The 72089-nt window shown below is 35.6% G+C and overlaps 2 protein-coding genes across 2 annotated transcripts; one reads left to right on the plus strand and one right to left on the minus strand.

The window, feature by feature from the left end:
* Window positions 1-7069: 7069 nt before the first annotated feature.
* On the minus strand, window positions 7070-18284 carry LOC136208826 (uncharacterized). Its single transcript, XM_066000077.1, has 16 exons — window positions 18119-18284; window positions 17977-18002; window positions 17084-17503; window positions 16712-16805; window positions 15923-16109; window positions 15572-15830; window positions 13575-13790; window positions 13413-13499; window positions 13188-13322; window positions 12945-13058; window positions 12570-12817; window positions 12325-12405; window positions 11775-12006; window positions 10990-11088; window positions 10718-10903; window positions 7070-7604 (listed from the first exon to the last, which is right to left on the minus strand). The coding sequence occupies exons 3-16, from the start codon at window positions 17423-17425 to the stop codon at window positions 7506-7508; spliced, it is 2379 nt and encodes a 792-aa protein (XP_065856149.1). The 5' UTR covers window positions 17426-17503; window positions 17977-18002; window positions 18119-18284; the 3' UTR covers window positions 7070-7505.
* Window positions 18285-40137: 21853 nt separating this feature from the next.
* Window positions 40138-47262, plus strand: LOC136208938 (1-acyl-sn-glycerol-3-phosphate acyltransferase 2). Its single transcript, XM_066000236.1, has 11 exons — window positions 40138-40628; window positions 40886-41008; window positions 42738-42777; window positions 42893-42966; window positions 43176-43235; window positions 43943-44020; window positions 44187-44345; window positions 45099-45224; window positions 46156-46248; window positions 46474-46560; window positions 46670-47262. The coding sequence occupies exons 1-11, from the start codon at window positions 40548-40550 to the stop codon at window positions 46913-46915; spliced, it is 1167 nt and encodes a 388-aa protein (XP_065856308.1). The 5' UTR covers window positions 40138-40547; the 3' UTR covers window positions 46916-47262.
* Window positions 47263-72089: the final 24827 nt, after the last annotated feature.

The following is a 72089-nucleotide window of genomic DNA, read 5'->3' on the forward strand; positions in this document are numbered from 1 at the left end:
GCAGAAGTCTGGTATCTTTTTTAGTAGCAATGTGGCTGAGGATGTTCGTGATCAGGTATGTTGTTTATTAAATGTGCATTCCCCTCTGAATACTGGGCGATATTTAGGGCTCCCTTCTTTAATTGGGAGGTCTAAGACCAGCATTTTTGGTTTTCTTAAGGATAGGTTCCGGAAGAGATTTGGTAATTGGAGTTTTAAATTTCTTTCAATGGCTAGTAGGGATGTTCTGTTAAAATCTATTGCCCAGGCATTGCCTTCCTTTTGTATGAGCACATTCCTTTTACCTAAAGCCACTTGTGAGGAGCTGCAGCGAATGATGAATTCGTTCTGGTGGGGTACGAAGAGTGGTGGGGGTAGATGTATGCACTGGTTTAGTTGGCATAGGCTGTGCCATGCTAAGGAATATGGAGGCCTAGGATTTCGGGATCTTAGGGAATTAAATATCTCCCTTTTAGGTAAACAAGGGTGGAAGTTGATATCAAAACCACATATTATGGTGAGTCGGGTTCTCAAAGCTAAATATTTTATGAATGATTCATTCTTGACCTCCAAATTAGGCAATAATCCTAGTTATGTTTGGAGGAGTGTGTGGGAGGCTAAGTCGGTTCTTCGGAAAGGCTTGCGATGGAAGATTGGAGATGGGATGGATGTATCTGTGTGGAATGACCCATGGATTAAGGATTGTGTGGATTTTAAGGTCCAATCCCCTATCATTGCGGGGCTTGAGAACCTCCGAGTATCAGATTTAATGGTCGAAGATATGCGTGTATGGGATAGGGGAAGGATTGAGGGTGCGTTAAATTCGGATGAAGTTGAGGAGGTGTGCAAAATTGTATTACCATATCATGAGCAGCGGGACTGTTTGATTTGGAACTGGACTAAGGATGGGGTTTACACCTCTAAGTCTGGGTATAAGTGTTTGCAAGAAACACGAGTGACAGAGTGGAGGATGGGAGCATGGAAGAGGCTATGGAATTTGTTTCTTCCGCCTAAGTTTAAGCTGTTTCTTTGGCGGCTTTGTGTTCATTGCTTGCCAACACGATGTCGACTCAGCGGAAGAAATGTTGGTGTTCCCTTAACTTGTGTTCTATGTTTGCAGGATTATGAAGATGATGAACATCTGTTCTTCTGGTGTTTATTTGCTGATACTTGCTGGCGAATATGACTGAAAATGCATATCAAGAGGATACAGTTAGTGATTGGTTCTTGCGGCTCTGTGTTCATGGGTCGGAGGAGGCAGTTACTAGGGCTGCTGCTGTTTTATAGACGATTTGGTCAGTTCGAAATGCCGTTTTATGGAATGGAGGTGCCGCATTTGCTACTGCTGCTGTTAATGCGACGGTTCAATACATTCAGGATTGGAGACAGTTCAATATGTTGGGTTCTCAATCGAGTCATACTGCTGCTGTTTCTGCTCCAACGTGATGGCGATGTCCGATTGCTGGTGTTCTAAAATGTAATGTTGACGCCTCAATATTTGCACAGGAGAAACGTTATGGTTCAGGGGCTGTTATTCGCCGATCCGAGGGCCAGTTTGTGGCGTTACGGTCTTCGCATAATGTGGGGCTCGTACCTGCGAGCTTGGCGGAAGCCGTCGGCCTAAGACACGCACTTGTGTGGGTAAGCTCTCTTAATTATGATCGTGTTGAGTTCGAGGTGGATGCTAAAGCTGTAACGGACAGTTTATTCTCGTCTAAGATTGATGTTTCTGAGTTCGGAACTGTTATTAGTGATTGTAAACGTCTTCTCGCTCAAAAGCCTAATTTTCGGGTTTCGTTTATTCCAAGGTTAGCGAATAGGGTAGCTCATGTTGTAGCTAAACACGCCCTTTCCAATGCTAATACTTATGTTTCTTTTTCCGTCCCTAGTTGGTTAGAGGACGCGTTATGTAAGGATTGTTTTCATTAATTTAAGTTCACAGATTTGATTCAAAAAAAAAAACAAAATTACTTTTAATTAGTTAAAATTAAAATAAATGTGAAGTATATAATATGTAATGCGCTGAGTTATTTAAAATCAAAATCTATCTAATTATTTATTATCTTATTCACAACCGGGAATCGTACGGCCTTTCTACTAGTTGTATTATAAATACTATTTTCCTAATTGTATTTTCTATTCATATACTCTTTGACTGATTATGTTATTTTCTTCTCTGAAGCTACTCCGCTCTCCTCAATCTTAAAATATATCTGATAAGCTAATCTTCTATAACTCTTTATTATTTATATTATTATTATTTGTAAAATGTATATTGATATAGTGTATACATTGAAAAACAGTTTGAAAGAAGACATGATGAAAACATTAGAGGAGGAAAGGATTAACAATCAAATAAGTTGTGAGTTATACCCTTGGCTTCTTATTCAAGATGCTACCGATAATAGCAACATAATCTATTATGATACATCGAAAAAAAATATATCATAAGAAAAGGGTTGCAGAGATGAAAAATAAAAAAAAATAAGTAGCTGCTCCTATGGATGGTTTATCCTGAAAGATGTTGTATTGAAAGATTATTGCCTATTTAATCCTATAACTTCAGAAATTGTTCAAACTTCCACCATTACCAAAAGATGATTCATTAGCCAGCTATCTATATTTGTCGCCAACAGATCCAAATGGTCATGTTATATTTTTCGATCAAAGAAATAAAATGATTTTTTTTGCAAGTCTAAAGATGACAGATTTATCCAGCAAGAGTTAGAGTCGTTTGGGGGATTTACAATGTTGGGTGAAAAGGGTTACTGTCAGTTAATGGACAATGGACGTAATTGTTATGCCGCCATTATATTTGCAGGATCTGAAATTCATTTAGAGCGGTTACCAATAAATGATGATACTTTGTGGAGTTGTTTGAAAAATCACTGTTACTATGGTGGCATTTGGATTACTCAATATTTAGTAGAATCATGTGGTGAGCTCTTATTAGTATGTCAGTTGCACTTGTGCAGTCGTAAAATATATGATATTGTGGTATTTAAGTTGGATTTGAAAGAAAACAAGTGGATTGAAATTGAGAATATGGGATCTTTAGCGATATTTATTTCATCAGAAAGAGCTATTGCCTGCAACACTTGACAAGCCCTAAATAATTTAGTGCACTTCTTCAATCCACATGAAAGATTTTTTAATGTTTTCAATATAGAAGATCGTAGCTTTTCGACGCAGTTACCTTGTCCGGTTGCAGCTCAAAATTCTATATTTCATTGGATTGTCACTGATGGATCACATCCAATTTAATACTTTTCATTTTTCTATATTAGAATGTTTGGGAGAGGTGTTTTTTTTTTTTGGTTGAAACATACTCATAATGAAAACATTATTTTCTTCTAATATATACTGCATACTCGTTAATTTTATTTGATGCTTTAATTATTGGTACGATTATATTGTAATGGAGAAATTTCTTGTTGTAATGGCTCGAATTGTGAATTTAGCTATGATTGTGAACAAAATCAAGGGAAAAAAAGTATAAAAATAAACTTTATTGTTTGGGTCATGTTCAAACGTAAACTATTTTAAAGTTTGTAAACATGTACTTTGAGGTTGATTCTGTTAGCGAACACATTATAAATTGACTAATGGTGTTAAAAAAATGTCAAAAGCCAATCAAATGGCAAAAAGTTATTTTTATTTTTATTTATTTTATAAATTAACCCCCTTATTATCTAATTATCAGAAACAAACCCCAAAATAAAAAATAAATCAAACTCACCATCTCTTCCATCTCTCTTTAATCTCATTTTTCTCTCATCAACTAATAATGGTAGCCACATGGGAACGAAAATCATCAATTTGTGAACTCATCTCCTTCGGACAGTTCCTGAGGGAGTCTAGGTACTCCATAAAGTTCATCTTTCAATGTCCATCTTTACCACAGAAATGGTATTCTCCTTTGGGCGTCTTGACTTGTTTACCTTTAGCTTGATTTGGTTTGAAGCCCTTGTTCTTCTTGGAATCTTTAGAATTGGGAAACTTCCATTTTCTCTTGTGAGATCCCTTAATAACAAATGCCAACATCACCTTATCATTTTTTAGATTGGGCTCAAATGACTTGAACATATTCAAGGGCTCTTCAAGAGAGGTTTATAAGCCATTAGTAGCTAATATGTTTTAATATTAATCTCAACCATATTGTCCACCAGCTTCAAATAATCGAAATGACTCACCCAATTATTTTAAGCTAGTTTAAGTCATTAACCTTACATTCGTAAAACACTTTTCGATAATTGAGGTGTAATCCATTGAACCCCGAGTCTTGAGACTCTCAATCACCCAAAGGCCCTCAGATAAGTCGTGTTGAATTATAATATTAGGGGGCAACTGATTTATAATTTATTTATTGACTTAACTTTTGTTAATGAGAGATTTATTAAAGTCTCATAATCTACCTTATTCTTGATTTGTTTTAGCATGCAATAGACACAAAACAATTACCATTGGCATTATGGACATATTATTTAAATTCATTATGTGGAGCCAAAAATAGAATGAAAAGCCAAACCCTGGGGGAAAATATACTAACTATTACGTATTTTCATCCTCCAAGTCTTCCGTCTTTTTCTTGGCGCCTTGAAATTACAACAATATCAATTACTATACTACTAGAATAACTTCAACTATTTTGAAGGGATTTGGTGAGAAGAGAAATACAATAGAGTGTAGATAAAACATGAAATAGAGGGGTCTAATAATGTCCATAACGTCAACCATGCTAAGACTCAGTTAAATAAATTTAATTGGTTAATTACATAAAACTATTTTATATAAATTTAGTTAATCCAAATTAACCGTTTAATTAATTTATTACCAATCTAAACATTTTAATTAATTTCGTATCGTTTATATTTTCTTCCAATTAAAATATATCAAATATAAACTTAATTAGATATTCAAAATATAACTATACAAAATATTAATTTTCGCCGTCGTGCCAAGGAAAGCAGCCTATCTCTTCGAACTTCTAATAAGATAACGAGACCATTCACAGCTTCAAAAATACAATGTAATGTAATCAAAGTCGTAATGTAATCAAAGTTGTAATGTAATGGAATGAAATAGTAATTCTATTACCATGTTTAGTTGACAAATAAAAAAATGATGGAATGTAATTATACCATTACAATACTTATGTTTTCCTAATTAAATATAATCATAAAATTTTATTTCCTTAATTAAAATCAACAAAAAATATGAATTCGTGAAAAACATGAAAAATGCAAAAAATCGAAATTGTACAAATTTAAACCAACCATTTCTAAGCAAATGAATAGTAAGCCTTCGTTAAAAAAAATTAAATGATTGGTTTGTCTGTTATTTAACAATCATATTAAACTCTCTATAAATTGAAGAAGTTTCTTACATTTTTTTTTTTTTTTGGCAATTTGTAACTATATTATCAACATAATTTGACAAAATAAAATCCTATTAACTTATATGTAGCAATTTGTAACTATATTAGCAACTTTTTAGACAATTATTAGCAAGGGTTAGTTACATAATTTTGTAAATTATTACAAATGTGTCATTCTTAGAAAAAAAATTATAACTATGTGAAATTCATTCAATTTGGCCGAAAATCAGTATTAGAAACTGATGAATTTAAAGATTTTTTTGCTGGACTTTAAATTAATAACTACCAATTTGATAAAACTAAAATAAAAAAGATGAATTTTTGATATATGTGTTAAAGAAATTTCATGGGATTAGTTAACTGTAAAATAAATTTGAAACTTGTTTTTTCATGTAATTTTCTCTATTAGTAATAGTAACACACTAAATAGTGTGATGTGATAGTTAAATAACAGTTATATCAACATTTTCACATTTTTTGTAACTTATGTTTAAAATTGATCTTGCTTGAAAACATTGAAGTTAAATTTGTACCATTTCTTATATTAGGATCAAATTTGCACTTTTCCAAAACCGTTATGATTTTTTGAATGAAAGTTGGGACGCGAGGGAAGGTCAGACATCCCAGCTAGGCTGGCACCTCCGACACAACCATCAACCCGAATATTATTAAAAAAAGGAAAAATTACAGAGGGGGAGGAACAGAACTAAAAAGGAAAGAAAACAAAGAAATCTACAAGAAACGAATGTGTGCTACATTACATAAATCATCAAACGCAAAAGCCTGACAAAAGTATGATGCAGAGTTCCACCAGCAGGTATCCGTTGCTTATTGACCATGACTCGCTAACCGATCCGCAGCCTGATTTCCTTCTCTGAAAATGTGTGTGGCATGCCAGGTCATTTTAGAGAGAGTGAGTAAGCAGGTTCCCCATTCTCTTCGTATTCTCCACGGCACATCAGTCCGGTTGTTGTTGAGTAGGTGAACCGCATAGGCCGAATCTGATTCAATCCAAATGGACTTCCAATTTCTCTCCCACACCTCTTTAACAGCAAACGTGATTGCCTTCATTTCAGCTATATGAGGGGGTGAAAACGTTATGATCAAATTTAGCTTTTATGCCTAGAAAAAATGAATTTTCTTAAAATAAATTTTTACTAATATATTAATATTTATCTTCATAAAAAAAAATATGAGTAAAGTAATTTTTTAAATCAATTTTAACTGTGAAGTTTTGAACTAAAATTATCAGGAGAGATTTATTAACAGATCAAAAAAAGATAAACGTCTTTGTTGACAGATTATCTTCTTTATTTATGTTTTTGAATATAGTTATATACTGTGTAAAACTTATGTCAACTATTTAGTTCACTAAATTTCGAATTATTTAACTCAGTTAATTGCATAAAAAAAAAAAAAAAATTATACCCGAAAGGGTACCTTCTAGTTTATATCTAAAAACCTAACTACCCAGAGTATATCTAAAAACCTAACTGCCCAGAATATAGCCGTTAAGCTTTTTCCTAGTGTGTTTTTTGCTTTAATACTTCGTAATATATATCATTATTTTGATTGGTTAGACTTGGATTTTTGGAAGAACGCAAAAGAACTCCATAAGGAATCAAAACAAAATAGGGGCATGCCACTTGATAGCATAAGAAATGAGAATAGAAACATGAATTGTAAGGGCCACAACATCAAACATATAGCCAAAACTGCATTTAAACATATCACTCCACTCTTCGGTTCTGCATATTTCAAAGAATAAATACACACATGATATACATTCATTGGCATTTAATCCTCGCAAAAACTTCATCTCTAAATTGCAAAGAAATAAATAAGCAGCATTTAGAACAAGAATATTTGTTTTTGCTTAACTTTCAACTAGCATTATTTTGTGTTTTAAAGAATTGTGGTCTACATCTGCAACCATAAACATAGAGGTTTTCTTTATTATTCTCTATCTTGTATTTGTATGTGGTTATAAAGCTGGATGGAGACGGGCAGAATATGCAAGTTCGGGTTTGCGGGCAAAGTGCCCCGTTTGTCTCACGTCTGGTATAGTTCTCCAAGGCTGTGTATCTTCTTTTGTCAACTTCATGAACCATGAGTTGGGAAAATATGATGGCATCCGCTTGTTATCTATTCAATTCGCCTTTAAGCATTCTTGCGGTAATCCAAAATCCTTCCTCAGATTACTGAGTCGTCTCCTCCACGGGTCGTTGTGCATCTTGTAGTGCAGAACCTTGTTATGAAACAATACTCAACAATCAGCATAATTAACAGGGAAATAAGCATAAATGATCCAATGATCGGATCAAAAAGTTCAAATATTCAGCTTCCTCTTTCCCCTCCCTTGAACCCAAAATAAACAGATTTAGTACCATAAATGACCCAACCATTGGAGCATCTGCAAATCTAAACAACAAAGTCCAATACGCTCTTCATACTAACACCATAACAGGGACAAACATGAGTAAAACGTTAGTTTTGATGAAATTATGCCTGTAATTCGACATATCGACTTTCAATTATTTGACTTGTGATCCATATTGACTTTTAGTTCAAAAGTCACCGCATAGGAGCGGCCTTTTGCCAAAAAACTGGCAGGGAAGGCTTGCCCCCAATACACCCTTGTGGTGAGACCCCTCCCCGGACCCTTGCTTAGCGGGGACGCATAGTGCACAGGGCCGCCCTTTTTTTTTATCAAACGAAGAAAATCCAATCAGGGAGAAAATATTCAACACATGACAATTTTACTGACCACTCCTATCCTCAAATATAGATTTTACACGTCTTTGGTTATTTTCATAGATTATTTTTCCCAAAAGCTTTATTTATTTATTTATTAAATTTTGAAAGAAAGTGTTGACTCTCAGGACTTCCTTTGAAATTTCCTCCAGATCAATCTTTGCGAAAAGTGGCAATACTTCATCATGGAAACTGGACAAAAAAATTTGTGCTCACATATTCTAAAATCGATTCGGAACACCTCTTATTGGTCCATGTGTATCTTGGCTCATGTGTTTTTTGATCTGAATGTTCTTAGTACACTATACTTCTTATGTTTCCTCATGATGACATGTATGCAATCCTTTATATTTTCATGATATCAATAATTAATTTTTGGTAAAAAGCATCCTGAGGCCCCTGATCTTTCATTGTTTGGTGCATTAAGCCCTCGATCTTTTATTTAGACACATTGAGCCCCTGATCTTTCATTGTTTGGTGCATTAAGCCCTCGATCTTTCATTTAGATACATTGAGCCCTTGATCTTTCATATATAGGTGTATTAGGCCCTTCCGTAAATCAATTCATATATATGTGTATTAAGGGCTTGTTTGATTCAACTGTTAGCTAATAGATGTTGTTGTTGATATTAGTTGTTTGCGGCTGTATTAAGCTGTTTGTTGTTGTTGTTAGTTGTTTGTTATTAGTTGTTTAATTATTATTGGTTGCTAAAATTATACTGAACTGCTGTTAGTATTTAAAATGTCTAATATGGACATGTTTTAAATTAATCAACAAATAAATTATAAAATAAAAAATGTATTATACAAATTAATAAAAATAATTTAAATAAAAAATAAAAAATTTATTGAATGCAACAAAACCTTGTTTTTCGATAATTATGGTCTAAAATTAAAAATAATGTTAAAAAGGAAGCGAAGGATAATTTTATCAATAACAAGTAACTACAAACAACTGTTCATGAAAAACTCTAAAAAAGAGCTTTTCGTGAAAAGCTCCAAAATACTGCAGTGTCCAGAGAAAATTTTAAACGTTAAATCTAACCAAACATGCCCTTAATAAACCTATATATGAATTGATTTACGGAAGGGCCTAATACACCCATATATGAAAGATCAATGCCTTAATGTGTCTAAATGAAAGATCGAGGGCTTAATGCACCAAACAATGAAAGATCAGGGGCTCAATATGTCTAAATAAAAGATCGAGGGCTTAATGCACCAAACAATGAAAGATCAGGGGCCTCAGGATGCTTTTTGCCTTAATTTTTCACTTTTACATATTTTTAAATGTATCCAATGACCCGAAGGTACGTCTAAATAGTAGATTTTCTTAGAGATAACTTCACTTTTCCTAAGAGAAATCATATCGGAGACCTGATGAAACCTATATGAGAGATATTTGGGAAACCATGAAGGAGACTTGATGGAAACCATGAGAGTCGTGAGGAAAACCATGTGGGAGACCTAACGAAAACTATGAGGGAGACCATGAGAGACCCGAGGGAAACCATGTGGGACACTTGAAGGGGAAACTAGAAAGTCATTTAATTTGTTAACACATATTTTTTAACCAATTAAAAAGTAGGAAGGTTAATCATGCAGATCATGAGAACCACAAGGTGGAGCTGTTACTCAAGACATGAGACACAATTCGATGGTGGAGAACATGGTTTAGTGGAAGCAACCAGAAAGTACCATAAATAAACAGATTTAGTACCATAAATGACCCAATGATTGGAGCATCTGCAAATCTAAACAACAAAGTCCAATACGCTCTTCATACTAACACCATTACAGGGACAAACATGAGTAAAACGTTAGTTTTGATGAAATTATGCCTGTAATTCGACATATAGACTTTCAATTATTTGACTTGTGATCCATATTGACTTTCAGTTCAAAAGTCACCGCATAGGAGCGGCCTCTTGCCAAAAAACTGACAGGGGAAGGCTTGCCCCCATTACACCCTTGTAGTGAGACCCCTCCCCGGACTCTCGCTTAGCGGGGACGCATAGTGCACAGGGCCGCCCTTTTTTTTTTATCAAACGAAGAAAATCCAATCAGGGAGAAAATATTCAACACATGACAATTTTACTGACCACTCCTATCCTCAAATATAGATTTTACACGTCTTTGGTTATTTTCATAGATTATTTTTCCCAAAAGCTTTATTTATTTATTTATTAAATTTTGAAAGAAAGTGTTGACTCTCAGGACTTCCTTTGAAATTTCCTCCAGATCAATCTTTGCGAAAAGTGGCAATACTTCAACCTATGAAAGACAGATATTTGGACTCTTCCAAGATGTAAGTTTCATATTTCCTTACCAACCATTTTCTTAATCTGTATAAGTCAACACTTATTTGACTGGCTGGGTAGAGGCATCATAGCATATATATTGCTAAAGCATCTGATTGTTTCAAATTCTAGTTCAAGGCTGAGAGATCTGTAGGGAAAGAATTGACTGATTTTGCTTGCCATTTTGCAGCCCAGTATTGGACTAAAACCGATGATAAAAAAAAAAAAAAAAAAAAAAAAAAAAAAAAACAACAACAACAACAACTACTTGCAGTTCAAATGACATCCAGCATAGAGAAATATGCACCTGTACAAATGTAGAGAAGACATCATCATCCATCAATTGTAACAACTCAGCAGCCCAATCCTCCTCACGACCAAAAACAGTTTTTTGTCTCTCCGCTTCAAGCAACATAGTATCGCGATATAAGAACCGCTGCCAGATTTTCTGTACATTTGCCTGTCGGAACTCCTTTTCTGTCTCATTGAATGCCTGGATGACACAAGAACCATTAAAAGGTTAACTTTCAAATTACAGAGTAGTCATTTGATGTGATACCTAAAACCAAACACAATTACCCGAAGAATCTTTATCAAATTTGGAATTTTATCTTCACGGATTCGCACAGCAAAGCTCTCATAGTTGAGTACATTCTCATATGGCAGGAAAATCCCATCCTGACACAGGGAAGCAAAAATCAATAGTTGCTTATGCATGCCTAGGAACCTTGAGGATATGCAAAGAAAACTGTGTTGAGAAAAACTGAATCACTTCAAGCAATCCTAATATGAAAAGCACCATTTCCTACCACAATTCAGGAATCCTGGTGAGACTAATAAGCCAACTGATCAAAATAAAATCAATCAATCTAATTTAAATTTTTCAGACTCTCGAGTGTTTAAATGAGGTAGGATTTGGAACGACCAACCTTGGTTGATGCTGTATTTATATATCTGGTTCACATGAATGTTATATTATCTTTATTTTCATACCATCTGGTGATCATCTAAACCTCACTTAGTTCCAAGAGAGCTGTAACTAACAGAGACAAAGCATATTGACATCAAGGAAGACCAACATGCAAAATATAGTAGGCCACACATAAATTATCTGGTGCTAATGGCTCGAAAAGTATTCATAAACATGGGAGAGAAAAACTAGCATGTCCAATATTAGGAACCATTGCCCAATCCAAATATGATCCTCAAGTATCCATATATGACAGTTGATGAAATCAATCTTAAACTAATTATGTCTATTGCCAAAATGCTATTCTTGCACCTCAAAGCGGGAACCTAATAGCTTTCTAGAAACAAACCAACACAAGCTTTAAGCATTTTCAGGTCATGCAGAACTAGACTACCTGAATAACCACTGGAATGCACCCTTGCAAAACACTATCTTCCATACGACCACTCCAACCATCTCCAGGCATTACTCCACAGAAAACGGAGTTGGCTAATTCATCATGATAGTTTTCAGTGCGCAACTGGGTCACAATCACATCTTCTGAATGCTGCTTCCCAAGTTTTCCATCATTGTTAGGGCTAGATCCAAACTCTTCCGCTAATTTTTGTCTGATTCCCATGCTATAACTGCAGGAGTCATCCGAAAATACTATCAAATTGACCACAGCATGCAATAATTGAGATGTATAACAATTGTCATTGGCAACTGAGAAAACACAGACACCAATACAACACAACCCTAGACACTGAAATTTGTTTATCAAGCATTAAAAGTTATTCATGGTCTCTAAAGACACTAAAAGAACACCTTAAATAGAAAGAGGGAGAGGATAAGGAACATAAACATGCCCTAAGCGTGGAACTTTGGGTAGGTTATCAACTTCTTTTATGGACAAAATTTGCCAAATTCCACAAATCATAAACAGCTATTATTTATTTACTTACGTATCTTCTGGCCTTCCATTTGGATATGCTGGTCCAAGATTTCCATTGAAGTAGAATAATGTCTTTCGCATTTCTAGGGGCCTGAAAACCAGTAACTTAGTAGTTTAACCTTTATTCCGTGAATTTGAAATGTTTACAGTATGTTGTTCCAGAAAAAGAACGGAAGAACATTCTTTTCTGTTCAAGACAAACTGAAGAAATAGGAAACTAGAGTGAACAGACATAATGACCACAAAGAAACACACCTGGCCCAAAGTTTGGTCTTCAAGACACTGACATCAGGTTGTTTCCAAGCAGGAAGCACAAGATCTTTATCAGGATCAAAGCATGGATGTGTACCTCTTCTGTCAGAAGAAATCTGATCCCAGTTATCAGCCCAATAAGCTGTCGTTGAATGCTTATGCTTTGAATTGGTATTACCCCAGTGAACCAACATCATGCTATTCCATATCTCCTTTGGGGCATAGCAAGCACCTTCATCCCATGAAAAAGACTGCCTTCAGATATAGAGGTGGCATGATTAGCATACACATGAAAATATTCAAGGTGCAAGCACAATAGTATACAATCAGTGCTATCATCATTAGATGCAATAAAGGAAACCCTTGGTCGCATCATACCCAGATATGGTCCCTTCCTAATGATCGGTTCCAATAAGGGTAGTGTTCAACAATGTGAGTGTACGCCTTTCTGTAGTACTCCAGAGTTAAAGAGCTCCTCAAGCCCCTATGTTCCTGAAATTAGCAAGTAACAACATACACATTTGAAAGAAAGAAAAATAAAAAAGAAAGGCATATGCAAAACAGCAAGTTATAATTTCATATTTTAGATGAAAGCATGTTTAATAGCTGCAGAAAGTATACCTCCATACTTAAGTGGGGAGCATCATCTGCACGTGTTATGATGCATGAATCAAGAACAGGAACAAAAAAATAGTCAGCTTCTTTACCATTTAATGTTCGAAATGGACTGGCCAAAATACTCTCATACAGTGCCATCTACAAGTGTTAATTGGACAAATGAGAAAACATGTTCTGAGCCACATTCACATTATATATGCTAACTTGGTGTCAATCAATTTAACAAACCTGTGCACCATACAAATGATCAGTCCAAACTGTTGCATTCCTTTCATCATAAATTCTGTTTACACACTCAAACTTAAAATGTCGTCCCTGCAATATACAATAGTGGTAAACATGAAAATTCAAATCCTAAGTACATCAGATAACAAAAACAATCTATTTTACCTCAAGAAGAAGACTATTGAACTCAGGAGGTAAATCATAAACGTATATAAGGGGCCTTTTTTTACTGACTGCAGCATTAAGATTAACAAGTTTCTCGTTATTATGCACACGATCAGGAAGATCGAGCTGTGCAGGTCTAAGCCATCGAGGCCACTCGCCCACGGATGATAAAACAGAGGGGACACTGCAGTCTGTTCCATACCAGCCATTGTCACACTGAAAAATAATTTCAATAGAATCAGACAAGTAACATCAAAGAAAATATTGATATAAATTTGTCCAGTGACTAAGACATTTTTAGCAAGGACAGTTTGTCTTAAATTAAATTTGGAAGAAATTCAATGTAACAGAATTCTTAAACCCAAACAAAATTTGGTTCTAAAAATATTTTGTAAGAACTTATGAATATCCAAAAATAACATTAGCATTATGTTCTTATTCCTGAATTCCACAATTAATTCCGGCAGCTCATGATTAACATTTTCAATTGTTAAGATGGAAGAGGAACTCAGAAGGAAGACAAGGCGCCTAACATTCATTTATAAGAGCGAAAAGCTAACTACCAGTCATATAAAAGTGCAGGTTTAACTTACTTTACAGAGGAATTAATTGCAAGATATGTATGACTCTTAAACTTTATACATCAACTCAAAGAATATCAATGCTTTATTTCTTCATCCAAACTTTTCTGAAATCGTCGTAAGTTAGTTGAAAACTTTAGTTGCTGTAATAGAATTGAAACTTGGAAATTCAGTGTTTAGTCAAATTTCCAATTATGGGCACAAAGAATGGAGATATCACATATGCCACATGAAAATCAAATAAGTTTGCTACAAGTGTAGCCCACTATTAAGAAACCAAAGCAAATTGCTAAGAAAAATTAACTTCAAAACCTTTGAAATTGACAATCCAGCCTTTCATACAGTGATACACAATACCATAAAGATTATATGGCTTTTTCTATCAATTCCATGAAAATAATACACCCCTTTTTAACTTCTAGATGATTAATTACTCATTCACTGCTTCAAAAATTCATGCTATATTAACTTACTACAAAATACAAAGTTGCTCCACAAATTCTTCAATAACTAGATGAGTATTTTGAGGTTATCCTCTTAAGGGCTCTCCCGTATTCGTAACTATACATGAAGCCCCGATCAACACTTCTCTCATATATTTTGTTAGTACATAATTGGCCTAATCAGATGAAAATTAGGTGCCACAAGCTTTCTAATATACATAACAGATCTGATGTAAAGCTGGTTATGACCAGAAAAGGCTAGTTGAGGCAAACTGAAGACTGAAACCTTATCAACAATGCAGTAGTCAATTTGTACATACGATTCCAATCAACAACAAAGGAAGCAGTAAGTTGAACTTATTTTTCTAAATGTTCCTGCATGAAGATCCTCATCCGTGCCAGCAGGTAAACGAGAATTTACTAGTTTTTCAACAGCTAAACTGGCAGGTTCTCGATCAAGTCATATTTTCAGATTTTCCAATCTCAGAGAAGTAAAGGATAAAACATACCCAAGTTGATGTGATGGACAAAGCATGTGTCGAAAGAACAAGGATGATGAAGAATGTGTTTGACAAATAACATAGGCTGATCATATTAGGAACTCACATATCATTATGCCACATGAATTCCTAAATCGGATTTCCCAGTCAACGAGAATTGCATGACATGGACAGGTCAAAAATATACCTTATGACCATGGAGTATTACAACAACTGAAAAAGAATGATGACTCAGTCAAAATCTTATAGCAATAGTAGCAATTGTTTTAAGACTTAAGTTAGTCAATTAGCACATAAAACAGTCATCACAAGGAACTCAATGCAATCAAAAGGAAAAAAATAAAACTTCTTGCAGAAATTACATGTTATTCCTTCCGTTTTGCTTCTAATCCCTAACCTCTCTGAACTAGGTCACTTTTGGGACCTCCAAAACATGTAAATTTACTTATTGTAGACAACAAAAAACAAATTACCTGACAAAATCCACCTCGGCAATGTCCATGTCCAGAGCATTGATTAATACAAGTACAATGCACAGGCACTTCACAAAACCGCCCAAAAAGACCATCATATTTGCAGTCACATTCCTCTTTGAAATTGGACCTGGAAGCATATGCTTCCTCCGGGTCCACATTACACCAACCTGGTGTGCTTCTATTTGTTGTAAAAATGTTATCCAGGTCAGCTTTTGCCCAATCAGTCAACTTGGGAGCACCAGGTTCAGAAGGTAAGCTTAGATAGAAAATAAGGAGTCATGATTCAAAAGTTTGCTAGACATAGAAAAGTGATGAAAATAAAGTTATTTTAGATCTGCATTCGCTCACTTTATTTGAAATCCACAAGCTTCTGCCACAGGACGATGAGGATATTTTGTGCCTTCTCCACAAAAGCACATTGCTCGTGTTGTATCACAATGTGCAGAGCAAATGGAGACAACCCACCGCCCATATGGTAGCTCCGGTGTCTTGGGGTAGTTACATTCGAAGTGCAATCTCTCAGAGCAACCTTCCCCTACTCATCAGTAACAACAACATTGATGAGAGGAGAATATTATTCAGAACATGCAATTATTCTCTAAACTGACCATTGTTTTTGTTGCATGCATTTATTCTCTAAACTGAATCAAGATTAAATAATATTGAGCCATCAATTACTAGATAACAATCCTGCCTCCTAGGAGAAAATATATTGCGACTAACTATTGTTTTTGTGTTGTTGTCTGGCATCTTAACATGATATCATACATAAACACATATATACACAAACACACAACAAACAGAGAGATATTAGAGATGACTCAAAATTTTATACTTCATGCATTCCATGTTCAAGAACCAGAAGTCACAAAACAATGCTAATAGAAAAGTTGTTTGTTTCCATTTTGAAACCACAATGAATGCAGTACCAGACCCCGATGCTTCACTCCTATAGATGTTGTTTCGAGTTCATTGGAATATTTATGCTAAATAACCGTGGTTCTGATTATATTGATACTAAGATAAAGATGACACCTTATAATAATCTCTTCATGTTTAAAATTTCGCACAAAAATGATAACCCAGCAAGGGCGGAAGGAAAATATAAGAACTGAAAGGAGAAAAGAAAAAGCTTACCATTGTATCCATGAAAGCATCGACACTCCCCCAGTTCATGGTTACAAACACCTTGACCACTACAGTGGTCTTTGCAGCTCCTGCCACCTATCATCTACCAACAGAATGGTTTATTGCACATAAATAAAATCCATCACTGAAATTAAATTTGATATCAAAATAATTACTGAGTGAAAGTTAGTAAAATTAAAGAAAATGACATGATATCAAGTTCTCAATCGAGAATCACTTTGATGAGACCAGTGATTCTTCATCTATCTGCATATCCCATGCAGAAAATACTAGAGATTTCTGATGAATGAACATTGAATAGACAGCTAAAGATCCCTCAACTGGAAGCAAAAATCACTTATCAAGTATAGTTACCATTACCTCCACAACTTTCACAACCTGAGTAATTGAATCACAACTAGAAAGCCACTGCCCAATCTCAGCTTTCCATGGTGCATTACGATAAACCACTGCCCTATGTGAGTCAGCTGGAAAACGATGATCAAAAGCTACACTTGGAAAATTGCCCCAAACATGCCTGTTCCTCAAGTTCTCTGGATCAATCATAAGAGCAGAGGAGTTCTGAACTTGACGAGCACTCAAATAATTAAAAGAAGGGACCAAAGGAAACATAAATAGATGAACTACAGAAAGCAATGTCATTAGGGAAGCAATAGTGGCTATCAAAGACCACGAGCACTTCCATTTCTCCAAGGAGATCATTGTCTATAACAGAGAATTAGCCCGCAAGATTATGTAATCAATCCCTTCTTTGACCCTTTTCAAGCTCTATTTATGCACCTAAAAAAATGCTAACAAATTTCAGTACATGCATCACAATTAAAAATTAAATTCAAAAGTAAAATTAGAAAAACAAATTGCATGACCCCAATATTTTCCTCCATGCTACGAAATAGGTAATTCAACAATCGAAAGATAGAAAAATTAAACTAAAATGAAATGTAATCACAGTTAAGGAAACTGCTGAGCTAATACAGGATTTATTGCATTGCAAATGCTACCAACCACGTCCATGGAAGTTAAAAATCTGAACGAATAAATAAAAACCAATAGAAAATTAGCTCTTAATTTCCATAGTTCAGTGTACAGCATTATAACTTTCAATTTGAATAGGAAGAAAATCTGAGCAAATTATCCATTTCCTTATTAGTCCATACCATAGTGAATCAAGACTCAAAACGAACCATTGGACAAAATCTATTCAAATTGACTGAAATGGAAAATATTGCATGAATGGAAAGTACAGAATTTACCTTTAATTGGATCAAATATACACCTTCTGCAGATAAAGAAGCCCAAGAAATGCAGAACAAAACCAAAAAAAACAAAAAACAAGAATAAGAAAACAGAGATTTGAGAAGAGGGGGGAAGAAATAGAGAGAGAAATGAGTTTACCAAATGTGAAAGAGCTCCCACGGAAGATTCCAATTGAAGAAAACAAAATTAAAAATAAAAAAATGGGTGATTAATACGAACGAAACGCTGATTAAACAACTCGGGACAGAAAGGGAGAGGAAGGCCATTGTCGAAGCCGCCAAATCCCACTGTGAACTTTTGTACGAAAATGAATATTCCAATACTGCTTACTCCACCATTAATCCATTGCCATTATTATCATTTATTTATTTTTGTCATTTTTATGCAAGTTATTAAACATTTATTTTTAATTTCCTTTATACATTATTGTTATTTTATATATATATAATTTATTCAGTTACTTGGTTTAATACATGTTTGTTCCCCAACAGTTTTTAGGTGTAACTAGTTTTTGACCCGTGCGATGCACGGATTCATCTTAATATATAAATATTAACAAAAAATATAATTAATAATTACAATTAATGATATAAAAAAAGAGGAAGTGACACCTCAGCTCCATCGTTACTGTTTTATATTATATATATATAGATAGATATGCAAAGAAATAGAGAGATTTTAGGGACTAATTTAAATTATGTAGAACTTTTAGATATAGATATGCAGAGAATTAGAGAGATTTTAGAGATTAATTTAAATTCTGTAGAACTCTTAGATATAGTACGGATAAAATAATCTTTTTATAAATAAATATAATAATATAACTAAAGTTAATATATTATATTTTTTATTATATTTTTTATTAGTAAAAAATGAGGAAGTGACACCTCAGCTCCATCGTTACTGTTTTATATTATATATTATATATAGATATAGAATATAGATATGCAAAGAATTAGAGAGATTTTAGGGATTAATTTAAATTATGCAGAACTTTTAGATATAGATATACAGAAAATTAGAGAGATTTTAGGGATTAATTTAAATTATGTAGAACTTTTAGATATAGATATGCAGAGAATTAGAGAGATTTTAGGGATTAATTTAAATTCTGTAGAACTCTTAGATATAGTACAGATAAAATAATCTTTTTATAAATAAATATAATAATATAACTCAAGTTAATATATTATATTTTATATTATATTTTTTATCAGTAAAAAAGGAGGAAGTGACACCTCAGCTCCATCGTTACTGTTTTATATTATATTATTATATATAGATTTCTTCCTTTTTTTTTAAAAAAAAAAAAAACTGCAATTTCTCCCGATTAATTTTTTTACACTAAAATTCAAGTTTGAAAATTTTAATTTAGGCGATTTGAAGCATTCAAGGCAAATATTATTTGATAGAATATGATTTATTTTTAAGTACATCTTTTTCATGAAATTAAATGCATCTAAATGCTACAAAAGAGATTATATTATTAAAAAATGAGAATATGATCATACGTGAAATATAATATTGATATTTTTCTGTGTTTGGAACATGGGAGCACAGTAACACGCTGGAAGGATATTGGGTAATCCTATTTTATTTATTAATAATGGGGTAACTTACACCCATGGTCATTGGACTTTACCCATTTTCATATTATGGCCACTGAACTTCATTTCTTTCCGGTATGGCCACTGAATTTTACACTTTTTAACACCGGTAGCCACTCAATTTTAACTAACTTCTCAAAATGAACTTTAACGATCGTTAACGACCTCAAAATAAAAAAATTCAAGAATTAAAGTTGTTCAGAACGACATTTAGCATGAAACCACATTTTTTATTTTCAAAAATCACATTTTTTGGAGCTTCCTCTCTCTAAAAATTCACTTTCTCTCTCCTAACCAAACAACACTTAAATGACCTCAAAACGAAAAATTTCAAGAATTAAAGTTGCTTAGAATATTATTAACGCTTTGGAATTTTTATTTTTAGCTGCCAACAGTCGTTTTGAGGCGTTGAGTGGCCATCGGTGTTAAAAAGTGTAAAGTTCAGTGGCTATACCGGGAAGAAATGAAGTTCAGTGGCCATAATGTGAAAATGGGTAAAGTTCAATGTCCATGGGTGTAATTTACCCATTAATAATGAGATTTGAAGAGGTAAAAAAACAAAGGCATTATATTGTGAATGGGTAAATTACATCCATGATCACTGAACTTTACCTATTTTAATATTGTGACTGCTGAACTTCAATTCTTAACTGTATGACCATTGAACTTTACACTTTTTAACATTGGTAGCAACTCAACTTCAACTACTCTTCAAAATGATAATTAACGACCTTAAAATGAAAATATTCAAGAATTAAAGTTGTTCAAAACGACACTTACTATGAAACGACATTTTTTATTTTCCAAAATCACTTTCTTTGGAGATTTCTCTTTTTTAAAATTCACTCTCTTTTAACCAAACAACACTTAAATGACATCAAAATGAAATTTTTTTAAGAATTAAAGTTTCTTAGAATACCATTCACTCTTCGAATTTTTTACTTTGAGACCGTCAACGGTCGTTTTGAGTGAGTGGTCATTGGTGTTAAAAAGTGTAAAGTTCAGTGATCATATCGTTAAGAATTAAAGTTCATTGTTCACAGTATTAAAATGAGTAAAATTATGTAGCCATGGGTGTAATTTATCCTATTATGAATTTTTAATTAATAACTAACATGTTTTGCCGAGTTGGTTTAGATAAATTAATGATTAAACTAGTACTGTGCCCGCGCGGATGGATAATTTTTTTTATAATATTTTAATATTTTTAAATTTTATATCATTTACATGTAGTGATATTAATTTTTTGTTTTAAAATAATTTAAATTTACAAATTGTAAATAAATTAACATATATATCTTTTATAATTGCTTGATAATAGGTTTGAGAAATTATTGAAGTCATAATCTATTGGCCTTATTGACATGTTTGCAAGGGTCTTTCATTTATGTTCTTGTATAATACTTTTTCTATATAATCTTGCAATTTTAAAATATTTAAAACACTTTGTGGCGATGTTTTTTCAATCGAATTCTAGCTCTCCTCAAAATTCTTTTTCTCATGCTTTAAAAAATCTTTGATAAATCCATGAATTTGAAATAAGCATGTCTTTCTTTTTAAATTTTATTTGGTTTATATAGTAGTTTGGAGGTTTAAATATTGTGTTAATTATTACAACGAAAAATTAAATGCGTTATAAATTTTTTTTAGTTCTATTGGTTTTAATGCTATTTATTAAAGTTAAATGAATGAAATTTGAATGAATCCTTACATATTTTTTATCGTTACATAATTTGTTATTATTGGATATTTTATAAGTTATTTTGTAAGTTATTTTATTATATCTATTAAATATAAATATAATTTTTTTTTTCAATTACGTTGGTTTTAATGCTATTTATTAAATTTAAATGAATGGAATTTGAATGGATATTACGTATTTTTTTTTTGTCAATGTGCTATAAAAAAAGCTTCAGTTAAATTGGTTTTAATGTTATTTATTAAAGTTAAATAAAGGGAATTTGAATGGATCCTTACATATTTTTTGTCGTTATATAATTTTTGTTGTGATATTTTGTAAGTTATTTTATTATATATATTAAATATAAATATCAATTTGTTTCAGTAATATTGGTTTTAATGTTATTTATTAAAGTTAAATGAATGGAATTTGAATGAATCTTTACATATTTTTTATCGTCATATATTTTTTCATAGGGATATTTTGTAAGTTATTTTGTTATATCTATTAAATATATATTAGGTTAGATATAATATTTATAATTTTCCTTTATTTCTATTTTGACAATTAATCAAAAAAGCCTCTAAAACTTTTTTTTTTTTTGGTAGGAACATGAAAGAAAAAAAACAAAAACAAAAAGCCTAACCCGGGATTAGCTTAGGGAAGCTAACCCCCACTACATCTTCCAAAAGAAGAGAAGAAAGATAATCAGGAGGAGAAGAGAAGGTTGTGACGCCCAACATCCTCTCATGACCAGCAGCCGCCAAACAATCCGCTACCCGGTTCTGTTCTCTGAAGACATGGCTGAAATTGATGAAATCAAAGGAAGAACAAAAACCTTCTAATACCTTTGATTAAATTTTGGCTATTTAAACAAATAGTATTTTTATCGGAGATCATTTTGATAGCCTCAAGGTTGTCAGATTCTACAAGCAACTTCTTCAAACCCAGACTCTTAGTAAGTCTAAAACCAGAAAAAAATCCCCCAAAGCTCAGCCGAAAAGGACGATCCCAAACCCAGATTCTGAGCAAACCCAGACAACCAAGCACCCACATCATCTCTTAGAACACCTCCTGTAGCAATTTTACCATCCTTAAGGCAAGAACCATCTGTATTTAATTTCACCACCCCTTCCCTAGGCCTACACCAGCCAAGGAGGTGAACAGTCTTCTTCTAGGTAGACCTAGCAAGAGAATCTCCTTTGAAGCTATCAGTAATATTATATAATTTTTCCGAGAAGAACTCAACTAAATTAGGAATAAAAATAGTTTTTCTTCCAAAAATATCCTCATTCCTCCACTTCCAAAATCTGGTGACAGACAATAGCAAAGAAAATATCACCATGCTCTAGGTCAACCAACAACTTCCCACTAACTCCATCTGCAAACCAGTCAAGATCGGAGTGGGCCAAGAAAGTAGAAAGCAGGTGGTGAGGGAGAACTTTCCTCCACACCTCTTTACTCATAGTACAATCCCTAAGAGTATGGCAAATAGTTTCAACATGCCCTCTACATCTGCTACAAGCACTTGAATCCACCAGATGCCGTCTATTTCTATCTGAATTAGTAAGCAACCTATCCTTAACACCAAGCCACAGAAAGCTCCTAATGCGGTAAGGAATTTTTAAAGCCCAAATGAGTTTCCAAACTTCAGAGTGAGGACCCGCCCATTTTGATTGAAGGCCTCAAAGGCAGACTTACAGGTATAAGCCTCATTGTTTGTCAACGCCCAACAATGACTATCCCTATCTTCCTCCTTGTTACTTATCTTAACCCCTCTAATCCTCAGGAGCGTATCCAGACTGAAAAAAGAGTCAAATTTAGACCAAATCCAATCCCCCTCAAAATCCACCACATCAGCAATCCTCCAATTGCGGATATTAATAGGCGGCGGGGAATTACACACCTCTAATAAAGATTTGCCACCAATCCAGATGTCATTCCAGAAGCTGATAGACTTCCCATTCCCCACCTCCCAACCTATCCTAGAGCAAAACTCTGAAAACGCAGTACTGAGGCCTTTCCAAAGAAAAGAACAATTGACAACTCTCTCATTGGGACCCCCAAAAATCTTATCTTTTCTATATTTCCCACAAAGAAAACGAACCCAACGAGAAGAGGGGAGTTGCCACATTCTCCATAGAAGCTTCATTAATAACACTTTGTTATTGTCCTTGGCTTGTCTTATCCCCAGGCCTCCCATGTTTTTAGGTTGACAAACCTCCTTCCAAGGAACAAGGTGGATCTTTTTCCCCTCCGTAGAGTCCCCCCAAAGGAACCGCCGATTGATTTTATCAAGATCATTAAGAACAGGCTCAGGCAATCTACAAGCTTGCATAATATGATTAGGAACCGCACAATTGACAGACTGAATCAAAGTAAGACGGCCCGCAAGAGAAAGAGTTTTAGCTTTCCAAATGGCACATTTACCATTAGTTTTGTCGAGAGTCTCTTTAAAGGAGGCTTTGGAGACTCTGTCACTATGGAGGGAAACCCCCAGATACTTGCCCAAAGATTTAGTCAAAGGAATACCAGATATTTCACTTAGCCTTTTACAGACTCCCTGACTCATGTTTTTAGAACACAGCATCCAGGACTTTTGGATATTGAGCTTTTGACCTGAAGCAGTGCAGAAACAGCTAAGGATATTCATAACCACACCAATTTGCTCCTCATTTCCCTCCACAAAGATCATAACATCATCAACGAAGAACAAATGAGTAATCGAAGGATAGAAATTATTGATGGCAACCGGATGAAAATTCCCATTGTCAACAGCCTCTTGGATAAGGTGAGACAACCTCTCCATAGCAATAACAAATAAGAAAGGGCTCATAGGATCCCCTTGATGGATGCCCCGGGAAGGAGTAAACTCCTCCGACATATCTCCATTGATCAAAACCTGAAAAACTGGAGAAGAAATGTAGACCTCGATTAATCTCTTCCAATTATCCGGGATACCAGCTCTCTTCAGACTATCCAGAAGAAAACTCCAGTTTAGGCGGTCATAAGCTTTCTCCAGATCCAGCTTAAGAGCCACAATACCCCTCCTACCCTTTTTAATTTTCATAGAGTGAACCATCTCCTGGGCTATAACAACATTGTCCATCATTTGTCTCCCAAGAACAAAACTGCCTTGATTCTGACTAATAATATCTAGAAGAATACACCGGAGTCTATTAGCCACAATTTTGGTAATAGCTTTGTACAGCACATTACAAAGACTAATAAGAGTTTTATTTACAAGCCTAATATCTTCGGAACCAATGAAAACTCCTTTAACAAAACTATAAATACCTTCCTTCATAGTATCCCAATGTTTATGATAAAAACTGGCAGGAATACCATCAACCCCAAGAGCTTTGGTAGCTCCAATACTCGAGAAAGCCTGATCAATCTCTTTCTGGTCAATAGGATGGAAAGCTTCCAGAATCGTATCTTCTCCCAACCTGGGAAACGTAGTCCTAGAAAGAGCTTTATCCAGATCCACACTCTCCTCTTTGAATAAGTCTTTATAAAAAAATTAAGGGCCAAACGACGAATATCCTCATCCTCAGAAACCCAATCTCCATTCGAATCTTTGATAGCATCAATCAGATTTCTCTGCCTTCTAATAATAGTAGAAAGGTGGAAAAACCTGGTATTACGATCTCCATCTTTAATCCAAGCCTTCCTAGATTTCTGAAACCAAAGTAACTCTTCCTACCTCAGCACAACTTCTAATTCTTTCTGGAGCGTTCTAAGAAGACCATTCAAACTATGATCAAATCTAATCTCCAAATTACGTTGAATGCCTTCGATTCTGCTTAACAGTTTATTCTTTCTTCTGATAATATGGCCAAAGATGTTTTTGTTCCATCCCACCACATTTCTTCTAAACCCCTCAGCAACAAGAACAACATTAGAGTGAGGCTGCCAATTATCCTGAACAAAGTTTTTAAACTCAGGGTGAGATTCCCAGGCCACCTGGTACCTAAAAGGTCTGTCCCCTTTCGGGCGATGACTTTTAACCAATTTGACTAAAATAGGACAGTGATCAGAGTGACGGAAAGGGAGATTTAACACTTTCACTTCAGGAAATCTACAGATAGCCGCAATATTAGCATAAACTTTGTCCAAACAAACAAAAATACTATTACGTTTCCAAGTAAATCTATGACCAGCGGCTCCTAGATCCAAAAGCCCACACAAATCCATACCCTGCTTATGATTGAGACACCGGTTCACATAGTGGTTCCCACCCCCTCTTTGATCGCTCATAAGGGCAATATCATTAAAATCCCCAGCCACAAACCAAGCATCCAATATACTCGTACTCATAGTATACAGAACCTCTCACAACCTTTTACGATTGGCCATGATAGGATCAGCATAAACAAAGGTGATAAAAAAAAGGGTTTATTATCAGGATAAATAACCTTACTGTGAATAAATTGTTTATCCATACTGACAATGTCAATCTGAACACGATCTGGCTTTTAGAAGAGCCAAATCCCACCAGCTCGGCCAGTAGCCTCCAATCTAACACAATTCCAATTTCTAAACTTTCTAACCACCTCATCAGCTTTACTACCACTGATCTTGGTTTCCATCAAAGCAAAACAAGAATGGTTAAATTGTTTAACTAAATCTTTAACATGGATACGGGTAGCCTTACTAGCCGCACCTCTAACATTCCACACAAAAAAATCCATCAAAAAGGCAGACTACTGACCACAGGCCCAACACCCTAAACCAAGTACTTATTCGGGGCTCCTGAGAGCCTTGAAGAGGTACCAGCAGGCCCCCTTTTATCCCAAACATCCAAGGAACTATGGTTATTTTTCTGATTACCCTTAGGTTTTTTCATATTCATTTTATTAACCCCCATAGCCTTTCCATTTAAATTTTCAACATAGATTTTCGGGATACTAACCTCATTGTGTTTCTTTTTCCCAAGTGGGGCATGATTCTGGGAGCTCCCCAAGGCATCAACTTTGTACTCAAACAGAGGGTTAACAGCCTCCACTTTATTAGCCGCCGGCTCAGCAGATTCTAACCCTGACATGCTTAGCTCCAACTACTCGTTTGAATGGTCAGATTCATGAGCATCCTTAATAGACAGAACCCCAAATCTAGATCCTGAACCGAGGACTGTTTCATCTCCAGAACCTACTTTCTTATTTGGGGGCCTCTCCTTTATCTCAGGGACGATCTGGAGAGTATTCATCTCCTTACTAATGTCAGGAGGGCGATTCTGAACAACAGTTGCACGAGTCCTTCGTCTACCCGACCTCTTGGCCACCATCCAGGGGCCAAAGTTCCTCCCTTCACCTTGAATCCCCTCTTCTCTCTCTTTATCGGCCACCATAACCTCTTTGACCAGCTTTTCTCTCTTAGGACACCCTTCATAAGTATGACCAAACATACCACACTCATAGCAAATATTATGAATACCTTCATACTCAATATAGTAAACCATATTCTGAACACAGAATTTAGACAAAAGAGGCTTAGCTAGATCGATATCAATATAGACCCTAGCAAACTTACCTCTAACTGCCCCAATGGTGGTTTTATCCATATGGTGAACTTTACCAACGAGTCCACCAATTTTATTAAGAAAGCTTTCATTATAATATTCAATAGGTAAACCCAGGAATCTCACCCAAGTTAGAATCCTATTTACTAAACAGTCATGAGGATTAAAATTAGGGACCCATGGCCTTAATGCCAGAAGATGATTAGAGATAATATAAGGGCCACCATTAATAACAGCATTAAAGTCCTCCGCCCTAGTAAATTTGATAACATAATAGTCATTCTCTAAGTCAGTAATGGTGACTTTCCCTTTTTTAGCCCATTGCGCCTGGATTCTTTGAGTGAAATAATTAAAACTAATCCTTTTACTAAGCACAGTAACTATTAAAGATAACTTCCATTTAGACCTGAGGGCGCGTTTATCAACCAAGGATAGCCGAATCACAGGACATAACGGATCATCCTGTTCTCCATCCTCTACATCAGAGACAGAATAGACCTCCTCAGAATCATCCTCTATAATATCTTCATCTAACACAGGTTCCTCCTCGACCACTCCCATCACTGTATCTCTCCATGAGTTTTTCCCCAAGCCTTGGTCGTTAGTTTTTTTGTTTATTGCATAAACAAATGTCCTAGAAACCAAATTCAGAGTGGATATGGACTCGATGTGCACTGTAACCCCCTCAACCTGATTACCCCCATCGGCCAAGGCCGAATCTGAAATTTTCCCAGTCGTGGCCGCTGCCGCAGAAACCTCTTGGACAGCAGGCCCGCCCTCCTGCTCATGTGCGCCATCTCCCGCCCCAGCTACCCTCCCTCCGCCATCGATGTCTCCCCCTGCCTTAAGGAAACCCTTGCCGACAACCGCCCTACCGCCGTCTTGCCCCTGCCAACTCGCGCCCCTTGCCCGATCCGAGCGCTCCTCTTCCACACCGGATCCGCCGATTCCCCCCCAGACAGATCCCGCCGCTCTCCTTCCTCCTTCCTCTTTCTTACCATCCGACCCTAAAGTCCCGCCGCTCCCCTTCCCTTCCCTTCCCTTCCGGTCGATCCACCCTGTCCACCCAAAAATGGCCCCCCAGACCACCTTGCGCCGCCCTCTCCGGTGACCGATCTCTCACCCTAACCCGCTCCCTCTCACGCTCTCTCTCCTTTGTCATTTTAATAATGGGTTCTAATCATAGCTCATATTCCCTCTAAAACTCTTCTAATTAATTTCTCTTTGCTTCTATTATTATATGTAATATAGATATAGAATCCATCACTAAAAATGACAAAGAAACTTAGAATGATAGTCGGCAGCAGCAGGAAGTGGCGTCAAGTGCAGCTCGGCCAGATTCAGCAAGTCCATCACGCCCACCCCTGCAGGTATTAACCAGTTTCTCCTTTCCTCATTATGTTCCCTCTCCGAAATGGAAGCCCCCAGCGTTAGGTTCAATTAAATGTAATGTTGATGGGGCGTTATTCATAGAGGAGGGGAGTTATGGGATGGGAGTGGTGGTTAGGGATGCAACAGGAACCTTTTTATTCTGTAGCAGCAGCTGTGTTGCAGGGTACAGAGAACCTCGAGTGGTCGAGGCATTAGCATTAAGAACAAGTATGATTTGGTTGATGGCTACGCAGTACACTCATGTTGAATTTGAGTCTGATGCGAAAGTAGTTGTAGATGTGATTCTATCAAGCAAAAAAGATATCTCGGAGTTTGGTTCTCTTATTCATGACTGTCGATTCATTCTAGGATCCAATCTTGATTTTAATTTATCATTTACTCCTCGTTTAGCGAATAGGGCTGCACATTTGGTAGCTAGGCAGGCCTATTCCAATGCTAATGATTTTGTATCTTCCGAAATTCCGAAATGGTTGTCAAACACTATTTTTGAGGATGCAAATCCTATTGTTATATGAGATTTTCTTATTCTTGAGTTCAAAAAAAAAACTTAGAATGATAATCATGACAAAACATGATTTATAATTGAAATAAATTTCATTTTAAGTATAATGTTTCAATACCTCTTTAATTAGTTTCTTCAATATGTCTCCAACTTCAATAAACAACTATTGTATGAAATTTTATATCTGTTCATACAAAAAATGCATAAAAATAAAAAATTCAATCCATATGAGTTAGATAAACCCGAATTAAAAAAATTAGTTGACTTCACCAGTTTCTGAATTTGGAAAATTAATCTAACTCCAATTAAACCTAACAATTGAACTCATATAAAGCCGAAAATCCATATTTTAGTTAGAGTTAACAATCGAAACGATTACACCTAGCAACTCATACTAAAAAAATAATGAAAATATACAAATCTTTATTTAGTCATTTTGAAAAAAAAATGACAAATAAAAAAGAAAACATAGATAAGGCATCGAGAGTGTGGAACAACACAATTGAGAATAAAATAACTACTACATATGAAAAAAGTCAAATAATTACCTTCAGAAGCATAATGATTTCCTGTAATTTCTGACACATTTGCTTTTCTTGATTTCAGTTGTCTATGTCTCTTCTATTTCCATCTGATTTCTTCAATTGGAGATATCAAAATCTAAATTCTTGAAAAAAATTCTATTAATGAAGTTTATCAATGGAAATCGCTCTTAATAAATCTGAATCTCTTAATGAAGTAAGAACAAAATTATAAGACTATATTATTTGAAGTAAGAACAAAATTATAAGATTAAGAACAAAACTAATACATAATCAAAATCAAAGGAGTTCTTTAATTTTCGGTGGCCAATGAATATGATGATGAAATACTATATATCATGCTTTATATATAGGTTTATTTATGACTTTTGGATTTCTTTCGCTTAGTATTTTTTCATCTTCTTGTAACTCATACTTTCTTTTATTACTTTAATTAATGGACTAATAATTGATAATAAGTAATGTGTTAATATAATACTTATGATATGGAGATAATAAAAGCTCATTAACTCATTTATTTTTATTTTTTTAAAACTCATTTATTCTTTTTGCTCATATGATGCCAACTAAGCCAAAAGGGCTCTAAAACACTTCTTGTAAATTATCTCTGCTTCCGGTATTATATATAGTAATCCATCTTCATTATTGGGTAACTTACAAAACTGGACCAAATCGGAGGCTTATTTATATATTTAAACTCATTACACAACACATTATATATCTGGACCTTTTCATTTAGGAATTACTCATAATACCATTTATATATATATATAACAACTTGGACCATTTTTCTTCCTTTTTCTTCCTCTCTTCATTTGCGAACTCGAAGTCCTTGTGCTTTTCAATCTCTACTTTTGTTCTTCTAACTATTTATTCTCTTCGATTGCAATGGCAAAAAGTGGCAAGAAAGTATGTATCTACTGCATTTATACGATTTCAACTTGGTTTGAGGGTTCTCTTTTCTCGTTTTTCTGTTTTTGCGAGTTTGGTTTAGGGTTTAGGCTTTTGTTGTGTTTTTTGTTAGTTTATAGCTATATTTTGTAAAATGAAACTTTGAAATAGTTCAAGACGGTAATAAAGAGTTCATTTTGCACAGAAAATGAGTTCGCAAATAGGAGCTTGCTTCGCGTTTTTCGCAAACTGCGAAGCAAAATCTTCGCAAATTAGGCAATAAGATGTCTTATTTGTTTGTGAATAATATGTCTTATTTATTGGGTTTTTTCTTGAATTAACACATCGATGGATTCCTTTGGTTATTAAGGCGTTAGTCGGTGCAATTCGGATTAGCTGCAGATTGGACTACATGTGATAGCCAATTCACCAGATGGATGTAGTTTCCGGAACCCGATCTCAACTTCTTATCCACGACAATCAATGGTCAAGAGGACATGTATATGAGACATTGGAATGATGTAAAGCGGGTATTCATGTCAATCAATAACAAAGGAAATCACTAGGTATTATGAGTACTTTAATACGACGAATATGCATATCTACATCTACGATAGTTGTATTTCTAATGACAGTGATGAGAAACTGAACGAAGTATTGGCCAATCCCATCCACACCCTTAAGAGGGCCATTTCTAAAGCCTTTAGTTGGAAAACGCACCATCAGACGAAAGCCATAGGTTGGTCTAGGCTAGCAGATACTCCACAATAGTTGACGGGCTCAAACGACTGTTGATTATTCGTTTGCCTTTTCACTCAACTTTTATCCGCTAGTAAGCCATTGACTACATTACTTCCAAATGATGGAGATTTCTTAAGATTTCGTGGTGTACTCAAGATTTTTCATCAAAAACTATATCCCTTGTACATTTTGATATTGGATTGTTTGTATATATTAGATTGTTGTTATATTGCTTGTATGGATTGTTGTATAGATTATTTGTATTGGATTGGTTTTTTATTGGTATGGTTTGTATACAAGTATATGTGTTGGGATTCATGTCCTATAGACAATTGTTTTAGGATGTAAAAATCATATCAAGGGCGGATACATCTTTCTCAAAGAAAGAAATCATTAAAAGCTTATCGCAAGCTTACTAGGGGATGACTGACCACCTACCCTAGGATTTGGTGGAATAAGTTTAAACACTTAAAAGATCTTTTCAAAAGATAAAAAACATGTGATTCGGTGGAATAAGTTTAAACACTTAAAAGATCTTTTCAAAAGATCAAAATATGTGATTCGGCGGAATAAGTTTGAACACTTAAAACATGCATTCTCAAACTCAAGTCATGTAAATAAAAGAAGGAACAATGAAACTGCTTAATGCAGAAACACAAAAATAGAATGCAAAAAGCTCAAAAGCTCATAAAAAGTATTGTAATATCTTTACATAGGCGCGATAAGCCTTAAGAAAAAACAAAAGATAAGCAGAGAGGTCCTCAATCTTATCTCCTGTAATGGGATCATCTGGAGTAACTTCGAGAGGTTTAAGGGTGGGCTCAATAGCTAGATCATGTTGACCTTCCGCGATAGTGTCGGAAAGGTCCGCCTCAGGTGAAGTATCATCGTCATTGGCATCATTCTTGATCCCCCACATTAGGAGCGATCTCCTCTGTTTCCAAATCAATAACTCCTTCATTTTTATTCGCCGTTGTCATGGGTGGAGCAAACGATTCCTGGCGGATGATAGCTTGGGCATCCTTCAAAGTGGCATAATGAAAAGCCTCATTGACAGAAGGCGCCTCCATTTCAGGGTCGTCAATCCCTGAATCTGGAAAATCTCTCTTGAGAGCAGCTATAATACGCTCGCCATAATAATATGCATGGAGTCCACACGCCTCCTCCAGATGTTCCCAGTCTCTCTCCCATCGAGCTTGCTGATAGGGACGTTTTATCCCTATCTTTTAGCGTGATTTACAGTTTAATTTTGGACTAAATAAGTAAGTTTAATTACAAAAATAGTGTGTTTTCAATAAAATGACAAAATAAAAATAAATTTTATGTTTTTAGTTAATTTCCTTAATTTTCGAAAAATAAACGTCAAACTAATTCGGTTCTCGAGGATCGTGTTTTGCAGGTACAAGTTAGAAATAAATAAGTGAAGATTCATAGGACACGCAGGGCACGGAAGCCGGGATGGATAGAAACACCTCATTCATTGATAAAAGATACTTACAGTTGCCGTTTAAATGGCTGGCTAGGCCTGGAGAAGAACTACTCACTCATTGTCATGAGTGAACAGCTTGTTCTTCCCAAAAACATCCTTCCGACAGAAAATAAAAACAAAGAATAAAACTAGTGGTGGCGGTAATGTCGAGATCCCTATTACAATAATATTCCTCCTATTTATACTCCCCTTACATCAACCCTAATTACAAGGGTAAAGAGTCACAAAAAGGTAAAAACAATGACAAGTAAACAATCCTCCTACACTTGGCGCAAGATCGAAAGCTGTCTTGCTTTCCATGTTTATCTCTCTTTCTCTCTCCTATAGCTTGCTCGACCCGCGTGTTTATCCATTTCCTTCCAAATGACCCGTTAATGCCGTTGTTTAAGCTATTATGTTCTGCTGAAAGGCTGTTCGTGAGGATTCCTGCTTCGAACTGTAATTTCTGCCTGTTTCTTCCATTTCTGGTTGAAAACTAAGACTTTGAAGCTCTTTTACATGAGTGATCAACCTCAATTATTTGCTCTTTATACTCGCATCACCTGTCTTGAAGCCAATTTTATTCTGAGTGGTAAAATTCCTGAGGTAAGTTTCCAAATAAAATGCTTAAACTTAGGAGGAAGCACCTGACCCCACAATCGATTCCACCCCTCGGCCCCCTGTTCCAAGCTCCTCTTCATAATAAGCCAATGATATCTTGATTTTGAGGAGTAAATGACATCAATGGTATGGTGCCAAACTAAACGATCCTCTCTTTCAAACATCGGGATCACCATACTCCTAATTTTCTAAGCCACTTCATCACATAACAAGTTTGAAATCTTGACCTCATCCCATATTCTAGTTCCCTAGATAAATAACTCGTTCACTCTCACATCACACCAACCAGCATTTCCCAGTGCCCCAGCCCGGAAGAACTCAGCATCCCAAACCCATGGGTCATGCCACACACGTACTTGATCTCCTCTCCCAATGCACCACCTTATCCCTCCTTTCAACAACTCAATTGAACTCCACATGCTCCTCCAAACAAAACTAGGATTATTGCCTAATTTGGAAGAGAGGAAAGTCTCTATGGCATAGTATTTAGCTTTTAACATTCGACTCACCAAACAATTAGGATTATCAATGAGTTTCCAACCTTGTTTTCCTAACAGGCTGACATTGAATTCATGAAGGTCCCTGAACCCCAAGCCCCCATCCTTCTTCTGTTTACACCGTTTTTTCCAGTTATACCAATGAATTCTATTACTACCATCCTTCTTCCTAGCCCACCAGAAATAATTCATCATCTTTTGTAGCTCATCGCATGTAGACTTTGGCAGAAGGAACATACTTATACAGAAAGTTGGAAGAGCCTGAGCAACAAACTTTATAAGCACTTCCTTACCTGCCATTGATAGAAATCGATATGACCAGTGATTGATCCTTTTAGCCATCTTTTCCTTTAGAAACCCAAAAAGGGCTCGTTTAGATCTATCGATGAGCGAAGGTAGAACCAAATATCGTCCTGTATCAAGCGGTGCATCCACCTCTAGGATCGCACTTAATCTCTCGCTTTCCTCCATCCTCAAATTTGCACTATAAAAAATGCCAGATTTGTGCAAATTGACGCTTGGCCTGAAGGGTTCTCATATACAGCAAGGATCTCCTTCATTTTTCTGCTTTCCTCTTCCGTTGCACTGAAAAATAAGAAACTATCCTCAGCAAAAAATAAGTGGGTCACACTTGGTGCCCCCCGAGCATATGCGACTACCAGTGATTTCTCCATCCTCCTCAGCCTTAATAATAAGCTTTGAGAGCACCTCTGCATAAATAATAAACAAATAAGGTGACAAAAGGTCACCTTGTCGCAATCCCTGCTTACAGAGAATAGGCCCCACTAGGTCCCAATTGATGTTGCCAGAGTACTGGACAGTTCGAATGCACAACATCATCCATTTCACCCATTTTTCACAAAAGCCCATTCTGACCATAGTTGTTTCAAGGAAATTCCAATCCACTCTATCACGAACTTTGCTTATATCAATTTTCAGTGCTATTTCTCCTTTAAGGCCATAATTTTTCCGTTTTATGAAGTGAATTATCTCAAAAGCCACCTGCACATTGTCAATTAAAGACCTGCCAGGCACAAAAGTAGATTGGCATTCAGAAATAACTCCAGGGAGCACCTCCTTTAATGTATTGGCAAGGACCTTTGCAATTATTTTGTACAAAATATTACAAAGTGAAATAGAGCGTAGCTCCGTCATTCTTTTAGGATTCTCGCATTTTGGAATTAAAGTGATGATAGTAGCATTCAGATTGCAAGGGAACTCTTCTCTGTGTAGCCAATTTGAGCAAGCCTAAAAATTCCATTTCCAATCTGAGGCCAAATGTATTGAAAGAAACCAGGATTAAGCCCATCAGGTCCAGGAGATTTGTTAGGGTGCATTGAAAATACCACCCTAATGAACTCTTCCATTGTAAAATCAGCAATTAGCCCTTCATTCATCTCTAGGGTCACATTCGGCTCCAAAAACCCTTCCAACCCCTCTTGATCCTCCCTCCTACCTCTAAACAGCTGCTCAAAATACCTTTTCACTACCTCCCTCATACCCGATTTGTCCGACACCTCCTCTCCTGTGTCGTTTACTAAATATGCAATTGTGTTTTTCTGTCTTCTAACATTTACCTGCACATGAAAGAACTTAATATTGGCATCGCCTGCTGCTAGCCAGAAAGTTTTAGCTCTCTGCTTCCAATGTATTTCCTCCTGCTCCAACAGCACATTTAATCTCCTCTTTGCTTCAAAGAAACTTTTAACTGAACTTTCATCATGCCTGTCTCTACTTTAATTCTGCCTCGAGCCTGAGTTCTATGGTTACGGCCCCATTGCTCCATAGTCGTACAACAGATCTCTAACTTTCTAGGGACCGATTCAGTAGTATGTCCCTCCACCAACCCAACACCATCTCCTCAAAACCCTCGTCAGCCATCCAGGTTTCCTCAAACCTGAACCTATACTTCACCTTCCTGAATTCCTTCCTCTCGGTTGTTAGGCGTAAAGGAGAATGATCAGAATACAGAGAAATCAGATTTACTAGTTTGTAATTCTGAAATCTATCGCACAACTCTTTTGATCCCATCACTCTATCCAGTTTTTCCCGAACCCAAAACCATGTAAACTGGCTTCCTCTCATATGCAAGTCCAGTAAACTAAAAACAATTATCGCATCATTAAACTGATTTATCAAATGTGGTGGGTACAAAGGGCCACCAATTTTTTCAGATTGGTCCAAGATACAATTAAAATCTCCCATGACGCACCACGACAAGGGCGATGTACAAGCCATCCGCTGAAGTAATTCCTAGGATGTCGGTTACGGTTAGCGAGCCCATAGAAACCCACTATCCTCCAATCTCCACCAGATACTTCCTGAACCGCCCTCTCAATATGGTGATCAGAAAATGATCCAATGACAACATCATCTTTATGTTTCCATAACACTGCCAAATCCTCGCTGTGCCCTCTAGCCTCAACTGCAAAACAACCTTTAAACTTAAACTTCTTACTCAGCCATTCCATTCTGTTTTTGTTAACAAGCGTCTCAATTAAGAAGACTATATTCGGGGTGTGAGTCTTAACCAACTCACCAAATGATCGAACTGCTTGTGGGTTCCCCAGACCCCGACAGTTCCAGCTTATACAATTCATGGCCTTCGGCGGATCTACTCTACAGATCCCGCCACTTTAATGTTAGGAGAAGAAAGATTATCCGAAGCATTCTCAGAAATATCTTCCTTCAAACTCGAATTGTTGCCTTCTGTAACTTTACTTTTCAGTTTCTGTGAACTATTCTCCGCCCTTCTACATTTCCTAGCTTCCAGCAAAGTTAACTCTACATCCTCACTTAGGCTCATATCCACATCCTGGTTTGGGTTCTCATTTTCCTTTCCCGCCTCTTTTGCGACCTCATCACTTGTTGTGATAGTTCTCCTGTTTGGTTGCACCCATGTGGGTCCACCCACTTTACTCCCCTCAGTTTTGCTATTGAATTCTTTCTGTGTATCCGATCCGGCCACATATATAACATAAATTACGTAGCCGCTCATACTTGAATTTGATGAACGTCCATTCTGATTCAGTTCTTTTTACTATTTTGCATCTTTTTAGGGGTAAACGAACATCCATTGAAACCCTAATTCTCATGTACTGCCTCATTATCCCCAAGTTGTTATTCTGATCATACTCTAAAAATTTACCAATAAAATCGCCAATTTGTCTCCCTATCCCTTCAGACATACACCCTATAGCCAGATCATGTACCTGCACCCAAATATCTACGTGGTCCAAATCGGTCTCCTCAGGGAGTATCCTTGACTTTCATTCTACCAAAACCATCATATTATTACCGAATGACCAGCCCCCCCCCCACTAGGACCCTGTCTTTATCAACACTATGAAAGAATTCAACAACATACAAATTTGGAACAATCTCAGCAAAAGCAACACCTCTACCGGGTCTCCACAAGTCAGCAAATTTAGATTTCATAGCAAGGAAATTAACAGGGCATTCAATAAGAAATTTATTGATCAAAGATAGCTCATTGCCCTCGCGGTTGCTTTCCTGAGTCGATCCCAGGAAGTCGAAAGAGTCGCCTTCATCAATACTTAGGTCAAGACTCACAAAATCCCGCTCCAACCCGTCTCGTCTCGCCTCCATAAAAAATCGATCGGGTTTCGAATCGTCAAGTCCCAAATCACCACCTGCCTTCAAGATAATAAATCTTGGTACCCGCTACCTCAATTGAATCGAAAAAGTCGAACTCCACTCTCGATCAAACCAGATTAGCAGCACAATGTGAAAACGACGTAGGAAAACCTCTAAAAAAATCAATGAAAAACAGAGAGTCTCTCAAGAAACGGGAAAATCGATTAACAAAAGTCAGGGGAACAAACGAATCAGAAGGAAGCTAGAACGAACAAAACTCTCACACGGGAAGTACAGCGGAGAGGCGCTCTCACAATACAGGGCGGCAGAGAGAAAGCATTATTTCTTAAAGATATATACATATATAATTAATAATTCCGAATTCTAATCAAATTATAATTTATATTTCCTAATAGAATTAAAATCCTTTAATTAATTTATCCATAACTATAATCAAATTATAATTATTAGGGGTGGACAAAAAAACTGATCAAACCGGTAACCGAACCGAAAACCGGTAATCCGAACCGGAAAAAACGGTTAATCGAACCGGTGGTTTTTTTAATGGTTAAAAAATAGATAGGTACAGGTTTCGGTTTTGGGTTAGTGTTCAAAAACCGCGGTTAAAGGTTAACCGAACCGTTTAATAAATATAAAGTTTAAAAAAAATATATAGCTCATTTGACGACAAAGGCAAGACAAATATAAATATAAATACATAGATTATACTGCTTAATATAAATACATAGATTATAACATAGATTAATATAAATATATAGCATAGATTGTACTGCTTTATGTTGTGATAAGTACTTTGACGAAATATTATTTACATTTTTTTATGTTTTAAATGTAAACTTGATGGATTGTTTTTTAGTTCGGTACTTATTTTTGAATTCTAAACTTTTATATAAATTCATTTCGTTTGAATTTTTGAAATTATGTGTATTTTAATATTGTTTAAAAATTTATGTTTGGATAAAAATTTAACTGTTGATTTTTGGTTAACTAGTGAGAATTGGTTAAAAACCGTTAACCGAAAAACCTAACTGAAATTAATGGTTAACATGTTGATGGTTAACCAATTGATATGGACCGGTTTCGGTTTGGATGGTTAAAAAACCGTTGATATCGGTTCGGTTAATTTTTTTGCCTAATGGATCGGTTAACCGAACCGTGCCCACCCCTAATAATTATCACTATCAATTAACCAAAATAATTCCCATACATTAAAAATTTCGGTCACTCCCTTTTCTCACTCTAAAATTACCATTTCATCCTCTTGTATTAATTCTTTGTGTGACCCATTAGATTCTTATCGCCACTAGCAGTATACGCTTATTGGAATTAATTTAAACAAATTAATTTCAACTAAACATATAACATAATAAGTGTATAGACTGTTCTAGGCACCATAAACATTCCCCTAGAGCGATAAGAAGCCAGGTTGATACTCACGTTTACCTTTCCGTATTAGGTTTAGTATAATTCAATCCTCCATCAGCTATATCCTCAAATGAATCCGTAACTATGGAATATGTCAAGTTACATATAATGAGACGTTTGTTTTACTTGTCCATGTAGAATTAACTATGAATACATAGGTTAAGTGAAATCTCTATTTCTACTTTTAACCCTATCATCTTGCAAGGATTTCAAGTTAATTCTCCACAAGAGGGCATGGATATATCTTCCATTTATCAAGAGTGACGAATGCCCAATCTAACATTAATTATCCCGCAATTACTTTATGTGATACCCAACGCCTGTTCGCACACACCCCGTAATTTTTTCTGTTACACTATGCCATTTTCCCTTTCACATGACACAAGATACATGATAGACATTTTTTTCGTGTCGTATGATTGTTTTTCATGACAATATATTAAAATTGTGTCATCTGGAAGCTTAAATGTAAACCAACTCAATTCACACGTGGCCTTCCGATTACACAATTCAGTCATCTAAAAGAATCATAAGGTATAGTCCCACTTCATGCTTTTATGAACACTTTATGATTACTTATATAGAAACTTTGGATTTTCTTTTATTTAACTTGTTTAGTTGTGATAAAAGATCAATGCATTTATATAGTTAAACATACTATATATCTCATAAAACAAATGATAAAAGAACAATTCATTTACAAATATTTTGTGGCAAATGATATATACAACCTTTAGGGTTGTATATAAGCATTAATTATTCATGTGTTTTCTTATATTTTCAATAAAAAAGAAAATCTTAATTCTAAAATAAACATTTATTTGTATTGGAAATATAACAATATATTATGACTGTGTATCAATAAATTTTATGTATTGGAAAACTAAATTAACACTAATAATAGAAATTTGTGGGTTTTTATATACAGTCCTTAGGGTTGTAAATATCGTAACCCATATTTTATATTTTAAAACAATTGTCTACAGAACATAAAAACCAACACACTTCGGAGTCCTTATATATGCCATCTTTTTATAATACTTTAACCTTAACGGTTTGGTCTGATCAATACATATAGGACATGCATTGTACCCTTTAACAATGCTCCTTGATAAGTTCTCATATGCGGGAAAATCATTAATAGTCCATAACTAGACTGCTCTCAACCTAAAGTATTCTCCTCTAACTGAATCATACACTCGCTTAATTCCATCATTCCACAAGACTTTTAGATCATCAATTAAAGGCTGCAAATGCACATCAATATCATCTCTAGACTGCTTGGGTCCGATAAGGACGGGTTTTTGGACGAGTTTTGGAGATTGACGTTATTGTATGAAATGATAAGGACGAGTTTTTGGACCATTTTCTGTGGTTGAGGAGTTTCAACCTTGTGATGGAGGAAGTCATAGGTATCCGAGAGATCTTGAGCTGGTTAAATGCTAAGAATTTAGATGAGATTGATGTTGACTCGGATGTTGCAACAATTGTTGCTTATTTCACCGAGCCAAGTTTTCACCCTTTCTATGATGTTTTCATTGATGATTATAAATTCTTATTAAATTTATTTATTAAATAAATGAGATTAAAAAGAAATAGTGATAGTACATTAAATATTTTGAAATTTAGTGCAAGTGACCATTAATTAGCTCAGAAACCGAAAACAAAATTGGCCTCAAAGAATTCCACCTGCGGTGAGTTAGATAAAATTGCAACTGCAGAAATCAAAGGAACAAGAACTCTCTCTCTCTTTCTCAGACTTCTCCTTGAAATAGGAAATTTGGTCTCTCACAGCTCACCCACCATTAACCCTGCATCAATCTGTCACTCCATATCTCTCTATCCGTTTTCACTCCACCTACCCTTCTATCCTTTCATTAATAATCAATTCGATACTTCCAATAATTTTTCTCTTCTTTTTTCTTGTTTAAATAATCCAAATATCTTCTCGTTTACTACACCCTTTTGTTCTGCTTTTCGATTTCTACTTCAGCTTCATCTGCATTTCTTTTTCCTTGGAGGAACGGAACTCCGTAGTTGTGGTGCTCGAAGTTTTTGGGCATGGCGATTGCAGCGGCAGTTGTCATCGTGCCCTTGGGGGTTCTTTTCTTCCTTTCTGGCTTAGTTATTAATTTGTTTCAGGTACTATTCCTTTTGTTGCTGTGGATTTGTGATTTAATAAGGGTTTTTGAATTTGATATTCACTTTGTTACTTTAGATGGATCTAATTTCTAGTTTTGTTTTATTTTTTGAGCTCTATTCCAATATGTGTCTTCTGCTTGTTTCTGCAACCTAAGCTTCTCTATATCTTGAATGTTGAGCTAAAAGAATAAGCATTGATCACACAGTTGGACTTGCGATCTAATCTAAAGCTACATTATATTGGCTTTATGTTTCAGGCAACCTGCTTTGTCCTCATTCGGCCACTGTCAAAGAACACTTACAGAAAGATCAACAGAGCTTTAGCTGAATTATTGTGGTTGGAACTCGTATGGATCGTCGATTGGTGGGCAGGAGTCAAGGTTTCAACTTCTCTAAAACCTCTTTGTCTCAGACTATGCTTTTTTTATGGGTCTTAATGTCTTTTGGGTTTGTCTTTTTATGTTTGACTTAAACTGAATAGAAAAGTTCAAAACTAATCTACAAAACACATTACAGTTTGCTTGATATATATGTTTTATGAAAAGTAATGCTATGTAGAGTTGGACTAGGCCGTGGACAGTTGTTTTTTTTGGGTAAGTAAATCCGATTAATCAGTTGGGGCTGGTCAGACACCCTTTAGGTCATAGTTATTAGAGGCGCGCCTTGACTAAGGCTCCTGCCTCAGCGCCTCTGGAGCCCAAAGGCGGGTGCGGTCAGTCAGGTGCGCGCCTTAAGCCAGGCGCAAGGCGCGCGCCTCAGCTACCTTAGGGTATTTTAGGGTTGAGGGTATTTAGGGGTTTGAGGGTATTTTAGGGTTAGGGTATTTTAGGGTTTTTCAAGTTCAGAAAATAAAAGAAAAGCATGGATAGACAAAGATCGACAGTTTTTACTCCACATATCACAACAGTTAACTCATGCCTTAGTAGTTAACTAGAACTTAACTCATGCATTTTATGGTTTTATTGTTGTTATTTGACTATTTGTGATTATTTGTGACTAGTATTATAAATTTATGATTTTTTTTTTTTAATGTGCGTCTCGAGTCGCTTGGGCGCGCGCCTTAAGTTGCGCCTTGCGCCAAGGCTCCAGGACCCCCCTTGCGCCTTAGTGCGCCTTGCGCCTTTAATAACTATGCTTTAGGTGGTCTCTCTCCCAATTTTAGTCTACTGGGTACACTAGACTCGAACTCAAGACTCTAGCTTAAGCAACTTAAGGTCCTTAACTAGCCATCGTATGCACCCATTCTCCTTTGTAGTATGTGTTGGGAATCAGGGAATGTAATGCTTGTTTATTGCTTCTCCTTTCCAGGGAAATGAGAGGAAACAATGTTGTGTTGAATTTGATCAATAAAGTTTGACACTGTTTAAATACATTACCAGTTGGATATCAATATGAATATGCGGCTAGTTAGCATGCATAGTGAATTTTGAAGCCAATATCAACTTATATATTCTGCAAGTTTTCCCCCTTGTATGCATTCATGCATTTATTGGCTGGTCATTCGTTAGTTATTCTGCTTGAAAGATGAATCTTAGAAGAAGTTCTAATACAGGTTCCTACCTATTCACTTGGTGAGAACCTTTAATTTATTGTAAATGTTAAAAGTAAGTACGATAATGTACTACATTAAATAGCATATAAAGTCTACTTCTATAATTAATTTTAGATCATGATAATTGTCCATATGGGTGAGATTTTCCTACATGAGTGTAGTTTCCCCTCTACCTTACAAGCTCTTCCAACTTCCTGTGTGTCCGACTCCGCACATTTATAAAGTCTACTTCTATAATTAATTTTAGATCATGATAATTGTCCATATGGGTGAGATTTTCCTACATGAGTGTAGTTGTCCCTCTACCTTACAAGCTCTTCCAACTTCCTGTGTGTCCGACTCCGCACATTTGGGAAAGAAAATATTTTCTTTTCTTTCCTTTCTTTTGCTGTTTCTCCCTCATTCTGCTTCTTCAACACTTGTTTATGCAAAATGCTGTTTTAGCGTGAAATAAATAGTCAATAGCATGAAAGAAGTGCATTATGATGTTTGGGTTTGTATTTGAGTTATATTTTGAGGAATGTTAAATTTGGTCATTTGAATCTATGTATCTGCAGATCAAACTTTTTACAGACAAGGAGACTTTGCGTATGATGGGTAAGTCAAAACTCTTAAGCTGCATGTTTCTCTTTCATATGGAAAGGACAGATACAGGTCTAGTTTAGCATCTACTTAGTGGCTTATTTATATGCTCATGCTGTGAATTTTGCAGGAAAGGAACATGCACTTGTTTTGGCCAACCACAGAAGTGATATTGATTGGCTTGTTGGATGGGTTTTGGCTCAGGTACATTGTTGATATGTAGCACATATACATCTATAAATGCAAGCACATGACTACCCAGGACCTGATCGTCTATTCTCATTTTATGCAGAAATCATTGGCTGATAATGACATTACTTCGCATTTTGTTACTTTAGGATTTAAGTTTCTGATATTATCTAAATTTCTTTATATGTTTTACTGATAACAAATTCCTGAAATCCTTTTGACAGCGGTCAGGATGCCTTGGTAATGCATTAGCAGTCATGAAGAAATCATCAAAAACCCTTCCGGTATGTCTTGAACTTGATTGTTATATGACATTATTATTTGATAGAGGATCCATCTTCACCTATGTTCACAGTTTTCAGCTGTAGTGGGGTTTGAACTGCTAAAAATGGACTGGATGCACCCATCTATAATCTAATCAGATCAAATGTATTTCTAACTTCTAAGTGATTTCAAAGAACTTTTTTAGGTTAGATTTGTTTTCACCTGAAGATACTCTTGTAAAATGAGGACAATTGCGATTATGTATCATGAATTAGTGAAGCTTCAATATCATTATTATATCAATATGTAAAATAATGGTAAGTTTATGATTTCTGATGTTGTGTGCATATTTTATGATGCTCTTGTTTGCATTGTCATTGATATTTTGGTAGACTTAAAGTAGATCGATCTAAGGAAATGTATTTATGAGAAAATATCTTTAGATTACATCATTACAATTTTTACCATCATGAAACAGATTAATACCACCAAGCAATATGTCAGTAACCGCAATAAGAACAAAAGAAATACTAAGATATTCCTCTGCCCAAGCTAGAAGCTGAGTCTCAAGATACAGAACACATAAAAGATCCTCTCTCCTCCCTGCCACTGCTAACCCTAAACCCTCGTAGTACTATGTCAGAATAACCACCAGGCAGCTCGTTTATTACATTACTTAATTCTGGCATATGTATAGAAACTGATTGCTATTCACAACCTGATGCAGGTCATAGGCTGGTCCATGTGGTTTTCTGAATACCTCTTCCTGGAAAGAAGTTGGGCCAAGGATGAAATCACACTTAAGGTATGAACTCCTGACTTCGTTCTGGTAATACTGGTATTCAGTATGCGCACGTGTATATAGATATGTATGCTTTATTTTATTTTCCATTCTTATTGCAATGTGCCTATATGTATCTTTCTGTTTGTTCCTTGATACTGTTTTTAATTTCATGGAATTCTGTCTACAGTCAGGTCTCCAACGGCTAAAGGACTTCCCCAGACCCTTTTGGTTGGCTCTTTTTGTCGAAGGAACTCGCTTTACACAAGCAAAGCTTTTAGCTGCTCAGGAATATGCTGCATCAGCGGGGTTGCCTATTCCTAAAAATGTCTTGATTCCTCGTACTAAGGTCAAATCCTGGTGAACCTTTTTCTCCTGTTCGCCTGTGTCTTATTTACTTAGTTGGAAATAAGTAAAAGAAAGAGATGAATAAATGGACAACAAATAGGTATATGATCGAAACATATGGATAAACCCCAATTAGTTTCTCTTATTATGACTTTAAAAATCTATTTGGTGTGGTTATATTATCTTCAAACTAGCTGCTAAACTATTCACTGAAATTTATCAGTTAGATGCAATGCGATTCCTACTTGAGTGAATCATTCATTGTTTTGTACGAGTTTACTTTAGGCTATCCAATTTGGTTTTGAAATATTTGTATGTTTAGTCTTTGTGATTTGATTAATTTTATTTTGCTTTAGCTGTTTGAACTTGCATTTAGGATGTGTTGTAGCTTGTGCAGAAGCTGAAGCATGTTGGTGATAGCCTGATTAAGGATTTATATAATATAAATGCAATAAAGTTTCCTAGTACTGTCCTTGTTTTTGCTGAACTGAATTGCTTTTAGATAGAAAAGTATTAGGCACTATAGTGTGGCGCACGTGCCTTCTAGATTTCAGAGCTCTGTTTTTACTTGAGAAGTAGATTCACTAATGTGCCATGTGACTTGATTTCTTAAATATTTCTCATCTTAAGGCTTATTTTATTAATTTTCAGCCGTACATTATTTTCTATGTTCCTATTCCTAGTAAAGCAACCTGTGGCTTTAGTATTCAGATTTATCATCCACCTTATATGCTAGGATCTTCATTGCTTTCAGGGTTTTGTTGCAGCAGTAAGTAATATGCGCTCGTTCCTCCCAGCCATTTATGATGTAACAGTTGCTATCCCTAAAAATTCTCCTCCACCTACAATGCTTAGACTATTCAAGGGGCAATCTTCAGTGGTAAGTTAAGAGAATCTTGCTGTTTGTTCAACCGCATGGAACAGTTCATTTGCACATATGACTGAATGTTGAAATACTGTCTTGTGTTTTTCTTGGATTCAGTTCTTCTGTCCCTGTTTGTGGCAGTTATTAAAGAGCTGAGGATATTTATTGCAGTTTCCATAACCCAAATGAAGAAAGGATCTGACTTTATCATTTAACTTTTACTGGAGCATCACTCCTGTACTTTTAGAGCTAGTTTAGTTTTTGGCTCCTTGTTATTAATTTTGACCAGGGCATGAGAATCAACTGCATGTTTTACCTAGCTTGCAGTGTCACTAATAATCCCATTAGTGAGGATGGGGGCTACACATTTTTGAAGTCTATCAGTGCATGATGTTGCGTGGATTTTCTCAACATTTTTTCATAACGACCTTCCGGGAGGAGGAACATTGGTAACAACATTGACAACCAAGCATGTGCCCTAATTTTATTAGGTTGAGTTGAGGATATGGCATTTGTATAATGCAGGAAAACTTAAAATTAATGAAATAATTGCTTTTATATGATATTTAGGGAACTGAATATACACAAATAGACTTTTTATCTACAGGAATCTTAGTATGTCTTACTTGAACTTTAGGTGCAAGGGGGTTTGGAATTTGAAGTGAGATACAGTACACTTGTAACTTATATGGAAACTGCCAGACATTGCAAAACTCCCAAATACCTCATTTTGTGTATTTGTTTATGCATTTTATTCATACATTTATCGTTTGTTTGTTCATGTGTGCATGTGAAAGCATGTCCGCAGAGGGGCCATATCATTTGGCAATTTTTTTAAACAATTCTGAAAATGCTATGTGATTTTGTAATTATGAATGCTTGAAGTATTTGTCAAGTACGATATTTGGTGTTCTTGTAGTAATGACGCCATGTTGCTCTCATTCAGATTCATGTACATCTAAAACGGCATTTGGTGAAGGATTTGCCTGAACCAGAGGAGGCTGTTGCACAATGGTGTAGAGATCTATTTGTAGCCAAGGTACACCTTGTGATGCTTGATTACTTAGCTTTTTAGTTATATATATATATATATATATATCATTTCTGAAACCCCACACTTAAAAATTATACGACAACATGATTGTGGACTTCATTAACTAGTACGTTCAAGGTCCATGTCTAATTATTTATCAGCATTCAACGGTTTAATCCAGCATCTTCATGCTTGTAATTATCTTAACAGTTTGCTGTTCTTGTTTGCTAGGATCAATTATTGGACAAGCATAATGCCGAGGACACATTCAGTGATCAAGAATTGCAGGATATTGGCAGACCATTGAAATCTCTTGTGGTAAGACACTAACCTTAGTAAACCAACCGAGATTCTGCGTAGAACCTTTTGGTTTTCCATGTGTTGAATGATTGCGATAATATTAACTCTTTCTCTGTGCACGAACCAGGTCGTTACCACTTGGGCATGCTTACTTGTTTTCGGACTTCTGAAGTTCCTCCAATGGTCTTCCCTTTTGCATTCGTGGAAGGGAATGGCATTGACAGCGTCATCCCTAGGTGTTGTTACGATTCTTATGCAGATATTGATTCGATTTTCTCAATCAGAGCATTCAACCCCTGCGAAGGTTGCCCCAGCGAAACTCAAGAAGGAAGGTGAGGAGCCTACAGAATCCGGACAAATCAAGCAACAATGAGCGGCATTATGTTCATTAGGGCTCACGAACACTGGTGACTGGTAACTTCATTGGCGGTCATTTTTGTGATGATATAATGCCTCCCTGACTTTACAACTTCTGTGTTTCCATTTTAGACTAGCTCAGCATGATCATGTTTATTACTTAATTGCATAGTTTGTATTCTTATAAGTTCATTATTGGCCGGTCAATTAGGTTAATTATGTAGATTGTATCAACAATGTGTGTATTAGTGCTCATATTAGGCTTTCACTCTTCCTTTTTCTTTTGTTAGAAGTCAACATTCTTGCTTACTGACTCCTTTTGAAGTTGGAGATACTATATGTCAGAATTTATGCTTTTATTTATTGGGGATAGGAGTGAAGATATACACATAAAAAACAGTAAAATGTGTCCTTAATGTCTTCAATTTAGAGTAATTTTAAGTTCAGATAATGGTACATGGAATAATTTTTGGTCCATGTTACATAACCCATAAAATGGGACTCTTATTTGGGCGTAGAATCGGAGGGAAAGGAGCATGACGGTGTCAATGTGCTCTCATCGTCTCTTATCCAACATTCCTTCGTCATCAATATATCAAATTTCAACCTTGATATACTAATGGATTAAAAATTGTTAAATAGAAATGCACAACGTGCCAAAGAAGTTAATTTTTTTTTGAAAGATATAATGGTAAGTTTAAAAATAAAATAAATGATTTGCGTCTAAATTTGATTTTTAAAAAACAGATGAGGGTTATAAGATTGAAAATAAAAGCATTCCTCTTGAGTTTCCGGTTTCCTTGACAAGTTAGCTAAATAAATGTTTTACTCGATGGTAATAAAATAAAATCAATAAACACAAAGATGTTTTCTAATTTTTTCTTTACTTATTGATTTTTGTAATTCTTTTCAATTGTTTTTTAGGTTACAAATGTGGAAATAAAGCGGAAAACATTACAACTTGGGAACGTAATTAAACGAGCAGATTGTGAAAATAAAGCAATATGTATGATGAAATTAATTGCGATAAATGTGTAAAAATAAATAAATATTAACAAACTTGACGCTGTGGTTGAGGATTAGTCGTTGGAGAGCTTATGAACAAATGCTTGAAGGTTGTTGGACTTTCTGATGATTCTGGACGAGACTTGAGTGTAATAATTTGTTAGGGGACTAAGGCAGATATTTGTCAATTAAAAGAAAAAATCAACATCTATGCTTTTGAAAAACATGAGTTCTAGGCATGGACTTTCGACATAGATTTCAGAGGCTATAGAGGGTCGTTTTGAGTGAAACGAAAGTTGGAATCTAAAGATTGTATGACAAGGAAGAGATTAAAATTAAGTTTGAGGAAAATGGTTGATCGTGGAGGTCGTAATAAATTTGAGAAAAGAGTTGTTCAGAATAGTTATTTGATAGGATTAAATTTGATTGAGATCAAATAAATACCAAAAGCTTGGTTTGAGATAATTACTTGTTTAGAATCAATGAATGACTTTTAAAAATGACATATAAATGATTTATAAACAGAGAATGGCTTGAAATTAGAGTTTGGAGGATCTCAGATTAACGAAAAATAGCTTGAAGCTTGAGGAAGAAAACAACAATTGTGAAAATTGATTTGGACATAATTGCATTGAGGATTGGATAATGTTTATCTAAACTAATTAGGACTTTTAGAATAATCCGCTTGAAATTTTTCGAAAATGATGTTGAATTTACTCGCTGGTGTTATTTTAACAGTTGAAGAATTAAAGTGGAATTTTGCCAAAAATTGAATAACAACTTCAACAGCTCTTTTGTAGGAAAATCAAATGGACAAGGATAGATTTCAAATGAAAAAATGAAGGTTTTAGGAAACGGTTTTGGATGAAACAAAGATTGAAACTTATAGTTTATCAGTCTTGATCACATGCACCTTAATGAGTATGCAGAATTTGCTCATTCACCGTTAGATCTAGGCTTATTAGAATTCTAAGGTGGAGATTCAAAGCATCCTAAGACTTAGATTTAATAAGCCTATATCTAACGGTGAATGAGTAAATTCACTTGCTCATTAAGTTGCATGTGGAAATTCCTGATAGTTTAGATATCAACAAAGGGATTGAGATTGATTTCGTGCGAAATGTTTTTGCCAAAAATTGAATAACAACTTCAACAACTCTTTTGTAGGAAAATCAAATGGACAATGATAGATTTCAAATGAGAAAACGAAGGTTTTAGGAGACGGTTTTAGATGAAATCAAGTTTGAGACTTATAATTTAGATATCAATAAAGAGATTGAGATTGATTTCGTGCGGAATGGTGGCTCGTGGCGGTTAGAATAATTTTTGGAAAAAATGTTGGTCACAACAGTTGTTTAATGAAAATTATGATTTTGAGATCGATAATTGTCAAAAGCTTAGTTCTGGATAGATGGATGAATTGTAAATAAGATTTAGAAAAGGTAAAACGTCACAAAAATGAGGTTTTGAGTATTTCGGTTTGTGAGTTTGAGGTTGAAGCTGAGGTTGAAGACGACAGATTCTTGAATGGACAAAATTAATCTAAATTGATGATTAGGAATCATGAATTAAGCTTAAACTAAAAGTTTGAATGATCGGATGACAATTATATCGATTAGAATTGAAGAAATAATTATCGGAAAGTATGAATTAACTAGGCTTTTGAGCTGAAATTGAGAATATGAAATTGAAAAAGATGAACTTGAACTTGAAATTGAAGGTTGTAGGCACGAAATAGACGAGATAAGCAATGATTTTGCTGAGTTTAACTATTGATAGATTGATTGTTTGATTTGTTTCTTTGTTTATTTAGATGATGGGAATTTGAAAGGAAGAACATAAGATCGATTTATTGCCAAGTTGGACATCCATTACCCCCCTTTGTCTCCTATTTTTAATAATCCTTAATCTCATTACTTCAATTGGCTTCCATTGACAAATTTGGGATGAAAAACATGTTGCTTTGTTGAACAAAATAACACAAAACTTGTCATACAAATAGTTGTCCATGAGTTCGACTTGGTAATTTTTGGTCCAACTTCTAAAAATCACATCTCCTTTGATAGTAGTTCTTTTTAGCTGCATTAGTAGTCTTTGGATTCATCTTTCTCTTCAGTTTCAGAATTCCTTGTCATCGTGCCAAAATTCTATCATTTGATACCTCGAAAAAATCATCAAATTTAGCTACTCGGGTTTCCTAAAAAATAGCGTTTCCTTGCCTACATTTGCATTTTCTTTTCCTTTTATTCCTTTTTGTTTTTTTTTTTTGTTTTATTATTTTTATTTGGGTTAAGGTGCAAAAATGCCTCTAACGTTTTGGATTATGAGCAATTTTACCCCTAACGTCTAAAATGGTGCAATTTTACCCCTAACATTGGAAGCCAAAAGCAATTTTACCCCTAACGTTGATAAATTGGATCAATTTGAGAAATAATTCATCAAACTGTCTTCTCGGTCATGAATCTTGGCATCTACACTTCACACGTGCATCATTTTATCAGTAACAAATCACAAACATATGTTTGGATGTGAAAAAAATTAAAAAAAATATACTTTCTTTTGTATGAATTAGACAAAAAAATTCAAAAAATTCACTGAATTTATAAATATTAATCTCCAATTCTATTATTAAATTATAAAAAACATGAAATCCTTTCTTTAGAACAAATTGTTATGCAATTCGTGTAGAATAAGGAACAAAATTATTTATGTTTTATAATAGTGTTTGAAATTGACTCAATTTATCAACGTTAGGGGTAAAATTGCTCTTGGCTTCTAACGTTAGGGGTAAAATTGCACCATTTTAGACGTCATGGGTAAAATTGCTCCTGACCCAAAACGTTAGGGGTATTTTTGCACCTTAAGCCTTTTTATTTCAACTTCATTTTATCACCTACACAATATAATTATAATCTATGATATTTATTTACATAAAATGAAAAATAAAATTACCCCAACAGTTAGTGTTCAAAAAATCGACCGACTAACCTACCTAAACGCTTGAAATCAAGAAGTTGATCCAATCTTTCCCGATTCGGCCCCTTATGTGTATCATGGGCTGTGTAGACACAAAAAGTTTTTTTTTGTTTTATTATAATTCATTTTTTAATGCACGGCTGTTAGTGAATTTTGTTTATTATTTTAGGTATTTTTGTTTAATTGTATTTTTTACTTGTTTCCGGAATATGATTTTAGACTTTAAAGATATTATTTTATAATTTTTGATGAATTATATTATTTTATGAACATTATTTAAGTTGTTTCAATAACATTGTTGTTGTTGATAGATTTTTAAGGATATATGTTAAAAATATACATGTTTTTTATAATAAATAATTCTATATTATTATCTTTATATTAAAAAAAGAAGAATCTACTCAACTCGATTTGCCTCTCAAGCATGGTCATACATAACATAGAAATCACACGATGGACAATTAGCTAGAGCTATAAGCGCCTTAGCGAAATTGATGGCAAAAGAGGGTAAATCGGTCACATTAGAATTATCTTTTAGGTGGTTAGTTTAATATCAAAAACTGTTTAGCAATAGTTGGACAAATAGGAAATATTGGGGTGAACTAGAAAAGTTTGGGTAGAACGAGTTTAAATGTTGGCTAGGTAAACGTTTGTAGTAAGAGGAGTGGTTATCAATATCCTTTTATATTATTGTTTTTATACAGTATGACACGTATTTTTAATTATATCTATATAATAATTTATTTATCAACAAAAAAAATAAAAATAAAAATTCTATTCTAATTTTTTCTTAATCCTTAACGGGGACGTTTGGTATTCTATTGAAATAGGGATAAAGATAAATGTTGGGATATGGATAAGGATAAATGGTTGGGATAAGAATAAAAATATAGCAGTCAAGAATTATTATTCAATATTTGGTATGTGGGTTAGGGATAGGGATAAAATAGTACATTTTACTATTTTAACCTTATTTAAACTACATAACATTAATGTGAGGGATAAGATGGAATTTTTCATCCTATTAAAATCGCAGGAGTTTATCTCACCTCCTTATACCACCCCGATTTGAGGGATAAGACTCATATTCCTCTTTTATCTTCCTAATGTATCTCTAAAACAAACATAGGATAACTCGTCTCAAATTTTTTTATCCCTATCCCCGTGTCTTTATCCCCTCTAACAAACACCCCATAAGGGTGTTATATGTCAGATTAATACCTTGCATTTTTTTACAAGTTTATCTCCTAGTTATTAAGAAAGATTTATTGAGGTAATTGAGAGAAGTATTAGGCGTACATTTAAAAACCTAGTAGAAATAGAATTAGAAAAAGTAAACCTAGTAGAAATAGAATTAGGACAATTGAAACTAATATAAATATACCTCCTTCCTTGTACTATTTTGAAGTAGACAAGAAGAAGACATCGATCGATGCCGAATAAAAAACGTGGTAGGGGAAGGCCAAGAAATGGAGGACAGAAAATTAAAAAAGTATTGAAGAAACAGAAGACAATAATCTGTACGGACGTTGAATCTGAAGAAGAAGAAATTCGAATCCTGCCTAGTTGGAGTCAAAATAAGAAAAAAAGAAGTAAACTCAAATCAACCCTAATTTCTCAATTTGTAATTCCAGGCCCTATTCCTGATTTAGATCATATTATCAATGATAATAAATTACTTTTCAATTTTTTCCAAGATGTTCCTGAATCCGATTAGTGATAATATGCTGTTACATTTACAGTGAAGATAACAAAATTCATAATTGAAAAAGAGTTTTCTCAATGATTTAAGAGGTAGCACTTGTTCCGATCGACATCTTTGCAAAATTGACCAATGTGTGTTGCAATTCCTACCGACTCCTCCATGCACCGGTGCGTGCCTCTATCGTTTCGTCTCTGTTCAATCATTTCGGTGTCGTCCTTCTATTTCTAACAATCATGTCTAGTTATTGTAACTTGGTTTGAAGCAGGGCCGGTTCTGACAATTTAGAGGCCCTATGCAAAATAAGTAATAAGGGCACCTTTAATAAAAAAAAAAATTATACATAACAAAATAGCTCTTTTAATTTTTTTTACCAATGGGGTTTCGGAAAGAAATAGGTCCTCCTATATAATTTTATCACTATTTATATTAAAAAAAATTAGATTTCATATATACATATAAAGAGTAAAAAAAAAGGGTAAATAATTATAAGGTCCCTGTGTTTTTACCTAACACGCTAGTAAGTCCATCATATTATTATAAGATCCTTAAGTTTTATCTTAATCAATTCTTTAGTCCTTCCATTTATTTTTGTAAATAAATGTCCAAAATTACCCCTAGTTATATACATAAAAAAAAAATTATCTTTTAGTTTCAAATTTAATCTAATTAATTTTAATGAAGTTTTTGAAGTATATATACACAAAAATTAATATAATTGAAAAAATGTATTATTAATTTTCTTAAATTGTAATTATTTTTTAATATAATATCTTTACAATGATAGTCTTACTCCTATTTTAATAATTTTTAAATATTTTTCATTCATTTTTTAGTCAATAAATTTTACGTTATTAAATTAAAGTTTTATAATTATATAAAAATTATTAAATCATTTACTTTATATTAGAGTTTATATTGGAGAGATTGTGATTATGTAGGAAAAAAGAGAAAAAAATATAAAATAGAAAAAATAGATATTTTATTATTAAAACATAAAATAAAAGGTAATTTTGGTATTTTAAAATTTATTTAGTATAATTTGACCATTGACCCAAGCATAAGGACTAAAGAGTTAACAAAAACAAAAACTGGAGGACTATATAATTATTTCTAAAAACACAGGGACTAAGTAGTGTATTGGGTAAAAACACAGGGAGCTTATAATTATTTACCCAAAAAAATGGGCCCCCTCCAGCCCTGGTTTGAAGTTTAGATTATGTGTGTGTTTTGACAGTGTTTTTTTTATATGTTTATTCTGTTTTGAGTTGTATTGGTTTACCTATCTCTGTAACAACATGATTGCTCCATGCTCCAGGTTGAGGAGTGTGAGAGTGTATGTTGTGACGGTCTATCATAACATGTGTTATAGTCAAACTCATGCTGTTACAATTGTACCTTATTAACTAAATCGTATATGTATGTATATTTCTTATCAGATCAATATATCAATATAGTCTCTTAATCTACATGGTATATCATATATTCCTAGTTCATTACATGGTCTATAACACTATCGTTAGGGGTAAAAATGTGTCACTTTGGACGTTAGTGTTAAAATTGCTCTTGACTGCCAACTTCAAGAGTATTTGTTTGTATTGTATTTTTTTTATATTTATTTACTTAAAATGGTGTACTTCTCCTTTTAGGTTTTTTTTTTAGCAAATTATGAAGCAGTAAATTCAGAAGTTAATGTCAAGTTAATCATGAAGATCTTGAAAACCACAACATGCACAAACAATATGCAACACTTCTGAAGATGTGAGATACGATCACATGGTGGAGAATGTGCCTTAGTGGAGTAAATATGGAAGTTACTTTTAGCATCTATAAAAGGCAAACATCACGATGGAAAAGCCTCCGAACACACACTCACATCCAAAGGGACAAATCTAGCAATTTACACTTCAATCAATTTACTTTAGACTTCAATATTTCATTGCACTTCCAGTTTTTTATTTCAAGTTCACTTGTCATCATTTGAATTTCTTTCACACTTTGTAGATATTTAGTTCAATTTCAATCCAAGTGCACCATTTTCTTTCGATTTGTTTTACTTTATTCATTAAGGTTCTCTTTAGTACATTGTAATACAATATAATGTAATCAAAATTGTAATGTAATCAAATGCGTAATGTAATAAAATGGATAATGATTCCAATACCATATTTGGTTGATAAATTTTAATAAAATTGATAAAATGCAATTCTCAGTACAATACGTATGCTTATTTACTTAAATGCAATTTTCATATTTTTCATGTTTATTTCGTTTTTTTATTTTTCACATTTTCTGTTTTATTTTTCGTGTTTTTTTATTTTTCGTTTTTCTCCATTTTCTGCCTTTTCCATGGGTTTCCTCGTTTTTGCTCTTTTTCGTTTTATCTCATTTTTTGTGTTTTTTCTCAAATTTTTTTTCGTGGTTTTCATTTTTTATCGTTTTCGGTTTTTTCACATTTTTCTCCTTTTCAGCACTTTTTCGGTTTACATGTTTTTTCGCAATTAGTAATAAAAAAATACAAGGGTTAATTGTAATATGGATTCATTCCTATTTTGTTCGTAATGCCGTTACATAAATTTGCAAAGAAAAAATTAAGTGATATATTTGCGATTCCATTATAACAAAAATTATATGACTAACCAAACATGACAATGGGCATTTCATTACAACGCTCATTACAACGTATCAAACGGGGCCTAAATATTTCTCAAGCTAATATCATTTCGATCATCAAAAGCTTAGGAAATTTTAAGGTCTCTTTTAGTTTCAACAATCGTTCGATTTCAGAAGTTAATAGGCACACTTAGTTTAATTTAAAGTTCACAGTGTGATAATACTATAATCTCCCGCACACTCACATTTTTCACAAAAGAGTCAATAATAGAGAGAATGGATAGACTCTTAGTATCCTAAATATCTAGATTAATCATAATTTCTAGAAACTCAAGCCTTCACATTTCTACCAACTTCAAAAAGTCGTTGATGAACATATATTTTTAATATACAACACTTACACAAAGAAGGAGCTAGAGGGGTCGCTGAGGGTTGACAGACCCTTTGACCTGCCGGAACACCCTTGGGAGGGGTGTTTCGGTAGTTCCACCCCTAGGCTGCCATGGCTGGTTTCGGTGGTTTCGAAGAAGATGGAGGCTGCAAAACCAAGCTTGTGCTGATCCCAAAGAAAAACCCACAGGTTGAGGTATCTAATATCCGGCCAATAGCATTGTGTAATGTGCTCATGAAGATAATGACAAAAGCTATTGCTAATTGATTGAAAAAGGTTCTTAATTCCATTATATCACCCTCATATAGTGCCTTTTGTTGAAACACCTTTCCACAAGATTTTGATTTGACAAAATCATCCATGATTAAGAGACAATTAAATTTAAGTGTTTTGATTTAATTGTACTAATCTGTTTGTTCAATGTTGAGTATAAACTTAAATACAAAAAGATACAAAAAGTAAGACAGGACGAAGTCAGCATGAGATCAAAGAACAAGCTGAGTAGAATCAAGCTCAGTATCAAAGAATAGAAGTCTGAAGTTCAACAAAGTAAAGAAGAATGGAACTCAGCATTAAAAGCCCTCTCAAAAGTTGTCTTGCAAAACAGAACTCAGCATAGAAGTTGACAACAAACAAAGACAACGAATAAAGTAGAAACTGAGTAAATCTTCAGGACAGCATGAGAGATCCGTTCACTAGAAGACAAGTTTTGCAAACCTTCTGCACCAATAATTGAATCCTCGAAATTACGCAGAAGACACATTTTGAGATGCATGGGGCAACAGATTATAGCTAAAAGACAACTGCCATAAAAAGACAACGTCTGCAGGAAGAAGACAAGACTGACGCCTGAAGAAATCAGAGGATAGGATTGGCTGAAAAATCTGAAGCTGACCAGACGCTGTCTCCTAAAAGAGCCGTTTTGGACTTAACGGCTAAAACATTTGAAATGATCCTCATCCAGGTCTTCATCTATATAAGGACAATCAAACTCCTTGGATCATTTGCCGATTCACAAAAAGAAAAATACAAGAGAGAAAATACAAGTTTAAAGCACTCAAAAACAAGAAAGAGATCTTACACCCATTTTCTATTCCTGTGTAAATTCTAGATTGATTGTTTGTAATCATCTAAAGTGTTCTTCATTTGAAAAAGAACAACTTGTATCAATCGTGATATTGAGAGTGTAGTGCTGAGTGTTTGGCTGTAAACATTCAGTGGTAGAAAAATCTAAGTACTGGGTTGTGGTGCTTAGTAGGAGTTGAGTAAAAGAATAGAGGACGGTACTCTTGCATATTCAACTGCCTTGTAAACGGTTTGTGCTCTACCTTTAAAGAGCTCAGTATTGGATTCCAAAAGCCCGGAGGACTCTGGGGACTGGACGTAGGCAGAGAGGCCGAACCAGGATAAGTCGTACTGAGTAATTTCTAACTCTCTCAATATATATATATATATATATGCATGTGTTTTCTGTTGAATTTACTCAGCATATAAATCATTTAAACTGATACTGAGTGAATCAGAGTGCTGAGTTGGAAGCTGACCACAGAAAGTGTCAATTCCCAACTCACGAGTAAAACAGCCTTAGTCAACATCTGACCAAAGCTGTCTTACATTAAGATCAGCCGTGCTGACCAAAAGCTGAGTTAACAAACTCATCAAAATTATCAAGTCAGTATAATTAAATTTAGCGAAAAAAAAATTATATTAGTTCCTAAGCCCCCCTTGGAACTAATCACATGAGACCAACAAGTGGTATCAGAGCCTAAGCTCACTACTCTAAGATATAACTATCTTGAGCGGATCCCCATAAATGGCTGAGAACAACACTCGTTTTCTTCAAGGGAACCAAACAACACAGATACTCCCTGAGGGATTATCTATTAGTCAGCCTCCTCTATTCTTTGGATTTAATTATACTTTCTGGAAGAATAGGATGAAGAACTTTATTCACGCCACAAACATGAGTGCATGGCTTGCAATAGTTCAAGGCCCATACGTGCCATATAAAACTGTTAACAATGAGAAAGTCATTAAGAGTGAAACTGAGTGGTCAGAAGATGACCTTAGAAAACTTCAAAATAATGCTTCGGCTATCAATATGCTTCACTGTGCTCTAGATGCTGCAGAATACAATAAAATATCAAGTTGTGAGTCAGCACAGGAGATATGGAAAAAGCTCGAGGTGACCTACGAAGGTACAAGCAAGGTCAAAGAGTCAAAGGTAAATCAACACATGAGGTTGTATGAGTTGTTCGAGATGAACGACAACGAGGACATCTCTAGCATGAATGCTAGATTCACTAATATCATAAATGAACTAAAAAGACTCGGCAAGAACTTCACCGAAGAAGAACAAGTGAAGAAAATCTTGAGAAGCTTACCTAAGAGCTGGCAAGCAAAGAAAACTGCAGTAGAAGAAGCTCAGGACCTGACTACATACAAGTATGACGAACTAATCGAATCTCTACTGACTCATAAGATTTCAATGCAAAACTTTGAAGCCAAAGAGAAAGAAAAGTTAGAAGACAAGAAACAAAAATCACTAGTGATGAAAGCTGACTCCACAGAGGCTGAGTCAACTGATGATGAGGAAATGGCTATGTTCACTAGAAAGATGAAGAAGCTATTCAGAAGAAGTGACAGAAACAGCAAAAGACCATTCAGAAAAAGTGACAGGTACAAAGTTGAGTCCAGTGACAAGTACAAGAAGGACAGTTCCAAGTCTGTCACATGCTTTGAGTGCCACCAAACTGGGCACATCAAGTCAAGCTGTCCCAACCTTAAGAAAGAGAAGAAGGGAAGCAAAAAGGCTATGGTAGCAACATGGAGCAACAGTGATGAGTCAACCTCATCTGAAGCTGATGCAACTAAAACAGCCAACATATGTTTCATGGCTGATGATGCTGACCATTCTCAATCTGAGCAAGCTGACCTCTCCGATGAAACTGACCAGGAGGAACACAACAATGAGGTAACATCTTTACTCTTGCTTAGAAATGAGATGGTAAATGCCCTGAGTGATTTATACACACTAACCAAAAAATGTAACAAGAAAATAAAATCACTCAGCAGGCGAGTGACCTCCGATATCTTCTCCAAGACAATTCAGATTTACATAGCAACATGCAAATAATGCATAAGTTTGTCACGGAGGTCCAATCTGAGTCAAAGAAACTAAGAAAGGACGTTACAACCTTACAAAGTCAAGTAAAAGGCTCAAATAGAAATAAACTCCATGCGGAGTACGCAAGTACTAATCAGCATAAGCAGTTCACTCAGTGTGACTGTTGCGGGAAAAGAGGACACACGAAAGATGTGTGTTGGTTCAACAAGCGGATTGTCCAATGTGACTTCTACAGAAGAAAAGGACATACCACTAAGGTGTGTTGGCATGCTCAGCATAATAATGCTGACCACACTCAGCATCTCCCTCAAAGGGTAACTTATTGTGACTTCTGTGGTAAAAATGGCCACATTATAAAAGTATGTCGTCACAAACTAAAATATGACTTTGCACCTGTTTATACTAACAAGAAAGGACCCAAAAAGAATTGGGTACCTAAAGATGAATAGTTTAAAATGCATGTCAGCCTGACATGCGTGGAGAAGTCAAAACTTTGGTACATAGACAGTGTCACACCCGACCCTAGACGACCTCAATCGGCATCGGACGTGAAATAGAAAGATCATAATCAATACTTAAGAGTCTTCAAATTATCCAACGCCATTATATTACAATTGAACTATCAAAGTTCTAATCATAATTCTGACAATAAGCAGCCAACTTCAAAACCCCGCCTAAACGCCTGTACTTTCTCACCTAAAAACATTAAAACATTTAAAAACGTGAGACAAAAATCTCAGTAAGAAACTATCATCTTTAAAAACCAACTTTACTTAACATAGCTACATATATACATTTATAAAGGGATTTAATCAAAACCACTCAAAACTTAAATTCATAATCTAGTCAAAGGATTAAACCAAAAACATATAAAATATATAATCTTGTATCCATTCTTGAGTTCAAAACCTTATAAAATATTGTAATCAAATAAGTGTTTTATCAAACTAACTCGTATTTAATCAAACGTAAAACCTTATATCAAAATCAATCATAACCGAAAACATAATCCAAATGAACTTAAAACATTGTATCCATCCTCAAGTTTCTCCCCTTAAGTATCAATCCATAACCACATATATAATCGAGACGTCTCTTAATATTGCCTATCCCATATGGTCTTACCCAACATTTCGCTGCCATACCCAATAGGTCTTAAGACTGTGTACACATGCTATGTCCCTCACTGAACATGGTCTTCAAATATAAAACCACCGATCCGGATAACTCTCGATGGATATAAAATCATAACGTGCTCAAATATCCTTTCACAATCAAATTCCAAACTATTTCATAACCATAAATCATTTGGCTTCAATTAGCCCTTTTGTATCATAAAAATCATATTTGGACTTCAATCCAAAATAATAACAACAATAACCGCAATAGATTTCTCAATTCAAAACAATTCGTAAGAAATCATCAAATTCATTTTGTTCAATATAGATATATATTGAAACCAAAAACATATATGTATATATGTATATCAACCAAATTAAACCTTAAATCAACATAATCAAGGAAAATCTGAAATTCACATAGAAGCATAATCAATAGCTTCATTTGAACCGTAATTTCATAATAAAAAGCAAAATCATGAAAAACCCAAATTTTACAAAATTCCTGCATAACCCTAAAATACCAATTTCTGAAACTTCTTTGAGTAGATATATATCTATATACATAAAACTCAAAATATAGTTGATAGTTACTTACCTTGGCTAAAATACACCCGTTCAATTCTCATCTAAATCCTGTCTAAGACGTTTCGCTCCAAACATTGCCGAAACTCAAAAACTCTTCGGTTAGGATTTAGATCTATGCATAAGGATGCTATAGTTTCAATTTCGAGTGATTCGGACGATCGAATCTCCGTAAATCAAAGAAACGGTGGAGAAACGGTTCAGAAAAACTGATGAATTTAAAAGGAAAAAGGAAAAAAAAAGGAGATGCAGATGATGATCGGAATTCACTGGAATTTGGAATATATATCCAAATTTGTCAAATATCACATTTGATCCTCCATCTTTCTATAATCTTTTAAAACTTATCCTAATCTTTTAATTTACACTTAAAACCATCAAATTAACCCCAAACTTTTCCTATATCGCCAAATTAACTTCACACACCCAATAATTATAATATATACTAATATTAAAATATAAATTTTAGAAATTTAGACACGAACGTGACAGACAGCGCATGCTCAAGGCACATGATAGGTGATGAAACACAATTCATCACACTAGAGCTTAAACGAGGTGGTAGTGTAAGCTTTGGGGACAATAAGAAGGGTAAGATAGTCGGCTCAGGTACTATCGGAGGTAACCCAACTATTGAGTCAGTCTCCTTAGTTAAAGGTCTCAAATACAATCTGCTGAGTGTGGCTCAGCTTTGCATAAGCGGCAGAAAGGTTGTATTTGATGATACTAAGTGTCAAATACTCGAGGGAAATACAAATGAATTGATTTTAACTGCCCCTCGTGTAGACAATGTATACATGCTGAGTTTAGAAAAACAGTTTTCCAAAAACATATGCTTAGTGTCTAAAGAGGATAACTCCTAGCTATGGCATAGAAGACTTGGTCATGTAAGCATGGATCTTCTTGCCAAATTAGCTAGAAAGCAACTAGTTGAGGGATTGCCCAAACTTAAATTTGAAAAAGATCAATTGTGTAAAGCTTGTCAGCAAGGCAAACAAACTAAGAAGTCATTTCAAAGTAAAAACATCGTCTCAACCAAGAGACCATTGGAATTACTACACTTGGATCTTTTCGGACCTATCCAGCCACTCAGCTTGGGAGGTAAGAAATTTTCCTTGGTCATTGTAGACGATTTCTCTCGGTACACTTGGATCATCTTGCTGAGTAGCAAGGATGAAACATTTGAGATGTTTACCACATTGATTAAAAAGCTTGAAATTGACAAAGACCTAAGAGTAGCTCATATTAGAAGCGACAATGGTGGAGAATTCAAAAACCAACAGTTTGATGAATTCTGTGAAACCAGTGGTATTGACCACAATTTCTCTGCTCCTAGAACACCTCAACAGAATGGGGTTGTTGAAAGAAAGAACAGAACAATTGTCGAAATTGCTAGAACCATGCTGAGTGAAAATAGGCTTCCAAAGTATTTCTGGGGTGAAGCTATCCACACAGCATGCTATATTCTCAATAGGGCTTTAGTTAGACCTATTCTTAAGAAAACTCCATATGAACTTTGGAAAGGACGAAAGCCCAACATTGGCTACTTTCGTGCCTTTGGGTGTAAGTGTTTTATACTCAATACAAAGGATAACCTTGCAAAATTTGATGCTAAAGCTAACGAAGCGATCTTTTTAGGGTACTCAACAAACAGCAAAGCATATAGAGTATATAATAAACGAACTCAAATAGTAGAAGAGTCTGTCCATATTGAGTTCGATGAAGCTGACCCTGCAGGGAAGTCAACCCAGCTTGAAGAAGAAGAACTGAGCTCAGCTTCCGCTGACCAAAATGGTGCTCCTGAGTTATCAATACAAGGGCTGACCAAAGGTAAACAAGAAGTTGAAATTACCTTTGCTGACCAATCTACTCATGCAGAAATTGTAGAAACACTTGTTCCAAATAACTCAGCATTACCCAAAGAAATAAGAATTCCAAGAGGACATTCAGAAAAATCCATTCTTGATGCTGCTGAAAACAAGGTAATGACAAAAGATCAGCTTCGGAAGTATCTAAGCAATGTGGCTTTTATATCAGTACATGAACCAAAGAACTTTGCTGATGCTGAGCACGATGAATATTGGATCAATGCTATGCAAGAAGAGCTCGACCAATTCACAAGAAATGAGGTATGGGATTTAGTACCTAAGCCCAGAAATCAAAAGTCCATAGGAACTAAGTGGGTCTTTAGAAACAAACTAGATGAGCATGGAAATGTAGTCAGAAACAAGGCTCGACTTGTAGCTCAAGGCTATAGTTAGCAAGAGGGTATTGACTATGGTGAAACTTTTGCACCAGTTGTTAGGCTAGAAGCTATACGTATATTATGTGCCTATACCAGTTTTATGAACTTTAAATTATATCAAATGGATGTTAAAAGTGCATTTCTTAATGGCTTTATAAACGAAGAGGTATATGTTAACCAACCTCCTGGGTTTGAAGATCCAAAATTTCCAAACCACGTTTATAAACTCAAGAAGGCCCTGTATGGCCTGAAGCAAGCTCCAAGAGCTTGGTATGAGAGGTTGACCAACTTCCTGCTGACCAGGAATTATGTCAGAGGAAAAGCTGACACAACCTTGTTCATTAAGAAAAAGGGTAAACATACCCTACTTGCACAAATCTATGTAGATGATATAATATTTGGTGCTACTGATGAATCCTTATGTAAATAATTTAGCAAACAGATGCAAACTGAGTTCGAGATGTCCATGATGGGTGAACTCAACTTCTTCCTTGGACTTCAAATTAAGCAAGGTAAGAATGGCATCTTCATAAGTCAGTCCAAGTACACCAAAGAGATGTTAAAGAAGTTCGATATGGAAGATTGCAAACCCATATCAACCCATATGGGTACTGATACTGTCCTATGCAAAGATGAGAAAAGTAAGTCAATAGATAGTAAACTTTATCGAGGTATGATAGGCTCCTTACTTTATCTCACAGCTAGTAGATCTGATATACAGTACTCAGTATGTTATTGTGCAAGATATCAAGCTGACCCCAGGGAATCTCACTTAATTGCTGTAAAAACAATCTTTAGATATTTGCAGAGCTCAGTTGATGCATGTTTATGGTATCCAACCTTAAATGACTTCACACTCATTGGATATACTGATGTTGACTATGGACGAGATAAACTAGAACGTAAAAGTACTTCAGGAGGATGTCATTTCCTTGGAAGCTGTCTAGTATTATGGTTCAGCAAGAAGCAGTCATCAGTTGCCTTGTCTACAACTGAAGCTGAGTACGTAGCTGCTGGAAGCTGTGTTGCCCAAGTTCTATGGATTAAGCAACAGCTTGAGGATTATGGAGTAAAAACAGAAACAATAGAGATCAAATGTGACAACAAGAGTGCCATTGATCTATCCAAGAATCCAATCCAACACAGCAGGATGAAGCATGTCAGCATAAGGCATCACTTCATCAGAGATCACGTACTAAAGGGAGAGATCAAGCTGACCTACGTACCAACAGATGAACAGCTTGCAGATATCTTCACCAAGCCATTGGCCCGTGAACAATTCAACATACTAACGGAAGCTATTGGTATGTCTAATCCTCTTCAATACCTCTATGTGTAAAATTGAATGTTGAGTGATTGCCATGCTGAGTGAATTCAAAATTAGTAACTGCTACTTACTAGGCTTAAAATGTAGAAGATCACTCTATGCTCAATAGATATACATGCTGAGTGATTATCCTATGCTAAGTTACTAAGAGATAAGAAACTCATCTACGTAGAACTAGGTACTTAGCATCACAAACGTTCCATATTCAAGTAAAACTTAGTAAAACCCACCTGCACCATTTAATGCAAGCACGTGTAATAAAAAGGGCATCTGGGATAACATAAGCAATAAAGGCAAAGCCCATGCGCCGAACGTGTCATAAGTGACAGAATCTCTGTCGATTGAATATCCCAAGGGAAAAACGGCTAGTCCAACGAATAGGATCGATTTAAAATCTCTATAAAAGGTGGAAGATTTCCCACTTAATCATCTTTACCCTTGAATCCTTTGGCATTCCAATCTCTCTCTCTCTCTCTGAATTTCAAAATCCCTCGAAAAACTCTGAGAAGAAAATGTCAAACCCTCAGAATGTCTCCGGTGGTGATTCCGGCAAACATCACACCGATGAAAATTCAAAATCTCATCCACAGCTTAACCAAACTCCAAACAAAAACCCTCAAGCTGACCCAACAAGCTATTCAAAGAAGCCCAAGGAAAGGAACATGGTCAAGGTCCACAAGAAAGTCAACAATCTGGAAGTTCTGAAATGTAGATGGTTCTCTCCCAGCTTCATCACCGCTGAAAAACCCTTCTGTGAGTGGATTGAGAAGAATGAATGGGTAGGACTCTTCTCTCTCCCTGGGAAAACCTATCCTAGGTTAGTTAGGGAATTTTACTCCAATCTTTATGTCGATGATGAAGATCCCGACTACTTGGAAACTTCCGTCAAGGGGCACAAGATAACAATCACCCCATCCTACTTAGCAACCTTACTCAACCTGCGAGAGGAAGGGAAAGAGTTTAGAACAACCAAAGAAACGCTTGACCATGTCAAAGGATTCTGCAAACCAAAGAATCACAAAGGAGAGATACCCAGCACCTGTATGGGGCAAAATCAGAAGATGGCTCATTACATATTGACCAACTTCATCTTCCTAAAGCTCAACTCAGTATCGTCAGCCTCCAACTTCGAGCAGTGCTTCATATGGCACATGTTGACCTACAACCCACTTAATATGCCGGTGTTTCTAGTCGGTGCACTTCAACGAGGAGGTAAGAAACTCATACTGGGATCCCTAATCACTAAAATCCTCGAAGATCAGAAAATAGAAACAATCAATGAAACTCAAAGTTTGGGAAATGAAATAACAGCGGCTCTGCTGTTTGGGTTGATATTCAACTAGCCTTTAAAGGGGATTGAAGATGTTGAGGAAGAGGAAGAAGAAAATGATGCTGAACAGGAAGTGGAACCACAGAAAGGAAAGAAAGTTGTTGCTGAGTTCGCTGAGCCAGCAAAGACAAGGAAGAAGAGAAAAGCACTTGAAACGTGCTCAAAAGATGTTGATACTGTCCCAAGGAAGGTACGAATTGTATCTAAAGGGAAGAAAGTTGATACTGACCAAACACCTAGATTAGTAAAGAAACGAAAAGGGCAAGTTGAGCCAGAAGAGGAAAGTGAAGAAACTCCAGAACAACCTCTGCAGAAGAAAAGAAGAGGCTCTGCATTGAAAATTGTTGAAGCTAACCCCCTCGACTGGGTTGTCCCTCCAAAGTCACACTTCGTCAAAAGTCTCAGGATTGATCTTGAGCAGACCCCTATTGAGCAAGAAGAGGAAGAACAGATAAATGATGACGCTCAGCCTGATATTGAGGAAGAAGAGCAAGCTGAGCAAACACAGACTGAGGATAATGCTGAGCAAGAGGAGAATCCAAATATGGCACTTCAAACAGTGGATGTTGAGCTCACCGAACAAGACGTTGCAGAAAATGAGATCAATAATGAGCTTAGAGACAACTCCTCTTCCGACTCAAGTGAGGATATTCAAGCTGACCCTTCACCCCCTCAAGCTAAGACATTCAAAAGGCTAAAGAAGAAAGCCTACAAAACACCATTTATTGATCTGTTAGGTGATTCTCCACTTCGGGACCCAATTTCTGATCTGTCTGACATCCAGTTCAGATATTTTTCTAACAATACTGAGTCTCCTCCTAAGGAATCTGCAGAAAATCAAGCCTCTGTTACTCGTACCGAGGAACACGCCAAGACTCTGGAAAATCCAAATTCTTCCGAGCAAGAGCTCGAAGTCCAAGATGCTCAAGATGGGGAGCAAACTATGGAACAACCTGCTCAACTTCCACACCATATTGAGCAGGTCAATATCATTGTAAGTCCTTCACCGCAAACTCAAAATACACAAGTCGTTGAGCACTCAGCTCCTCGAACTGAGCTACCACAAGGTCCAACCATTGACCAATCAAACCAATCTGATAAGCAGCCAACTCCACCACCATCAAGTTCAACTTCAATTCCTGCCTCTGAGTCCAATCCTGCTGGCACATTGTCCTATCTAAGTGCTACTGAGTCTGGGCGCAAAATCATTGCCTCTGCTCAGTCTCTTCTTCAGGACTTGAATCCTATTCATACAGATGCTGCTGGGGCTGCAAATCTTGAGTCCTCCCAAATTACATCCATCACTCCACTTCTGAACGAAATTCAGAGCCTTAAAGATCTCATCAGTGTTATGACCACGGTCCAAACACAGCAACCCAAGCAAGACCAAATTGCCAAGATAACTGAATTATTGCTCATGATGGTCAACCACATGAATGCACTTGAAGGCAAAGTCCAGAGTCTCTCTGACGTAAATCCAGGGTATGCTACTTCTACTAAGCTCAAAGACTACTTTACTAAGCTGACCACAGACCTGACCAACATTGGATCTACTGGTCATCCTGAGTATGCCACTTCTGCTGAGTTGCACCAACACTTCTCAAAGTTGACCTCTGATCTGAACTGCACACATGAATTAATTTCCTCCACTTCTTAGTGTACTATTGATCAACTAAGTGAAGCTGTGCGTCTACTCAATTTCAATAAGGACACGATGGATATTGACCCCGTCAATGCTGATGCCCTTCTGAGCTTTTCGCAATCCATCCATGATCAACGCAAATTCTATGACTCAGCTGTACTCAAAATGTACCACCAATCCTATGCCCAGCTCACTGAGTCCGTCTCCTGGATTAGCAAATCTCATGAGTTTCTCATCAGCATACTGAGTAGCTGCCTACGGGTTCCTGGATCCATTCAAGATGATGGTGTTCCCGTTATAGATGGCCTAAGAGAGAGTACCAAGAGGTTGAAGCGTTATTCCAACGCATTGTCTGCTGCTACCAGAAATGATACTTTCATTCCTCCTCCACCCGATGATGGAAAAACGGGGGAGAAAAGATAAGATGGAACTCATCACGCAGGTGGTGCATCAGGCAGCAAAGACAAAGGAAAAGACAAGTGTCAATCTGAGCATCAAGCTCATGCTACCTTAAAGAAGAAAAAGTAGCCTCAGAACTTAGCATGAACTTTGTGCTTGATTTTTTTTGTTGTGTTCTTAGCATGAACTTTGTGGTTGATTTGTTTTTGTATTTAATATTTTGTGTGCTTAATATGTTAATCTATGTTAAGAACTATTCTCGTTGAATTATCTAAATACCATGCCTAATGTTTTGTGCTAAAAGCTGATCGATCAAAATTGAACAAACAAGTAAAAGTAAACATACTCAGTATACGTTAAACACCAAAACAATCAATGTATCAAACTGAGTATTTAACCATTTCTGAAAACTGACCTAGACTCATCTAAATTAGATCTTGGAAGGTCTAGAATTGAACTAAGTCAGTGTAAGCAATGTCTTGAGTTTATTCGATTAAATCTTGGAAGGTTTAGAATTAAGTTAGGACATTAGATGCAACCCTTACGGGGGAGTAATTTCAGAAATGTGAAAAATAAATCAATCATGGGGAATTTCAAAACTGAGTTCCATAATTATGTATTTTGCCAACATCAAAATGGGGGAGTTTGTTGAAACACCTTTCCACAAGATTTTGATTTGACAAAATCATTCATGATTAAGAGACAATTAAATTTAAGTGCTTTGATTTAATTGTACTAATCTGTTTGTTCAATGTTAAGTATAAACTTAAATACAAAAAGATACAAAAAGTAAGACAGGACGAAGTCAGTATGAGATCAAAGAACAAGCTGAGTAGAATCAAGCTCAGTATCAAAGAATAGAAGTCTGAAGTTCAACAAAGTAAAGAAGAATGGAACTCAGCATTAAAAGCCCTCTCAAAAGTTGTCTTGCAAAACAGAACTCAACATAGAAGTTGACAACAAACAAAGACAACGAATAAAGTAGAAACTGAGTAAATCTTCAGGACAGCATGAGAGATCTGTTCACTAGAAGACAAGTTCTGCAAACCTTCTGCACCAATAATTGAATCCTCAGAATTACGCAGAAGACACATTCCGAGATGCATGGGGCAACAGATTATAGCTAAAAGACAACTGCCACAAAAAGACAACGTCTGCAGGAAGAAGACAAGACTGACGCCTGAAGAAATCAAAGGATAGGATTGGCTGCAAAATTTGAAGTTGACCAGACGTTGTCTCCTAAAAGAGCCGTTTTGGACTTAACGGCTAAAACATTTGAAATGATCCTCATCCAGGTCTTCATCTATATAAGGACAATCAAACTCCTTGGATCATTTGCCGATTCACAGAAAGAAAAATACAAGAGAGAAAATACAAGTTCAAAGCACTCAAAAACAAGAAAGAGATCTTACACCCATTTTCTATTCCTGTGTAAATTCTAGATTGATTGTTTGTAATCATCTAAAGTGTTCTTCATTTGAAAAAGAACAACTTGTATCAATCGTGATATTGAGAGTGTAGTGCTGAGTGTTTGGCTGTAAACATTCAGTGGTAGAAAAATCTAAGTACTGGGTTGTGGTGCTTAGTAGGAGTTGATTAAAAGAATAGAGAACGGTACTCTTGCATATTCAACTGCCTTATAAACGGTTTGTGCTCTACTTTTAAAGAGCTCAGTATTGGATTCCAAAAGCCCGGAGGACTCTGGGGACTGGACGTAGGCAGAGAGGCCGAACCAGGATAAGTCGTACTAAGTAATTTCTAACTCTTTCAATATATATATATATATATATGTGTGTGTGTGTGCATGTGTTGTCTGTTGAATTTACTCAGCATATAAATCATTTAAACTGATACTGAGTGAATCAGAGTGCTGAGTTGGAAGCTGACCACAGAAAGTGTCAATTCCCAACTCACGGGTAAAATAGCCTTAGTCAACATCCGACCAAAGCTGTCTTACATTAAGATCAGCCGTGCTGACCAAAAGCTGAGTTAACAAACTCATCAAAATTATCAAGTCAGTATAATTAAATTTAGCGAAAAAAATTATATTAGTTCCTAACCCCCCTTGGAACTAATCACACGGGACCAACACCTTTGTCCCCAAATGATCTATTACCGATAATGTGATGATAGCATATGAAGTGGGTCATGCACTCAAACTGGGGAAGGAAGGTAAAAAAGGCTATATCGCCTTGAAAGTGGATATGCCAAAAACCTATGATAGGGTGGAGTGGGAGTTTTTGAGAGCTATTATGATTCGTTTGAAGTTCCCGAGTTAGTTTGTGGAACTTATCATGAGTTGTGTCTCCTTTGTGCAATATCAAATAATTAACAAGAATGCGAAATTCTCTCAATTTACACCGTTAAGGGGCCTTTGGCAAGGGGATCCACTTTCAAGATACTTGTTTATTATGTGTACTGAAGGTCTGACAACATTGCTACATCAGGTAGAGGAAAGGGGCGAAATCCATGGATGCAGAATTTGTCGGGGTGCTCCACTAGTTTCCCACCTATTCTTTGTAGATGACAACTACTTTTTCTTCAACGCCTCACTAGAGGAATGCAGAATGGTGAAAGGTGTATTCCAGACATATGAGCGGGCTTTGGGGCAAAAATTAATTTCATCAAATCGAAGATCTCCTTCAGTTCCAAGGTTCCCCAAGCTGCATTATCTAGCTTCTTACAAGTTTAGTAGGCTGAGAGTCAAGACAATTACTTGGGGATCCCGTCAGTGGTGGGTCGGAACAAAACCTCAACATTTTGGTATGTTGTGGATAGACTACAGAAGCGAATCAGAGGGTGGAATGGGAACCAACTTTCTCAAGGGGGGTAAAGAGGTGTTGATAAAAGTCGTGGCACAATTAATCCCCTTATGTATTCTCCAGGTTTTCCTTATCCCGAGATCTATATGTAATAAAATGGAAACTCTTCTAAACTCCTATTGGTGGGGATTTATGTATTCGACGTGCTTGGGGCGGTATGAACTTCCATCGATTCCATGAATCAACATTGCATTCCTAGGAAAGCAGGTGTGGAAGTTTATGATTAGCCCAGACGCCTTAGTAAGCCATTTATTCAAAGCTCGCTACTTTCCTAGGGCAGACTTTGGGGAGGCACCATTGGGAGTTAACCCAAGTGCAATATGTGCTAGTGTCTTTCAGTCCCAATTGATCATCAGACAAGAGGTATTTTTGTGGATCGATAATGATAAAGGAACCTGGATTTGGGTTGATAGGTGGATCCTGACGGTCACTAGGGTAATGGTGGAGCCGCAAGGCAGTTTTGACCGATTATGGACAGTGGACAGATTTATCCGTGATGGACAGTGGGACTTGGGTATGCTTGAGGAGTTTTTCTCACATGAGATTCAACAATGCATACTGCAAATTCATGTATCTGCTTGTGATAAAGATGATCAATTGTGTTGGTTGAGGGAGAAGAAAGGCATTTACAGCGTAAAATCGGCTCATTATGCGCTAATGGAGGACTATCCTAGCCCTCCGAAGGCGGTGCATATGGCACCATGGAGTAAGCTCTAACAGATGTCTTGTCCCTCGAAAGTGAAAAACTTCCTATGGCGTGCAGCCTAGAACATAATACCAACAAAGGTATCCCTCCATACTCGTCATATTGATATTAATTTGAGCTGTCCTTTTTGTTCTTAAACCACTGAGTCATTATTCCATCTATTACTTCGCTGCCCCGTTACGACTCGGTCCTGGAACCGCTCTGCCTTCTTTCAGCTCCGAGCAACGACTTCCTCAGATTTCAGTCAATGGTGGCAAGTTCTCCTTTAGGATAGTTCTTGGACTCTAGCAGGACAATGTGTGACTAGTATGATTGGTTATGGAGAAACCAATGAGTGTGGAATAGGAAAGCTCTAGCTTCGGAGCTGATCACGGTTTGAGCAGCCTCTTTTCTACAGCTGTGGACTGATGCTAAAGTAACAACCGCTCCTTTCCCGGCCATTGGTATGGATGAGCGGGCTTATATGCATGGATACTGCTGATAACAGGTCTGAAAATAAATTTTGATGCGACTGTCCGAGCAGAAAGCAAAAGAATGGGAGTCGGGGCAGTGACACGAGACTGCAATGGTGCATTTGTAGCAACCCGATTCAGAAGCGTGCAAGGTCCATTTCAGCCAATGATGGTCGAGGCCATCTCGTGCCGAGAAGCTTTTAACTAGATTAAGGAGAGGGGAGACACCCATGTTTGTGTTGAGGGAGATGCTCAAGTGATTATTAATGCGTTATGTCATGAGATGAGAGAAGATTTTTCGAGCCTCGACATTGTCTTAGCCGACTGTCGTATAATTGCCTAGTCAATTCCACATTGGGAATTTCGGTTTGTACGTCATACTGCAAATCGGGTAGCTGATGAGGCTGTTAGACTAGGTTTATCTTCCCTAGCTCTGATTGTAACAGATATTATCCGTCGGTCGGTCGTTTATAAGCCTATTGACAACTAATTAATTCATTTATATAGTCATTCTTTCATTAAAAAAACCTTACTTAAAAATTCAACATAAAAGTTATGTGTTAAAAATGATTGAAATGATGCTTTAGATATATATATTTGACCATAATGTATAGTGATATGAATAATAATAAAAAAAAGTCAATGATCAAATTTGTTCGAGACATTGTTTCATTAATCTTTAAAATATATCTTCTTTGATTTATACTTTAATATTGGTATAATGTAAAATTTAAGGACTTTTATGTTAAC

The sequence above is a fragment of the Euphorbia lathyris genome, chromosome 10 (assembly GCF_963576675.1).
Source record: "Euphorbia lathyris chromosome 10, ddEupLath1.1, whole genome shotgun sequence".
NCBI lineage: Eukaryota > Viridiplantae > Streptophyta > Magnoliopsida > Malpighiales > Euphorbiaceae > Euphorbia > Euphorbia lathyris.

Coding starts and splice junctions, on each gene's coding strand:
- LOC136208826 (XM_066000077.1), bottom strand. CDS start 17,425: ATGATCTCCTTGGAGAAATGGAAGTGCTCGTGGTCTTTGATAGCCACT. Junction 13,791..15,571: donor GCCGAGGTGGATTTTGTCAG/GTAATTTGTTTT, acceptor ATTATTTTTCAG/TGTGACAATGGCTGGTATGG. Junction 12,007..12,324: donor AATGGAAGGCCAGAAGATAC/GTAAGTAAATAA, acceptor TGACTCCTGCAG/TTATAGCATGGGAATCAGAC.
- LOC136208938 (XM_066000236.1), top strand. CDS start 40,548: ATGGCGATTGCAGCGGCAGTTGTCATCGTGCCCTTGGGGGTTCTTTTC. Junction 41,009..42,737: donor ATTGGTGGGCAGGAGTCAAG/GTTTCAACTTCT, acceptor ATGTATCTGCAG/ATCAAACTTTTTACAGACAA. Junction 44,346..45,098: donor TCTTGATTCCTCGTACTAAG/GTCAAATCCTGG, acceptor CATTGCTTTCAG/GGTTTTGTTGCAGCAGTAAG.